The 72089-nt window shown below is 37.1% G+C and overlaps 3 protein-coding genes, 2 long non-coding RNA genes and 1 pseudogene across 10 annotated transcripts in view; all 6 read left to right on the top strand.

The window, feature by feature from the left end:
* Positions 1 to 6458: 6458 nt before the first annotated feature.
* On the top strand, positions 6459 to 7773 carry LOC138913619 (uncharacterized). The gene is made up of 5 exons (XR_011419427.1): positions 6459 to 6517; positions 6572 to 6784; positions 6848 to 7171; positions 7232 to 7391; positions 7454 to 7773. It is a non-coding gene; the product is annotated as an uncharacterized lncRNA (long non-coding RNA).
* A 15920-nt stretch (positions 7774 to 23693) lies between these two features.
* On the top strand, positions 23694 to 24424 carry LOC138913498 (uncharacterized). Of its 4 annotated transcripts, none has more exons than XR_011419268.1 (3): positions 23694 to 23779; positions 24117 to 24232; positions 24297 to 24424. It is a non-coding gene; the product is annotated as an uncharacterized lncRNA (long non-coding RNA). The 4 variants fall into 4 exon arrangements; XR_011419269.1 differs by having other exon boundaries at positions 23702 to 23779; positions 24129 to 24232; XR_011419267.1 differs by having other exon boundaries at positions 23702 to 23779; positions 24042 to 24232.
* Positions 24425 to 34504: 10080 nt separating this feature from the next.
* On the top strand, positions 34505 to 36842 carry LOC138913675 (uncharacterized). The gene is made up of 4 exons (XM_070217880.1): positions 34505 to 34785; positions 34848 to 35007; positions 35179 to 35440; positions 36824 to 36842. The coding sequence occupies exons 1-4, from the start codon at positions 34558 to 34560 to the stop codon at positions 36840 to 36842; spliced, it is 669 nt and encodes a 222-aa protein (XP_070073981.1). The 5' UTR covers positions 34505 to 34557.
* Positions 36843 to 43523: 6681 nt separating this feature from the next.
* LOC123003156 (uncharacterized) lies at positions 43524 to 44522 on the top strand (annotated as a pseudogene).
* A 20994-nt stretch (positions 44523 to 65516) lies between these two features.
* Positions 65517 to 72089, top strand: part of 5-HT2A (5-hydroxytryptamine receptor 2A) — a 171376-nt gene continuing 164803 nt past the window's right edge. For 2 of the 3 annotated variants that reach the window (XM_070217193.1, XM_044394779.2), the window contains exon 1: positions 65517 to 65975. The gene's annotated coding sequence lies outside the window, so the exon portion shown is untranslated. The remainder of the gene's footprint in view (positions 65976 to 72089) is intronic. The other variant, XM_044394780.2, reaches the window with a different exon arrangement.
* LOC108069806 (uncharacterized) overlaps positions 71892 to 72089 on the top strand; it is a 905-nt gene continuing 707 nt past the window's right edge. Inside the window, exon 1 of the mRNA XM_017160051.3 lies at positions 71892 to 72089. This exon is cut by the window's right edge and continues 707 nt beyond it. Coding sequence (XP_017015540.2) covers positions 72049 to 72089 — 41 coding nt within the window. The 5' untranslated portion in view covers positions 71892 to 72048.

Genomic DNA, 72089 nt, shown 5'->3' with positions numbered 1-72089 from the left:
ATTGGATTCAATTAAAAGCTATGAGGAAATAAGAAAAATGAGCTAGATGGTGCAATTTCGAGCAGTCGCTTTTCAGCGTGCATACATATCTCAATTTATTTCGCACTTATTTAGCTGCGTAACGGATATTCGGTAGTCGAGGCACTAGACTATTGCGTTTCCTATGGCTTTGTGTATCTTTTATTGTCCTTAACAATATCCAATCAAACGTTTATTTCTTCGCTGATTTAAGGTAGAGTTTTGGCTTTTTCGACCTACTGTGCCTTTGTGAAAGTTTGAGATCGCTAGATTATAAACTGAACTTGTAATCGGTATTGATGTGATGCTAGTGATGCTGAGCAAGAAATAAATATTTTATGAGTCCATCACAGCATCTAAAAATTTTGACTAATGTCATAATACCCCGTAATACCGAAACAAAATATGGTTTACCAGCGTTTCTGTTCTAGCTCCATATTGCGATGTAATTATAAATATCTTCCCTAAAATTACTCCAATTCTGTCAGCAGCTCCGGTGGGAGGTGCTTTCTCCCAGCCTTCTTCAACAAAAAAGGACAGGAGCTTTTGATTTTTAGAGCAGAGGATATTTTATGGTCGGTGCACTCTCCTCCTGCTCCGCTGTTGTTCGTGTCCTGTGGCAGGCGGCTATCAAGAGCGACTCCCCTTTCCAGCTGTAGTATATTGTAGCGATACAATATTGCTGTCTCCAAACGGTGCAAGAGATGTCCCTTAAGCCCGTATAAGGTTGCTACGTTTGCGGATTTTTTGCCACATATTGGCTTTTAATTTTACGCGCAACTGCTGAGACGCAGTGTCAGCAGCTTTAGCGTTCTGCTATCAGCTAAATTATTGTTGGGATCATGCGACAAGGGCATTATCCTGCCAGGCTCTCCATTTTTGCACTTATGCAAATAAATGTATATTTTTATGTTTTGCTGAGTTTTAAGCGAACCAGTGCGTATTCATTCTTCCAGAGTTTGTATTCAAGGTAATGATTATGGAACAAAGGCGGCTCATATTTTTTTCCAGCCACGCTTTTGTCCCGGTAAATCTACTTACCGCCTCGGGGAAATCAGAACGGATGCCGTACAACAATGTGCGACACAAACTGTCGTCGGTTTATTTTATTACCTTGCAGATACTCACACAAGCAACTCACATGACTCAGCCACGAGGGTACATGGGTATAAAGCGCATTAAACTGAATACACCACACAGTGATTCAATTTGCGGCATTTTACTTTTCATTATCGTGCACGACTTGCAAAATTAACAATAATCATTTTTATGTCCCACTCATGAAGTTATTAAAAACTGTACGTGCAGGAGTATGTGTTTGTGTATACGGAGAAAAACTTCAGAAAATATTTTAAAATAAATTTATTAAAATAAATTGGGATATTATTGAATGATGGATTACACAGGACAACAAAATGGACTTTATTAAAAGGTGCAGGCCTATTGTCATTAAAATATGTTAATATAGACGTATGTATATAAGCATAACGGGTGGTATTGAAAAAATAGCAACATTTAGTGTTTGATTTAAGATATCTTCGAGGGTCTGTGCTCAATTATACTAAAACCTATACCAAAAAATTGCTTAGATGACCTTTTACATAATTGCATTTAAGGTTCCATCGTAATTTGATTCAATCAAAGAATATGAGCCATTGAAGTAATTTGTTCACCTCTATTCCCAAACAACTTGATGCGGTGAACAGGCTTAAAAAAATACAAGAAAAAATATGTGCCCTAAAATTTTTTACAGGCATCTAGATGCGTTTTTCACCGAATTGGCATAGGTTTTATTACAACTGAGCACAGACCCTCGAAGATATCCTAAGTCAAAACGTTAAATTTTGCTACTTTTTTTCCAAGCCGCGATTGCACAAATACCACCCGTTAAACTCGAAAACTAAGTATGCAGATATGCTTACACTGAGGGAAAAAACCCAGTCTAAATTTAAGAACAAAGTTCTTAAATTAAGAAATTTTGGTTCTTAAATTTTGTTCTTACAATAAGAACAAACGTACTTAAAAAAAGAGCAAACATTCCTAAAATAAGGCAATTTTATTCTAAGATTAAGAAACTGTTGTCCTAAAATTAAAAAATATATATTGTATTTATGAACTACAAAAATTATACATTTTTTGTCCAATAATCTACGAGAGAAAATTAATTTAAAAAACCAATTTAATATAATAAAGAAAAGCAAAGAAGTAACATTTATTTAGACAAAAAATCATGGTTTTTAAAATACGATTCTATTTTGAGTTCTTGAGATTTTAAAAGGTTGATACAGTCATAATACATTACAAATCTTAAAATGTTAATTTACTTAAATACGCTTAATTCTAATATACGATTTTCCATTGTTTATTGGGTGTACATGTAGAGGAGGGCTGAGAAATTTATCAATGCTTAGAATTTCAAATTTATCTGTTGCCGCGCCAACTTCATAAGATTGGAAATGACAATTAAATGCATTTAAACTAACAACTCTGCTCACAACATAAATACATTCATTTTCCAAGACAAACAAAAATATTTTAAATATTTGGTCAGGGTTTTCGTTTTTAACTAAGTAATTGTTGCTTTTATAATCCATACCTTTATATATTATTGAGTTGCTTAACTGAGCATTATGTAAATTAAACGGACAATCAATTTTACTTAAGCAACTTTCAATGTCGTGGTTAAGTGGTAATGTGTTTTTTATGACAAACAGTGTTTCAACAGAATTCTCGAGTCTTAGTAAAAATTGACAAAATTTAATACCTGACTTAATTGCCAAGGTATGAGGGGGATTAACCCGCGATGTAATATTTTGAAAATAAATTTTGGCTTCCTTGTGCTTAGCTTCGAATCGCATGCACCACAAATATTTTAGTGGACCGCACATACGAATAGCTCTGGGATAATGCACCATAAAATGGTGCTTCGGCTTTAAACTTCCGTACAACTTTATGTAGCCTCCGTGATGCTTTTTAATTAACATTTTTAGTTTTATTAGGTCCTCTGTTTCAAAAGTAGATTTTCCGAGTAAGGGCCGGTTTCTCGAGTGCCGGCTAACATTTCTCGAACAGATAATGTCCCTGCTAAGGCATTTTGGCTTTCTCGAGCATAAATGTGAGAGCTAACTTTGACAGGGACTCGGAGTCCCTGTTAAGCGTTTTCGACTCGATAGAATGACAGCTGATTTCCCAAAGCCAACTATGAAGAAGAAACGAAATCACAGTTGACTTTTCCTTTGAATTATACCCAAACAGCTGATGAAATAATCGAAGCATGCCATTTTTTGCACTTTACAGTGCGGTAACAGCACTCTGTAATTGTTTCTCGTTCAGAAAAATTAAAGCAGTCGAGAAAGCGGAATTGCTTTTACGAACAGTTTATCTGGTCTTTAAGTTTTTCGAACAGATAGCTATCAAGGACTTTGACAGGGACTCGAGAAAGCGGCCCTAAGTCAATTATATCCAGCAATGTTATTAAAATTCTCCAGTGTTTATTTCTGGGTGGAACCAAGTCACCGATCATTAATGGCAAAAAATGAACAAAACACATTAGCTCACTGGCAGTCATCCGTAAATTACAAGATTTTAGTCTTCTTATTTCAATATTCGTTGAAATGTTTCCAACATTAATTTCGCCATATTGGAATAAACGCTTTCTTGTATTTAGTTGATCGAGTGTAATGATATTTTCATTTATAAGAGATAGTAAAATGTGACAGAGATCGTAGTTGCAGACTCCTTCATAAACATCGTGCATTATATCGAAGCAAAAATTATCGGGAACGTTAAAGTAATCCAAGTTTTCAAAAACGCAGGAATTTTTAATGCCGGTTTCTTGAAAGTTTTGCTCTGACAACATCTGTCGATAGTTCTCGTTGTTTCTCAAAAATCGTCCTTTTTGAATAACGTCGTATCTCATTTGGGTTTTGGTTCGTGTACAAGATCTACAATACTTTGTTGCATTGAAGGACTGAACATACCCTAATACACTGTTTACTGCCAAATTATCTCCTACAATTAGGATAAGTAGAAAATGTATTTTTTTGTCTTGTCCGTCTATAGAAAATTCCATTCCATTTTCTAGCAATTTAAGTTCCTCTACCAAATTATAAAAGCAATTTTCATTCCCAATTTCCTTAAGATTTTCTGTGGATACAAAAGCTGCGTGAAAAATAAAATCCAATTTCGATAACAGGTGCTGGGGCATCGTTGGAAAATTCAAGTAACAACCGCAAATGGAATATGTGTGGGATCCCAGGGGGTTATTTATTTGAAAATCGTCCAAATAAAGGACATAAGGAACAACTAAACTTGTCCCAAATTTTGATAATTTGGATTTAAATAGTTCACCGCTCGCTAAGTTAGTCAGTGCACTATTGGACGCATAATTTTTAGCATTTTGCAAAGTTTGCGACAAAAGATTTGAATTCTTGAATATAGACCTAATCATAAATTGTAGTGGCATTACAAAGATCTCGTCGGTTTTTGTGTCTAAGGTAGGATTTCCTTGTACATTAATTGCTGCCAGTCTTTGGTTAATGATAAAGGACTTTGGTTCCTCATATAATTGCTGCTCCTTTAACATTTTAAAAAGTTTATATTCGGTTCCAATTTTGGCAAACGGTGACTCGCAAAATTTCAAGATATTATCCATGTTTTGTTGCTTGCCTTGATTAATACATTGCCGAATCGCTTTGGCCATTTTAAAGCAAAGGGCTGTTATCATTCCTTGAATCTCTGTCACATATTTTCTTGGCATCTGATTTCGAGATAATAAATCAATGGAAAACATTAACGCGTCTTTCTCCAAATCAGTTATGATATTAACCTCGTCATAAGCATCAGTACTTACATTTTCAATGCTTTCAAATGACATGGAGGTATCATTTTCAAAGATATCATTTGGTTGATCTGCGGTCCTTGCTCCCTTCATATATGGTGAATTGTTATCAACGTCGGGTTGATTCTTATGCTGGGTATCCAAATGCCTTTGAAGTGCTGAAAAGTTTGAGTGCAGCTGATTGCAATTTGGAACAATACATTGTATTGGAAAATCAGTCAATGTTATAAAGTGATCATACTTTAAATGATGAATTAAAAGTTTTCCGCTGGAAAATTTGTTTGAGCACCTGAAGCAAGCGTACATGATGTTCCAAGGTAAGTAATAATATTCTCTAAAATAAAATAAAAACAATAAAAACTTTACATGATTTCTTGCGTACCGAGGGCAGAAATTGGGCGTACCTTTAAATTTTGAATTTCTAATGCCTGCAAGTAACGTCTTCGTTTCTTAAATTTCGTTGATATCAAGCTTGTTTATTGTTTCCGTCTTTAATGTTTTCGTTGTATATGTGTGTACGATAATCAAAACAAAACAGAAAAGTTTCGATAAAATTATCGAATATCGGATCCTATTATCGTAATTTACTAGTAACGCGCTTCAATAAAAAGTGTACACCAATAAACAAATGCTAATTAAATATTAATTAAAAAATGTCCCCCTTTTTTTATTTGCCTTAAACTAGTTATATTTTTAACATCGATGTCTTAATAGATATCGATGATTTAACGGAATGGTCACACTGAACCATTCCCAATTGTTCGCGTGCACGACTGGTTGTGAAATCGAAAAAATTGTTGAAAAAACAGTGCGTGTTAAAATGCCGGCTAAAGCTAAAAGAAAGCGTATAATCCTTTCGGATTCGGAGCCTGAAGAAAACATTGAGGAGGTGAAGGATCAAAAGAATACAGCTGACCCGGTACCGTGCTCAACTTTTGAGGTTATGTGCCTAAGTCCGGCCTTACCCGAGGACTCAGACAAAGTTAAGCTATCTAATTTAATGAAAGAACTTGGTATGGAACATTTAATGCAATACTTGATTGGTAAGAAAAACATATAAACCAGTCGTGGCCAGCAGAAGCAGCACTCCCGACCCATGGGCTACGCAGTTTTTCTGCCGCTGCGCTGTTAGCGTTTCGACATCCACGTTTCTCTGCTTAACAGCGTCGAAAAGCTATCAGCGCAGCGGCCGAAAAAACTGCATAGCCCATAGGTGATATAAACAAAATAAATGAAAAGAATGTGAAGAAAGGAAAACACTCCAGTTGCGACAGTGTGTGTATTAGTATTTACATATGTACGCTCACATTTTTTTTCTTCTCCCTTTGTTGCTCCGCTGATTAAAGTTAAGCTAATTTTTATTCCTTAGATGCAAATATAACATTTGATTGTTTAAAATACATGGACAGGGACGATATTAAGGAAGCAATTCCACCACTGGGTCCGCGTTTAATTTTCAGGGAAAAACTGTTTGAGTGGAGAAAAACTTTTGTAAGTATCTTAATTTACAAAAAAAACAATTGGCATACATTTTTAACTCTTATTTCTTTTAAGTATGAAGCCAACGAAAACTCTGTTGAGCCTCCACTCAAACAAAATAAGCCTGTCAAAATCGAAGAAGACCAAAGTATCAACAGCAGAAAATCCATTAATTATAAGGTATTATAGAGATTTAAGCCAAGTTTTTTAATAATATATGTGCTTTAAATGTAGGACTTGAAAAACTTAATTATGGAAACATCTCGAGGAAGACAAATCTTAAACTTCTATGAAGCAAACAACTGCTTGACTAAGGAAAAAAGAGACATTTTAATAAATATAATTTTAGAAGATGCCATTGCAACTAATGTTATATTAAAACCGTTTGACATGGCAAACATAACTAATGATATTGTCTCAATATTCCCGAAGGAGAAAGAAATGATGGTATGTTTGATATAGATTTATGTATTAAATTCATATATTTTTAAATTCATTTATATTTTCTAGGATTACTACTTTATACCAAGAAGTGGCAAATCTAATTGTGGCGGAAAACTATTTTCCAAGTTCAAGAATCGAAATCATAAACGTAGTAAGATGGAAATCCAACATGTAACCCAAAAACCCTCATTAGATCAAATGAGTGAAGTAGATGTGTCTGTGGGAAATACGTTGAAAGGATATTTAAACCGATCATCCTCTAACTGGGAGGAAATAAAAGACAAATGGCAAAAGACGTTTACAATGCGGCAGAACGACTTACGCCAAATGGAATGGGAAGAATTTTTTAAGTCGTGGTCAAAACTATCTCATGCAAGGGCTCCAGAATTGGTACGCTAATGTTTTTTTTATATAAAATACTCAATTATTAAATATTGCCTTTTTTTTTAGATCTCAATTGATTTCAACATTATGTACCCGTCCAAAAGTCACTTGCTTTTAGCAAAGTGGGACTCTTTTAAAACCCACATTGCGGCTGTGTATAAAAAATCTCTTTCAAATAAATGCTTTAAAGAGTTATTTAAGAGAGGTGAAAGTTCGTTCGATCCAAGTAAGTATAAATTGCCAAGTATTATTTTACCACGTAAATATAACCGTTTTATATCTTTATAGACATTCAGGATTATATTTATACAACATTGCTGACTACTTTACTGCCTCCATCAGCTCGCTTTGTGAACGAGTCGGGCAAGCAATTCAAAAAGACAACAATTATGGATTCCCAGGAGTGTTTCATTATACGGGCTGACACTCACAGTGACATAGATATTAAAATAGCTAAAATAATATCAAAATTCTACTCTGTCGGTATGACCGTTCAACCTTTTTTAGTGGTCGTTGGATTAGCTGATGATTGCATTAAAAGTTTCTTTGTTTACTTTGAAAAAATGTTATACAAACTTGATTCATTTTTGGATAGTTTGGATATTTGCTTTCAAATATTTCAAGTGCTTAATTTAAAATATCCTTCCGCCTGTCAGCAACCATGGCTATTTATCCAAAAATACTTTTATGAAATATCAACTGAATATGATCTTAAGTCGCCACGTATCGCTCATCTACTTAACGAACTGAAAAACTTATCAACGTTTACGTTATTAAAAAGAAAGACTTACAACTGAAGTATGTACCTTAAAGTGTAATGATACACTTAATTAATCTCAGAAGCAACTTGTATGACTGAATATTGTTGTAGAAATTAATTTCTTATTGTTGAGAATGTTATGAAATAAATAAATGAATTTATATTCTTAAATAAAGTATTTTTAATCTTAAAAGAAGATCACTTCCTTGTTTACAATACTCTTAGGTTCAGAATATTTAGTCTTAATTCTATACCATTGACATCTTAAATTAATAAAATGTGTTCTTAGATGAAGATCAATTTTTCTTGATTTTAGATTTTTTGGTCTACAATAAGTGTTCTGCATTTAAGAACATTCTGTCTTAATATAAGAACAATCGAACTTGACTCATTCCCATGACCAAACGTTCTTAATTTAAGAATATTTCTCTTAATTTTAGACTGTTTTTTTTCTCAGTGTATATACGTCTATATTAACACTTTTTAATGCCCATAGGGCTGCACTAAAAACACTGTCGGCCTGCGGTATGATACAATATTGTATTATATTTGGTACCAGAAATAATATATAAATAAATCAAATAAAAACACCTCTTAACGAGGTAAAAAACTAGTGACGACCGCACCTTCAACATACAAAAGTTCTGATATCAACATTTGTGACGAAAAATTATTACACTCGTCATTAAATAGACTTTCTAATATTTTCTCATTCGGCCCGCCCTAGCAAACTATTCCAACCTTTTTCCCTTCACAGGCATTTTCTATTGCAGCGTGCCGAATGAGAAAATATTTGAAAGTCTATTTAATGACGAGTGTAATAATTTTTCGTCACAAATGTTGATATCAGAACTTTTGTATGTTGAAGGTGCGGTCGTCACTAGTTTTTTACCTCGTTAAGAGGTGTTTTTATTTGATATCAGAAGTTTTTGTTTGTTTACTTTTGCTCTCATAGGAGCTAATATATACATTTAAATTTAAATTGGTCAATCATAATTTTTAAACTATTGTATTTTAACAAATTGAGTTAAAAAGGCGTTGAAGTATTTCAAAATACCTTTTAAACGAGGTATAGCACATGTCTGTACCTTTAGTAGTGTAGAACTTACAAACTAACGAAATTTAGCTATTTTTAGCTCTTTCCCGCTAAAGTAGCGGCTTTTTCCAAAAGTCGTAGAACAAAAGATTCCTATATGGAACTCTTAAGTGCAAATTTACTGATTCCACGACCCTAAAATACAGTTCGGATACCCTCCCACAAAATTCAATACTCAGGGAGCGTTAATTGTTCGAGCTGGCAACAGTGGCTATTTTCGTATAAAAATAACTATTAAACGTGACTTTTTACAGTAATGTGTTATATACCAAAATTTAAGGAATCTCAAGGGCTATACAGTTTAAGGTTTTAAAGAAAATCGTTAGAGCCGTTTTTGAGAAAAATAAAAAAAAGCTAAAAAAAAAGTTTTAAAAAATTGTCTTTTGTTCATATTTTTTTAACTATTACATTTACACAAATTGCATATAGAAGGCGTTTATAGCATTTCAAAATACCTTTCAAACGAGATGCAGCACAAGTCTGTAGCTTTAGTAGTATAGAAGTTACGGCTTTCCGAATTTTAGCTATTTATAGCTGTTTTCCCGCTAAACTAGCGAGTTTTTCCAAAAGTGGTAGAACAAAAGTTTTTTATATCGATGTGATGAACGTCATATCAAATTTTCAGAACTTAAAAAACATGTTTTGGACAAGTGGACAAGTGGACAAGTGGACAAGTGGACAAACTGACAAACAGAATTAAATTTTCATTTTGGGAAGAAGAAGAAAATCTTATTTTGGCTATAACTTTTGAACGGAGCGTCGGATTTTGACAAATGACCCCTCATTCGACGGGTATTTTCAAAAGGAATACAAGTAAGTCATTGCGAGGGGGCATTTATCCCCACCGGCCCCAACAGCTCCAAATTTCTAAATTTTTACTTTTTCACTTTCACCGCTCTCTCTCCCAATCCAATTGATTTTCTTAAAGTCTTGGTATGCAATCCTTTAAGTTTTTGCAATACCTTTCGATTGGTGTATTACTCATTACGATCTGACTATCACAGCAGATTTTCATTTCTTCGTGTATATATAGTAGTCGCCTTCGCACACTCTCCTGGTGCGCTTCGTCACTACATGGACTGCCGTCCATAGTGATAAAAACTTAGCAATCGCACAGGGGGACGAAAAAAACAAATTCCAGTCTCAATTCAGCGCAGCCATATATTATTATAATCAATAAATTATCTAAAAAAGAGAAAATTATGTTTATTAATATCCTTCAACATGCGACAAATTGCTTAAATTCAATAACAGAAACCCAGACCCAAACGGGGTCAAAAAATGCGTAAGCTCGTTTGTTGTCAGTTCATGAACGCTTGTTCATAAAATTTGACCGAAATATTTGGCAAGCTTTGCGAACGAATGGGGTCACTTTTAGAACATATTGGTGTTGAATTAGGAACATAATGGGCTTAAATAGGTAACGAACTGGTATTTTTCTGCGAACGGAAAGGGGACGATCTTCGAACGCCTCAGCAAAACGGAACGTTCTTACTTATGAACATATCGTTCTTAAATTAAGAACGGTTTGTTAATAATTCAAATCGCCATAATAAAAAATGCGTACATATTTATATTTTTGTATATATGTCGAAATTTTATTGGTCAGTAGGTACATATTTTATTCTGAATTGATTTTACATTCATTTTTTATGAAGAACTCACCTATTAGGTGGGAATACACTTGCATAATCTGATGTTTTTCCAAAAACGTTAACAGCTGAGCGTCGTCGCCGGTTATTTCACTGCAAACTTCCTCGTTTCCTTGATAAATCACACTATATTTTATTTGGATTAATGTAAAATGGTCTTCCATTTAATTCTTACCATCATACTCGCACGTAAAAACTTTAAAATCCAGTTTGTTTTCCATTTTAGCACTTTCTTTGCAAATAACACTCACTAGAAACACAAACAATGTGCCGAACAAACAATCGATTTTCGATAGAATTAACCCGTCTATCGTAGCTTTTTCATGAACGGCGTTCAAAATTTGAGAACAATTTTCGTAATTTCAGACCGATTCGTTCAAAGCTGGAGATTTTTATGATCGGCATTCGATTTTTAATAACACTGTTTCACTTTAATGAACAGAAGGTTTTGTCTTTACGGATGGCGTTCAAGATTTGAAAACAAACGTTTAAAACGTGAGAACAAAAAAAGGAGAACGGATTGTTCGCAATTCATGAAACATGTTCTTGATTTTTTTCGTTCTTTTTTTTCTGGGTGTACAATTAAAAAATAAAATCGATTTCAATTTACACTAAAACAAAGTACCCAAAAATGTGGTCGTTAGACACATATTACATTTATGGTCAAAAAAAAAAACGAGCAATAAGTACACTTATACATTTTCTTATTTTTTACACAAACCCCTCAATTGATTTCTAACAGTGCATTTGAGTTGTATCCTTTAAGGCACATTTAATGCTTTTAATGAAAAGCGAATACAATACAAGAGCGGCCAGACTTCTCTTCTTTCCCATACAATTTCAATTATGAAATTTAATTTGCAATGACAACAAAAACCAACACAAATATTTTGTCCATCAATGAGGTTCTGGTTACACATTCAGCTAACGAGTAAATCGCGAATCTGCAGCAACAAATAATAAATTTAAATTAGCAAACCATTAAGTGTCCACAAATGAAGTCAGACAGTTAAATAGTTAAATAAGTATTACGATTTCATAAATAAATTTAATTAAAATTATTAAAAAGTAATGACTTTAGGTAGGAAACAATGTTTTGAATAAATACTGAATAAATAAAACTCTGAGGAGTTGAATAACTCCCCACAAATAACAGCAGTAAGAATAACGGATGGCCGGCTGCATACCAGTTACGCGTCGAATTAGCGTAGTAGCGGAGAGTGAGAGTGGGAGAACAAGGGTAGAGCGAGAGTGCCGGGTGTAAAAGGAAATAACAAAACTGCACCGGACCATGGCACTATGGGGTATAAATATATTCGGTAATAGTCTAGTAGAGGGGCCTGTGCCCCAAAAATCGCGAAAAAATTACCCTCGATGGGCTGCGATTTCTTAGGAATTTATGTGCAGAAGATTATTGGCGGAAATGCATGGTTCTCTTGTAATTGCATTTCAAAGTTGCGTGTTTTACTATAAAAACAAAGTAGCATTTTCTAAGGTTTGGGGTGTTTTGTGACATTTTGCTATAAAAAACATATGGACTCTCCGTTAGCTGTCAAAATAATAGGCGTTCGAAAAAACTCGACAAAAATGTGAAATTCTTTTTATAGCAAACCAGACCCCACAACCGTGAATTAAATATCCTCGATGGACCGTGATTCTTTAAGAGCTGGAGCGACCATGGATGACCAACATATACAATTTTAAAATGAATCTTAAGAATTAACTATCCTCAGTGGACAGTGATTCCTTAAGAACTCGAATGACTATGGATGACACACATATGCGTATCTTATAAAATTAAATTGAAAGTAAAGTTCACGAAGTCGCGGATCAAGGAATGCAATAAATTCCTAAGAAATCGCGGTCCATCGAGGGTAATTTTTTCGCGGCTTTTGGGGCACAGGCCCCTCTTCTAGACTATTACCATATATTCTTGTATAAATGGGATCTTAATCAAAAGTTTTTGGAACCTGACGATTTTTTTGGTTGACCCGTTTGAGAGTGAGACCGTTTTTGCTCCAAGTGTACCTTGTAGGGTATTGTGACGAACTTTTTGTAGGGTATGGTGACAAAATGTTATTATTCAAGAATTTTAAATTAAAATTTTTAATAGTGATCGTTGATTTTATGTAAAAACAAGAAAGGAAGCTACCTTCGGCCAGCCGAAGCTTATATACCCTTGTAGATAAAAGAATACTCACTCGGTGCAGTTCCAGGGATTCCAGATTCAGCGTTTCGATTTATTTCAATTTTGTTTTTAAGTAGTCAAGAATCAAAACGCCTACTTCCTACAAAGTTACAATGAATTTTCCTATATTTGTTTGGGAGCCTTAAGATATAGTGGTCCGATCCGGCTCGCTCCGACATATGTACTACCTGCAATAGAAAGAAGACCTTCGGGAAAGTTTCATCGCGAAAGCTTTAAAACTGAGAGACTAGTTCGCATAGAAACGGACAGACGGACAGACGGACAGACGGACATGGCTAGATAGACTCGGCTATTGGTGCTGATCAAGAATATATATACTTTATGTGGTCGGAAACGTCTCCTTCACTGCGTTGCAAACATCTGACTGAAATTATAATACCCTCTACAAGGGTATAAAAACTCAAATATTACCATATATGTAGAAAATCTTATTTTGGCTATAACTTTTGAACGGAGCGTCGGATTTTATCATATGACCCCTCATCCGACGGGAACGCACTGACAAAAAGCCGAACGATTAGGCAGCCGACGAGACTACCTTCAATAATTGTACCACGCTTACATCCAAGCTAAGACCATTCCACGTTCTCAAAAGTACCATCATATTGCTCCAACACCTAATAGCAAACTCTTTTAAAACAAGAAAGGAAGCTACCTTCGGCCAGCCGAAGCTTATATACCCTTGTAGATAAAGTAATGCTTACTCGGTGCAGTTCCAGGGATTCCAGATTCAGCGTTTATATTTTAATTTTGTTTATACATAAATAGTCAAGAATCAAAACGCCTACTTCTTACAAAGTTACAATGAATTTTCTTATATTTGTTTGAATATTCCTATGGGAGCCTTAAGATATAGTGATCCGATCCGGCTCGCTCCGACATATGTACTACCTGCAATAGAAAGAAGACTTTTGGGAAAGTTTCATCGCGATAGCTTTAAAACTGAGGGATTAGTTCGCATAGAAACGGACAGACGGACATGGCTAGATAGACTCGGCTACTCGACTGCGTTGCAAACATCTGACTGAAATTATAATACCCTCTACAAGGGTATAAAGATACTCATTCGCTAATGCGGTTATTCCACTACATTGTTTGGCTCATTCATTAGAGCATTCATTGGAGGCTTAGAAAGGGACAAATATATATGCTATTTTTGGGATTTGTTTGGATAAGATGGCATGGTCACTTAAAATTTAGACGTTAAATTTAAACTTTATAATTCAAATAACTTTGACTGGTTAAATCATTAAGGTTGAAGGCTGTAAAATTAATAGTGTGTGTTGCCAAAAAATCAGACACTTTTACCAAGTTTTTAAATTGTTTTGGGCTGTTTAAAGTACATCTGTAATTGTTTTTAATTTTATCATACCCGGCATTAATTTTTAGGAAGGCAATTTTATATAAATTTATAGACGCAGTTATGTCTTTATATAGAAATATGCGAGTTATTTTTAGTTGGCAACGGAGTAATTGGGCCACTAAAATAATTTTTGTATTGTTCATATTTGTTTATAGCACCTTATTAGACGCAAAAGGTTTGGCAATTCAACCAAAAAAAATCAAATCAATTTTTATTATTGATCCCATTTCACAGTAGCTCTAATAAATGAGCAAAATTGTACTTTTTAGATTCAATTTTGCTCATTGCTCATCGGTTCAGGTAGTACCGTATTGAGGCATTTTACAATACTAAAAAAAAAATACCAAAAGTGCCCATCGGTTTTTACAATTTGCTCATTGATTGCTTATTGCAGCCGACATATATCTGTCTTGCTCGCACCTACGTAAAATTGTATATGCTGAGAAAAAATTGCACTAATGAATGACCCGAACAATGTAGTGGAATAACCGCATAAAGACATTTACATTTTTCCAATACACAAATCATTGTAAGGAGGCTTAAAACAACAGAGGAGCGCCGCCACAGGGAGAATCAAGGAGCGACATGAACCGAACGAGGTGCGTTATTTACCAGGAGCCTGGAATGGTCTTAGCTTGGATGTAATGTGTTGCTATATATTCGAGTGTTCTTATTTAGAACTAAATAATTAGCAAGAAGTTATTGTCCCACGTTGAAATCGGTAGGGATTGTAACGAACTGTTTTTGTGGTTTGCTCGCTACGAAGTTCGTGCGGCTAGCTCGGTAGATTTGTGTGTTCGTCGCACCAAATTTATATAAACGTGACCGCCCGGTTAACAGTAAAACACTTCAGAACTCGGTTCAAAGAGGCGTTTATTTACGGCTCGGGGTTACAATAATTGTTGTGCCTCGCGCTGACGATGCTCCTGCGACTCCGCTCGGTGGTTCCTCGCTGCCGGTGCTCCGGTATGCTCCGGGATGATCCAGGTACTCTCGCTGCCACTCGTCGACGAGGGCGTGGAGTTGGGTCGTTGGGCTTAGGGAAGCGTCACCGTTCCCAGACTAGGGTGAACAGGCACCACGCTCGCAAGACCTTCGTCCTGCCAGCCGCAGTCTCCTGTCCCTTGCTCTGTCCCGGCCGGTCCCGCCAGACGCCTACTCAGTTTCCTTTGACGCTCCGGTACTACGGCCGGTTTACGCCAGCAGTCCCTGTAGCAAGCGCCCAGAGAAAGACGAACGTTCCACCCTAACCTTCCCTCCTGGCTGGTGCGATCGTACCTGATGCCTGGTTCTCGGCACCGTCCCTGGATGCTGGTCCTCGTCGATGTCCTGGGCGACTCGTTGCTGCGTTGTCCTGCGTTGCTCCCTTGAAGTCCGCTGCTCGTGCCCACACTCTGCTGGTCGGGATGCCCGTGCTAAGTCTGCCCACGTTCTGCTCAACTGATCGGTACTACGGCCGACGCAGCGGGACTAATCGGTATTACAGCCAATGTAGTCGGACTAATCGGTACCACAGCCAATATAGTCAGACCAATCGGTATCACAGCCAATATAGTCGAGCCAGTCGGTATTACAGCCAACTTAGCCGGACTAATCGGTATCACAGCCGATATGGTCGTGATGGTCGGTACTACGGCCAACCTTGATGTTCTACAGACTTAGCCGTGCGTTGCCTTGAAGGACCTCAGCTACCTGTGTCGCAATTCGGAGACTTGCTTGGTCCCGAACGTCTTGACGTAGCGATCTTGCTCCTTGCTGGTTTTTCACGGCTATTTCTCCTTGACTTTGATTTTACTAGACGTTGTTCACTCGCGATTTGATGCTCGATGACTGGTCCCGACTCCAGCGCAGGGCCCGCTTATATAGGCCTCCGGGTCCCGTTAATCCTCGGCCTCTCCTTTTCATCTCTCCAATTGAGGGTCCAAAGTGCACGGTTTTACCGTTCGACCTTTCGCCCTCTGCGCACGACACCACTCCAGGGTCCAAAGTGCGGCGCTGTACCGTTAACTCCTTGCTCACGGCACGCCTGCGCTCTCTCGTCTCTCCCTCAGGCTAGTGCCGTCTCGCTCTGACGCCTCTCTTCGCTCTCTCTCTCTGGGTTGATACTCTCCCAACTCTCCACTTCAGGGTCCAAAGTGCACGGTTTACCGTTCGACCTTTCGCCCTCTGCACACGGCACTACACTAAAGTCCAAAGTGCGGCCGGTCTCCATGTAGTTCTCCATGTATTTCTTGTGTTTATTTGTGCGGAGTTATTTAACTCCTCACATTCCCCCCTTTCTTCGGGTGACGAAAGTGAGCTTGTTCCTCCTCTCCGGCTGTCATCCTGTGTATCCTGTGTAGCCTTTGAGTCCATTCATTCTTCTTCTTGATTTAGTCCCCCCTCAGATGTTTTCCCCACAGACGTAAGAATTCTCGTTGTTCCTCTCCGGCTTTTATCCTGTGTATCCTCGTCGCCCTTGAGTCTCCCCGATCCTTTTATCGACGCTTACAGCTCCTTTTTGAGTTAGACTGCGCCGATCCGTTTGTCACGATTTTCTCCCACGATGCTCCCTCGTTGATGCAACATTTCTTGATTTCTACTGTTGCCGTTGAAATTTAAATATCCCGCTCTAGTATGATTCGCGGTCTTCGGTAGCTCGTCCTGGTCACACTAATTTCTTGCGATTGATAACATGACTCGCCTATCGATATCGCCTTGGGCGGCGTTGCCACCTAAACATCGCGATGTTTATTAGAGTGACCCTCCATATGCCGATATTTCCATTGTCTCGAAGAAACTTCTTAAATGCCCGACTGGCAAACTGAACCCCGTTGTCCGTAATCACCACTTTCGGAACTCCGAACCGGGCGATTATTCGTTCTCTAAACGCCTTTTGCAGGGTTTCTGCTGTGGCGGTTCGTAATGGCACCAATTCTGTCCATTTTGAGAACCGGTCGATTAGCACCAACAACATTTGGTTACCGTGTTTCGATCTTGGCAGAGGGCCGACAAAATCCGCGCACACCGTTGCCCATGGTTCTTCCGGGATTTGAGTCAGCATTTTCCCCGCCGCTTGTCTCTGATTAGGTTTATATTTTAGGCACTCTTCGCATTTCCGAACGTATGCTCTTGCGTCCCTTTGCATTCCTGGCCAGTAGTATCTGGCAGCTAGACGGGCAATCGTCCTCCGGCTTCCTACATGGCCGGCCGCTGGGGAGTCGTGATTTTCTTGTAGGACCGTTTCCCTTAGATCTGTAGGGACGCATAGCTTCCAGGCCACCACATCTTCGTTGCCGGCTCTGTGTGGGATCTGCCTGTACAGCGTTTCGCCGTCGAACACGTAGTCTGGGAATTTCTGCGGTTGAGCGTTTATTTTCTCACGCATGTCTCTGATCCAGTTGCATTCCTTAATTGGTACCAATTCTTTTGCTCTCCGGAGGGTTTCCGGCACCGGCTGTCTGGACAGTGCGTCGGCTACCACGTTCAATTGGCCCTTTCTGTACGCAATCTCAAAGTCGTATTGTTGCAACTCAAGGGCCCACCTGGCGATTCTTCCGGATGGGCTTTCAATGCTGTTCAGCCATTTCAGTGCCATGTGATCCGTTACCACCTTGAAGTGGTAGCCTTCCAGGTAGGGCCTTAGTTTTCGAATTGCCCAGACAATGGCCAAGCACTCTTTCTCCGTTGTCGAATAGTTTTTCTCGGCTCCGTTTAACGTTCGACTGGAGTATGAGATAACTTTCTCGCCGTCTTCCGTGTTCTGTGTCAGAATCGCCCCTATGCCGTAGTCGCTGGCGTCCGTTTGCAGGATGAATGTTCTTCCAAAATCTGGACATGCTAGCACTGGGTCAGTTACCAGCCTCGCCTTCACCTCCTCGAATGCCTGTTGATGGTCTTGCGTCCACACCCATTTCACGCCCTTGCGAAGTAGGTCGTTGAGCGGCTTAACGATGCGTGCGAAGTCCGGTACAAATCGTCGGTACCACGATGCCACTCCCAGGTATTGCCTTAGCTCGCGGACGGTTGCAGGTGGTTCTAACTGGGCTATGGCAGCAACCTTCTCTGGGTCTGTGCCAATTCCTTGGCTTGTAACTCGATGTCCCAGGTACAGCAGCTCCTTTTTGAAAAATTGACACTTCTCGGGGTTTATTCTCAGGTTCGCCTCCTTCAGACGCCGAAACACTTCTCTAAGATTGTCCTTGTGTTCTTGCTGAGTGCGTCCGATGACGATTATGTCGTCCTGATAGGCAAACGCATGAGGAGACATCTCTGGTCCAATCACTTGGTCCAAGGCCCGTTGGAACGTTGCGGATGCCGAGTGTAATCCGAATGGCATCACTCTCCATTGGAAGAGCCCCTTTCCTGGCACCGTGAACGCCGTGAACTTTCTGCTTGCTTCCTCCAGCGGAATCTGCCAGTATCCATCCTTTAAGTCCAGGCTGCTGATATAGCGTGCTTCTCGTAGTTGGTCCAGGATGTAGTTGATACGTGGCAGATTCCGCTGGAGGAAGCAAGCAGAAAGTTCACGGCGTTCACGGTGCCAGGAAAGGGGCTCTTCCAATGGAGAGTGATGCCATTCGGATTACACTCGGCATCCGCAACGTTCCAACGGGCCTTGGACCAAGTGATTGGACCAGAGATGTCTCCTCATGCGTTTGCCTATCAGGACGACATAATCGTCATCGGACGCACTCAGCAAGAACACAAGGACAATCTTAGAGAAGTGTTTCGGCGTCTGAAGGAGGCGAACCTGAGAATTTGTGCGGAACCTTGTGTTTATTTGTGCGGAGTTATTTAACTCTTCACAGGATTTATTTGTTATACCAAACTGAATTTTTTCTTATTAGTTTTACCTAAATGGGAACGGTCGTTCTCCCGGAATTCTTGAAGAAAGAAAACTGTTCGTCTAATATAATTTAATGTATAACAACGAAAGACTGCTTTGTTTTTTATTGTTTTATTAAATTATGCAGAAAGTAATGGAGGTCCCATGACGAAACTTTCAGGAGCCAACAAGAATTATGTATAGAACATTATGCTATTTTTTTATAAAGATTAAAAGTGCCGATTTGCAGAAAACCGCGAATGAAATATTTTTTTTTTAAGTTTGGACTGTATTTTGCATTGGAACCATTATGGCTGTTATTTTCATCTGAAAGCTTGGCAAAAATAATAATTTTTGAGTATTTTTATTTATTTTTTACCCCACGTAATTTAAAATTATAAATGAATTAAACAAAAAAATAGCATCGCCATATCTTCGCTTCTGTCAAATGAATTTTTTTTTTAACTTTTTTAAAAATCCTTTTTAAATGGTGTGATAGTATCATAAAAATTAGATATCGTTTTGAGACCATGAAGAAAATCTCGATACGTTTCACAAAGAAACACTCATATGTAGAAAATCTTATTATTTTTCAATAGGAACACAACTAAAACATTGCGGGGGGGCAATTATCCCCACCGGCCCCAACAGCTCCAAATTTCGAAATTTGCACTTTTTCACTTTTACCGCTCTCTCTCCCAAGCCAATTGATTTTCTTAAAGTCTTGGTATGCAATCCTTTAAGTTTTTGCAATACCTTTTGATTGGTGTATTACTCATTACGATCGGACTATCACAGCAGATTTTAATTTTGCGGCTATATAAAAGTAGTCGTAGTAGTATATAATAGTAGGTGCGCTTCGTCACTACATATACTGCCGTCCATAGTGATAATATAATATAATATTCTTGTAGAGTGACATTTTAAGATTATACAAAAAATGTTTTGAGTCAATCGGACAAAAACTTTAGAAGTTATGCTAAATCTAGTACCCTAACCTCTAAAACTTTAGGTACGTAAGTGCATCTTTAAGTGCGTTTTTGACGAAACCACGTTTGGAATGTCTGTGTTCATCGGAATTTCTAAACGGCTCAACCGATCGCATTTTTATACCCTTGCAGAGGGTATTATGATTTCAGTCAGAAGTTTGCAACGCAGTGAAGGAGACATTTCCGACCCCATAAAGTATATATATTCTTGATCAGCATCACTAGACGAGTCGATCTAGCCATGTCCGTCTGTCCGTCCGTTTCTACGCAAACTAGTCTCTCAGTTTTCAAGCTATCGGGATAAAACTTTCCCAAAAGTCTTCTTTCTATTGCAGGTAGTATATAAGTCGGAACGAGCCGGATCGGACAACTATATCATATAGCTCTCATAGGAACAATCGGGAAAAAAAATGTAAAAAATGATATCTTGGGTGTTTTTGAACCTATAACATCCTACTTTTGGAAATGTCATTTTTTATCTAATTCTGAATTTCGAATAAAATTTTTTCAAAATCGGACGACTATATCATATAGCTGCCATAGGAACGATCGGAAAATTAATGGGAATATAATAGGAAATAAATTATTGCTTCGTTGGTTTTTATTGTATTCTCTTCTACTCTAGGATATAACTCTTTTCAAATATTTTCGAATTTCGATTTTAATTTTATCAAAATCGAACTTCTATATCATATAGCTGCCATTGAAACGAACGCAAAATTAATGAGAAATAATAGGAAAATTAACATTTTTGCGATTTGTAAATTAATAGGAATTATCTGCAAGGGTATATAAGCTTCGGCTGGCCGAAGCTAGCTTCCTTTCTTATTTTATTGAAGATATTTAATTTATTGATATTTTTAACATTTTCTATTTCTTCTGCTCCCTCAACAGCTCCAATAAGTCGTTTTGAAATTGAGTTTGGCTGTCGGCTATCTTAGACAAGATTTCTGTCTGAGCTCTCTGCTGCTCCAGCCTTTCTCTTGCTATTTCCACAAGTTGGGCCATGTGGCCCAACTTGGTGCGCTCAGCAGCGGGCGCAACGCTGCCGGAGCGTTGGCTTTCGCTGCATACAGATGCGTCGTTCTACACAGGATCCTCATCTAAGGCCTCAACGAAGTACTCAATCAAGTCTGCAATAAATATGTTATGTATGGACACTTACTGTCGTTCTCCAAATTGGGTTTTTCCGTATTGTGGGTCGGGTATAAACCCAGGAATGAGTGTATCAACTCATAATGTTGCCACATTGATGGTGCGCCACCACTTGGGCACATTTTATTTTTCTCCTGCCTGCAAGATTGACACCATAAATTTGTTTCGAATATACTAACGCTTGTACGTATATAATATTTCCTTGTACTTTTTTGTAAGGTTCTCCACCTTGGTGCGTACGTCTTTGTACGACAGATCGTAACCAGCCTCCATCATGGACTGGGCCATCTTTATGAACACATAAACATTTTTCCGAGCTCCTCGCCACTGCTCGATGTTGTCCTGCCATATGTCGATCAGCAGGATCTCCATGTGCCGCAGTCCACCGCAGCTTGCCGGTATTGGTTCGCGTATTATCAACTGCAAAATGAAAAACAATTGTGGAAATATCCAGTGTTGGGAAAGGTACTGTGTTTTTTTACCTAGGTAAGGTAAAAGGTATTGGGCAAAAATAAATACCTAGGTAAGGTAAAGGTACTTAAATTTCCCAGTACCTAGGTAAAGGTAAAAGGTAAATATATTGTTTTTTTTTTTATTTTTTATAATTTTTTTTGTTTTGTTCAATGTAATCATTTAAACTTAAAATAAGACTAGTTTTCAGTTTTTAGTCGTCTTAATCAAACAATATCTTTTCACTTCATTTAAATTTAAATGTTATAATTTTGTGCATATATTTTTAAAACACGCGGGATGAATAATTGTATGCACGTATCACTTCATTAATGTATTTATGATACCCTCATGTACATATTTGGCGCGCAAAAATTCCGTATGTAGAAACATTGACTATATATTGTGCCGTTAGTTTACGTACATATGGCATTTTTGCGCACCAAATACACTTTGGTTTCATCAATAAATTGATGTAGTGATGGGAACATACATACGTGCACAAAATTAAATAAAATATAACTGCGATTAGTTTTAACTTCACAAAACAAACAATAGAACGGCTGAATTCCAATGACTTTTAATGCTCCGTTCCGACTATTACAATTTCGAAACGAAACGATAAAATGAAACGATACTACAGTGTCGCAGTCAGACTTGGCTATTTTAAATCATAGCAATGTTTAATACCTATGTAAGTACCTTAATAATTCCAAAGGTATATAAAAATCTGTAGCTAGGTAAGGTAAAAGGTACTCAATTATTTTTATACCTAGGTAAGGTAAAAGGTACCACTATTTTGTACCTAGGTACGTACCTAGGTAAAAGTATCTAGGTATGTCCCAACACTGGAAATATCACATTATTAAAGGCAAAAACAGTATATATACATAAATCGAATATCGATAGGTTTTGGGCATTTCTGGATTATGCGGCCTAACTATTCCTTTTATACTATTCTTCCTCTTTCTACTTGGTTCCTTGTTCAATAAACACGTGTGTCTGCTATCAGCTAAAATATCTGCAACAAAGTGTTTCTTTATTTGTTCTTACTGGATATATACAAAAACGAGAAGTCAAGACAAACCAAGGAGATACTAAGGAGTAATATCTGTGTTCCACTACTAAAAGGCTCTGCGGATCGAGCTGTTTTCTACAGATTTTCTACAGGTTATGGGCCCAGATCCCCATCGAAGATAAGTACACCTTGTGATTTACATTTACTACAGCGGTCGGCACACACATACGTTGACATTTTGTTTTATATTTGTGTGAGTACCCAGCGGGAATGTGAGAAGTTGGTTTTTGTGTTCTTGAAATCCTGTTCCTTTTTGCAGGCGGCGGTGTGGGGTTAGATTATTTCTGAGCGTTAAATGGGGGTGGGTTTCTGAGTAGCATCAATATCAGGCCACTTATGCGCTGTGTGATTTCTGTGGCACCACGATTATAATATTTTTGAACAAAAAAATCACCAACTTATAAAATTCAAAAATTCTATGATTTGCACCAAAACCAAGAGACTTGTTCTCACATTTATTTTTAATTTTTCAGTAATTTTAAAATTCGTAGAAAAAATATGAATAATTGTTAATCAAAAAATTAAACTATATAACTATTATCGTAATGTCTACTCAACATTTTTCAAATAATAATAAGGATGAATGTGGGATTCAACCAAATTATAGAGAAAAGCCACGGTAAGACGATTAAAATATTTGATCACATTAATCAAGGAATTACATTAAATTACAAAGAAAACTATTGTTGTTTTTTACATTTTTAAACATTTTCTGTGAAATAAAATAATTTGATCGTCAGATCGTGGCCTAAGCCATTTTTAAGTGTTGTTAAAATATAAAAATCCGTGTTGGTGGTATTGAAAACACGAAAAATGCCTAATATACCTATAATATACGTAACCTTTAATGATTACGGTCCCTGAAAAGTATTGTTTAAATATTTATTCGGCGCCAAAGTGTGACCCAACTTTACAACGAAATTTACCCCACAATTATCTGCATTTTGTATGGTATTATCAAGAATATAATGCAGGGTCACATCATTTTTAAATTTGTTGGAAAAAGTGAAAAAAAAGTGAAAATAGTTAATTTTAATCTAAAAAACAATAAAAAGGTGAGTGATAAAATGAATTTTGTCTTTTTATAACCTTTATTTCAGCGTTACAAAGGTTAGTATCACAGATATTTTCGCCATTAATAAATATACGCCTCCGGATGCTATCTTCAACACAAATTCTGCATTTCAGTGACACTTGAAATGTTTTTAATCTTTACCAGTGGTAAATGGTATGAGGTGTTCATTAAATGGTTGTATAAATAGTACTTCAGTACTAACTTAGTTGTTTAACTTAATCAAAATATTACATTTATTTCAGCCAGGCCGACTGAGACTTCTTGGGACCAGAAGTGTTGCGCCTGCGTTTGTCATATTTTATTTTTTCTATTCATAGTTTTTGATATAGATACCCGACATAAAACAACTGAACAGAAGGTAAATGATCGGCCATGGCAAACCAGGCATAATTTCTGGAGAGATCCTTTAATTTTGTGCGGAGACCTAATAATGGTAATTACTCTTATTATTATTCCTGGTCTTACATTCATATCTAAATTATGTTTGATATTTTCAGAAGACAGACAAGAAATGGATATCTAAGTACTGCATTCGGCCAAGCAAAACCCGGGAATGCTTCATGCATTAAAAATTTGTAGTTCCAATGCTTCGATAATAAATACACAAACAAATATTACAAAAAAACATGATTTTTATTGTGGAAAATCAGATACTGCAAAGCACTGCAAAACCAAAACTGCGAGGGTCTGGAAAAACCAAAACTGGGAGGGTGTAGAAAAACAGATATTGCAAGTGGAGGAAAACCATAACTGGCTACGTGTGGAAAATCTATAACGCGGGAAGTTGAAAAACCCGTGGATTTTGTACTGCATTCTTCTGCCAGAGATCCAGATAGAAACCTCATTTCCCCCTTACTTTTTGTGTCACCCCCGTGTATTTTGAAACCAGAGATGGAAGAAATGTAAGGGGTGAATGAGGTTTAGTCCCTTCCGCTTCTATGGAGAAACCTCTTGAAAATATGTTATTTTCCAGAGGAATTTTCCCGGTGGGTAATTTGCACTGGGCAGGTCATCGATGTGTGTGTGCAGACCGCTGTTCTACGTTATAGGTGTGCGAGCTGCGCGCCGGCAGAACAAAACCCTATGCTCACTTAATAGGGCGCTGCCGACCGCTGATTTACTATCATGGAAAAATCAAAAAGAAATATTAAACCATTCGACGGCGAAAAATATGCGATGTGGAAATTTCGAGTTAAAGCGCTTTTAAGCGAAAATGATTCGATTAAAGTAATTGATGAAACTGGTGGTGAAATTAGTGATGAAAATGCGGTTGAAAAAACTGATGAGTGAGAAAAGTTAGAGAAATTGGCAAAAAATACAATTATTGAATATTTAAGTGATTCCTTCTTAAGTTTCGTCACAAATGACTGCAGTGCTAAAGAAATTTTTCATAATTTAGACTTAATATATGAACGCAAAAGTTTGGCTACACAGTTGTCCGTCCGAAAACAATTACTTTCACTTAAACTAAAAGGCGATATGGATTTGATAAACCATTTCAATATATTTGATGATCTAATAGCGGAACTTTCTGCATCTGGCGCGAAATTAGATGACATGGACAAGGTCAGCCATCTTTTGCTTTCTCTACCTGTTTCGTATGACGGCGTCATTACCGCCATCGAAACACTCGCAGAAAATAATTTGACTTTGGCTTTCGTCGAAAATAGATTACTTGATCATGAAATTAAGTTAAAGCAAAAATCTAAAGATACAAGTTTAAAAGTATTGCAAGCTGTGAATAAAATAAATGAAGTAAACAACTTTCAAAATAGAAATAATCAGTTTTAATATAAAAATTATAAGTTTCAAGATAAAGTCCCATTTAAATCCAAATTCAAATTTAATAAACAAAAATGTTTTTACTGTGGCAAGATAGGGCACTTAAAGAAGGATTGCTATAAATATAAGAAAGAGAAAGAAAATGAAAATAATAAAGAAAAACAGGCACAATTGGCTCAAGGGCAAAAAGAGACAGAGAGATCTGGTTTTGCATTTATGCTCAAACGTCACAACAATATTAGTGATGGGCATATTTCATTCCTATTGGACTCGGGTGCATCTGATCACTTGACCAACAACGAAAATCTACTCTCAAACGTTTGTCATCTTGAATCACCAATCAAAATCGCTGTTGCAAAGTCGGACGAATTTATATTTGCAACTAAAAAGGGATCAATGGAATTGCTAACCGATCATTTACCAACGTTACCCTAAATGATGTACTATTTTGTCCTGATGTATCACAAAACCTTATTTCTGTAAAAAAGATGCTAGATGCTGGTTTTACGATTGCAATTCATCCAGGAGGTGTGCTTGTGAGTAAAGATAAATTAAATATAATGGATGCACATTTTATTGATAATGTCCCTTCTGTGAAATTTACAATACCTAAGAATGCATTTGTATCAAGTACAATAAATTATAACATATGGCATGAGAGGTTAGGGCATATAAGTCAGGGAAAATTTCTTGAAATTAAAAACCACAATTTATTTGAAGATACTAATTTGCTAACTAATGTTAATCCAGTTAATGATTTATGCGAAGCCTGTATAAAACGAAAACAAACTAGGCTTCTTTTTGAAAAGGTTAAAAATAAAGATCACATAGATAGGCCATTATTTGTAATACATTCAGATGTCTTTGGTCCGATAAGACCTCCAACAGTAAATAAAAAGAATTACTATGTTGTTTTTATAGATCAATATACACATTACTGTGTAACATATTTGTTAACTTACAAGTCAGATGTTTTTGCTGCATTTAGGGATTTTATTTTAAAAAGTGAAGCCCATTTTAATCTGAAAGTTGTTAATCTGTACATAGATAATGGGAGGGAATATTTATCAAATGAAATGCGAGAATTTTGTGTTGAAAAAGGCATCAGCTACCATTTAACAATTCCACACACACCTCAGCAAAATGGTGTATCCGAAAGGATGATAAGGTCTATAACTGAAAAAGCTCGTGCTTTAGTTAGAGGAGCCAACCTACAGAAAAGTTTCTGGGGTGAAGCTGTATTAACAGCAGCGTATTTAATAAATAGAAGTCCAAGTAATGCACTTAAAGAGTTATTGAAAACACCATATAAAAGGTGGCATAACAAAAGGCCAAGTTTATAATATTTAAAAGTTTTTGGTTCCACAGTATATGTTCATATTAAACTACGAAAAAGAAAGTTTGATGAAAAGTCATGGAAAAGTATACTTGTGGGGTATGAACCAAATGGGTATAGAGTGTGGTGTATTGGAAAAGAAATATTTGTAACAGCAAGAGATGTTGTTGTTGATGAAACAAATATGGCAAAATCTAGAGCTGTGGTTGAGGATGACATGCATCTTAATATTGAAGATGATGAAAGTATTCAATCAAATATTGATAATGAAAATGTCCTCAACATTAATGGGAAATCTGATCAAGCAGATGAACAGCCTAGTAAAATGGTAGAATTTGAAAATGCCGATCCAGAAATGTCTGGTGAAAAGTCTTATGAAAAAGAAGACTTGGAATCGCAGATAAATATTAGAAAAAGTGATCGAATAAAGAATAAACCAAAAGTATCTTATCAAGATTTAATAAATAATTGTGTAATGCATACTCAATCTTTAATCAATTCCATACCAATTAAATTTGTCGAGGTTAAATATAGTAAAGATAAAACAAATTGGAAGAAAGCTATTAAAGAAGAACTGGACTCACACTCATTAAATAAGGCTTGGTCAATTGTACAAAAGCCTGAAAATAAAAATATAGTTGATTGTAGATGGGTTTTTACAATCAAACAAAATGAATTCGGCGAACCAATAAAATATAAAGCTAGACTTGTTGCTCACCGTTTTACGTAAGAATACTTAGTTGATTATAACGAAACATTTGCACCTTTAGCAAGAATCTCGAGTTTTAGATTGATTATGTCTATAGCAAATCAATATGTCCTTCTAGTACATCATATGGATGTTAAAACAGCATTTTTAAATGGAATATTAAAAGAAGAAATTTATATGCAAATACCCGAGGGTCTAATAAGTAGAGAAAATGAAGTTTGTAGACTACATAAAGCTATTTATGGTCTCAAGCAAGCTGCAAGGTGTTGGTTTGAAATATTTCAGAAAGCATTGACAGAAATAGGCTTTGTTAATTCACCAGTAGATCGTTGTATATATCTTCTTGACAACGGGGATATATTCTCTAATATATATATTCTATTATATGTAGATGATTTAGTAATCTCTACCAAAAATAAACAAGTTATGAACGATTTATTAATAAATTAAATTATACCTAATGAACAAATTTAGAATGACTGATTTAAATGAGATTAAATTTTTCTTAGGTATAAAAGTTGATAAAAGTGATGATCATATAAGTCTTAGTCAATCTGCTTACATAAAAGCAACACTTTTAAAATATAATATGGAACATTGCAATCCTGTTAACTGTCCTCTGCCAACTAAACTTAATCATATTGCTCTTAGCTCAGATGATAAGTGTGATGCCCCATGTCGAAATGTAATAGGATGTTTAATGTATATTATGTTATGTACAAGACCTGATTTAACTACAGCCGTTAATTTTTTAAGTCGTTATTGTGAAAAGAATAACAAAGAACTTTGGCAATGCCTGAAGAAAGTTTTAAGGTACCTAAAGGGTACAGTTGATTTAAAGTTATCTTTTCAGAAAAACTTAAATTTTAATGAGTTTTTGGTCGGCTATGTGGACTTAGATTGGGGTGGCAGTGAATCAGATAGAACAAGAAAGGAAGCTACCTTCGGCCAGCCGAAGCTTATATACCCTTGCAGATAAAGTAATGCTCACTCGGTGCAGTTCCAGGGATTCCAGATTCAGCATTTTTATTTAAATTTTGTTTTTAAGTAGTCAAGAATAAAAACGCCTACTTCCTACAAAGTTACAATGAATTCTCTTATATTTGTTTGAATATTCCTATGGGAGCCTTAAGATATAGTGGTCCGATCCGGCTCGCTCCGACATATGTACTACCTGCAATAGAAAGAAGACTTTCGGGAGAGTTTCATCGCGATAGCTTTAAAACTGAGAGACTAGTTCGCATAGAAACGGACAGACGGACAGACGGACATGGCTAGGTAGACTCGGCTATTGGTGCTGATCATTTACAAATCGCAGATATGCTAACTAAACCATTACCAGCGCAAAGTTTTTGTGATCTGCGAGATCAAATGAATTTGATAAACTGAAGAAATGGAATGAAATGGATCTCATTGAAAATCAAGCGGTTGTTTCAACTTTAAGTTTTTTTTTTTTATGATTTGAAATGAAATTGTTTAACGTAAATTATAATTTTATACCTTATACAGTCTGGTTGGGTTTTTGTGGGTTTTCTTCAATCCTTGCAACAAATGTTGGACTGGAATTGTACAACTCCCACTATAGCATATACTGACACTTTTCTTATATTAAGTAAACTATAAATTAAGTAAACTATAGGGTGTTCAATTGCGTTGCAAACGTTGTAAAGTGTAAAAGTGTAAATCAATTCCAACAACAATTTCTATACAAAATAGTTTTCAAAAGTAGGCCTTTACAACTTTTTTGTATAGAAATTGTTTTTTACACTTTACAAAGTTTGCAACGCAATTGAACACCCTAATATATACTATTTTTGAGGAGGTGTGTGGAAATATCACATTATTAAAGGCAAAAACAGTATATATACATAAATCGAATATCGATAGGTTTTTGGCATTTCTGGATTATGCGGCCTTACTATTCCTTTTATACTATTCTTCCTCTTTCTACTTGGTTCCTTGTTCAATAAACACGTGTGTCTGCTATCAGCTAAAATATCTGCAACAAAGTGTTTCTTTATTTGTTCTTACTGGATATATACAAAAACGACAAGTCAAGACAAACCAAGGAGATACTAAGGAGTAATATCCGTGTTCCACTACTAAAAGGCTCTGCGGATCAAGCTGTTCTCTACAGATTTTCTACAACAATAAATAATTATAAATACAAAAATACAAAAGACCGTTAGCCGTCGGGTACACAGGGGGACCAACGGGGGACTCGTCCCCTGCCGTAACTGGGTGCACCGATGGTAGTGCGATTATACTCTCCCCGTGAGGGCGGCTGGAAGCAGGTCCTTAGTCTAGCTATGACTATGGATGCTGACGAATCGTAGTCGGGCGGACATGGGTAGGTCTTTAAAGTGCCTTCCCTCAAGTCAGGCGTGTCAAGCGACCCGTGCCCACTGACTTTCAGGTTCGCAGCTGAGGGGTAAATCCAGCTGTGTCTTAACGGAGCCTTCCCAGGGCCGGGCAACTCTGGGTCGGAAGTGGCCTTGCCGTGGCTTTGGGGCGGAGTCACGGTCGACCTTTTTATAGAGCCCCAACAACCCTCAGGTCCGCCGCGCTTGCCTGGTCGAGCAACGCCGGCGATCATGTATTGAATATGGAAACCAACACCGTAGCTTCGGACCTCACGGGGGAGGTAAAACCCCAAACCGTTTCCGCTACCATCGAGGAAGGGCCACGAACACCCAGCCAGGGTGCTTCGGCTCCGATGGGAACGGAAGGGGCTGCTAAGACCAGCGCCCCTTTAGGAAACAATAACACCCACCCACACAATAGCGGAACCCAGCCGGGTATCAGCAAGGCAGCCACTGTTACGCATCAGCAGCGCAAGGCCAAGGTCAGTCGGGCCCGTTTCATTCTCGGCAAGATTGCCAAGAATGAGGCAGAAGGCAAGACTGACCAGCGCGATGCGGAGGACAAGACTCGATGCCTTGCGGAGATCGCAGCCTTCGAGGAATATATGAGGACGCGCCCGGAGGCCACCCAAGCGAACACAAAAAGGGACCGCTCGCACGAGGCAAGCGAGAGCGCACCCAAACGGGCAAAAGACGGTCAGGGGAGGCCAAGACCGACCTCCTTTGTGAAGAAGGCCAAGAAACTTAGCGACGTAGCCAGAGACAGCCTCGCGATGGCACTGGTGGACGACCTACACGACGACGGACTCCTGCTGTCGGAGAAGTGGGAGGAGATCGAGGTCAAGGTGGCCGACATGATAGCTGAAAGGCTATCAGCCGTGCCAAATGGTCCGATCCGATCCCCTCCTTCGACTCGTCGGACATGGTCAGAGGGCACTGGGTGATCAAGTGCGATGACTCGTCTTGAGGTCCTTCCTGGCGGAATGCATATCCAAGAATGGAAATGCATGGGACGGCCTTAGCATTAGGCTCGTCCACGCCAGGGAGATTCCAAGGAGGCCGCGGGCTCGCATTTGGTTGCCAAAGGATCAGACTGACCAATGAAAGGTGCTGTCGCTGCTGAGGACTCAGAACCCAGAAGTGCACACAGAGGACTGGGCGATACTAAAAGTAGAGAAGGAGATGAAGACGAGCCAGCCGTTCCTCTTCCTCATCACCCAGCGCTGCCTGCCGCAGCTTGAGAAGGCCGACTACACCATCCGGTACGGTCTACGGAAGGCCAAGATCAAGGTCTTCCTGGCAGAGCCGGATGATGTTCTCGAGGAGGTCGATGACACCAACAAGCTGTTGGATGACCTGGTCATCGACGACAAGAGCCCAGACGTGACGCCCACTACCGATGCCTAATGTCGTGCAGATTAACCTGAAGCGCAGCACGCATGCTTCAGCCAATCTCGCAGTTCTTCTCAGTGAGAGGAACATTGACATAGGCATCGTTCAAGAACCATGGACTCGAGACAGACAAATCTCGGATCTAGCACAACAAGGATATATACACTATTTTATACTAACTCGACAGGTAGGCCGGGAGGCCGGGTATTATTATAAAGAATAGATTCGTGGCGGCGGGTGGGACATCGATGGTGATAGTCATCAAGCTGCTGCAATGAGCGGAAGATACTAAGACGACCCTGGTGCTCGGATGCGACGCTAACGCCAGGCACACTATGGGGAAGCTCGGAAACCAACGAAAGGGGTGAGTCTCTTTTTGATAATATTATATAAGGTTGACATAAGGTTGAAAAGTGGATAGTGTCGAAACAAAATTCCTTTTCAGATCATCGGTACATTTTCTTCGAAATTTCGATTCCGATTAGCAAACCGGAACCGAAACGTAACCCCCGCAGAACAAACTGGGACAAATTCGGTAAGATTGTCTACTCAAAAGTTAGCAACAGAAAAATACGGGTACAAACCTCTACGACGACCCTGGACAAGGAAGTAGAGGACCTAACAAACATTCTAAACAATGCATATAAGGAAACATGCAAGGCTTCATACTCTAAGAAACAACACCCTATATGGTGGACCAAAGAGCTTTGCACTCTTAGAAAGAGGGCAAGAAAAGCCTATAACTCCAGCTATGCTACCAAGGAATGGGAGCCATACAAAGAGGCACAAAAAGCATACAAAAAAGCGATATAAGCAGCCAAGAAAGATCCTTGGAGGACTTACTGCGAATCGCTCAAAGGAATGAAAGACTCAGCTAGACTAAGCAAGGTCCTTTAAAGGGTATAACAGCCCTACTCTATTACACAAACAAGACGGATCAGCGACTACCACAGTGAACATTTTAACCAATATACAATGGCCACCTTCTTAGATAAAGAAGGCGCGTTCAATAATGTAAACGCCGAATCCATACTGAGCTCCCTCAACTCGATCGGCATTGAAGGAGACATCAGAGCTTGGATCGGAGTTATGCTTTTTGACTCAATGAATGGGCAAAAACCTGCGGACTTGGTATAAACCCGAGTAAAACCGAACTGATGCTCTTCACGCGAAGAACAAAGATCCCAACATACAGCAAACCAAAAATAGATGGAATCGAACTCGAGCTATCGGGTAAATTTTTGTAATATTTTCTACGGATGGGCGGTTAAGGATTTGGGAAAGAGGCTGTGTGCGAATATGTTGGCCCTAATAGTGCCCAGTCCAGGGCAGTTGTCTAAGAGGTGGTCGATGTTTGGGAGTCCTCCGCAGAGACTGCAGTTCGGATTGGTGTTGCCTTTTAATAGGTGTTCGTGCGTGTGCTTAGTGTGTCCAATTCGGAGCCGGATGAAGGTGCTGCACTGCTGTCTCCCGATTGCCGCTGGGAGAGGTATTTTTGTACATGTCGCACTGTGGGGCGCCTAGAACAAAAAGCCTGCCAAAATGGTTTTTTTTTTTTAAGATTTTCCAAAATGTTGCAATTCAACTTTAAAAACAATTGAATTCTCTATACACATCAAAAGGAAAGAGTGATCTGTGTTGAATGGTTCTCCCACTACAGATTTATAAAGTGGATTTTTCGAAATATAATTTTAGCCAATAAGAAAAAAAGGTATTTTTACACATCTTTGAAATTTTTCTGAAAGCGCCCAAGGGCCTAAGTTGTATATGTAACGATTGAAATTTTAAGAGCAACCAATTCTTAGAATATTTAAAAATTTAAGATACGTAATTACTATTTTTTTTAAATTTTTTAAAAGTGGTCCAAAAAAAAAGGAATTTTTTGGATATCCTTGGACGTAAAGTAGTGTTACACCCTAAATGCCCTTTTAATTCTTTTTTTATTTCCTTGATTGATTCACCTATGACACCTATAAGATATCATTGACCAATTTAAAAAAAATGTAAGCATTGAGTTAAAAATATAAATAATGACTTAATCCCAATTTATATGAACCAATATTGAAATAGAACCGAGACATTCCCCTTTGTAATAAGCGTTTATATGGCAGCTATAAGATATAGTTGACCGATTTGAATAATTTTTTTTTTCAAAAATCAAGTTAAATTAAAAAAAAATATTGGGAAACTTAGAACCCTATGAGTAATTTATTTATATTTTTTTTCTTAAAAAAACAATCATTTTTTCTTAAAAATTTTCTACAACAAAAAAATTTCACTAAAAAAATTCACCTTTTGATGTTTTTTTTACATATCTAATTGCCTTCAACAATGCCCCATCAAAAGATATTCGATATAGGGCTCCGCTGATTTAAGGCAGACTTTTGGCTTTTTCGCCCCACTGTGTGTCGATGTCAACTAAACATGCGGATCTCACATATGTCCTAGAAAATCCGTTTTTAATATTAAATGCCAAAAATAGTTTTTAGCAAATATCTCATTAACTTACGAAAATTGTGTTTGCTTTCTTTACTTTAACTTTATTTATCTACATAAATTAAAATATTTTTGTGCATCATCTTAGCTGCACAAGTTAACATCCAGCAACTGCAATACATGAACGACGACGATATTAAGGAGGCAGTTGCGCCATTAGGTTTGCGCATTGAGTTTAGACAAAAACTCTACCAATGGAGGAATTCTCAGGTAAGTGACCAACTATAAATGTGTGAAAATAATTTAAGTAAATATTTTAAATTTTGTAGAGCGGAGATAAAAAACAATTTTCCGAAAAACCTACCGATGTTGCACCCGCAGTGTCGTCTTGCGGAAAGGCCGTCTGGATTAAAAGTTTGCATTCCCTACTTAATGAAACGCAAAAAGGCAAGGCTATTTTGGAGTACGAAGAAACCCATCGTAACCCTTCCCAAACCCTTCGTGACAACCTTATTGCGATTATAGTAGAAGAGGCAATATTCGGGAATATTACGATTAAAGTTCCCGATTTCCAAACCTTGCTGGACGAAATATGTTTGCTTTTTCCAAGCCAGATAAGCGTGAAGGTAAAATATTTGCTATAAATAGTAGGAATATTACTTTATTCCCCGAAAGGGTAGAGGAAATCCGTCTGGAAAACTTTACTCAAAATATAGAAATCGCCGCAGCCAAAAAAAAAAATGGAGAGAAAGTCTTTGGAAATGGTGGTATCTGGGGCTGACGACGAAGACAGTTCCATCTGCAAGGCGTACAAGCTGACACTCAGCCGTACTTGCGACGATTGGGATAGTGTACGCGATATGTGGAAGAAGACTTTTAATCTACGTCAACAAGACGTTACAACTCTGAATAATTTAGAGTTTTTTGAAGCGTGGAATAAGTTTTCCCACGCTAAAGCTTTCGAACTGGTAAGTCAAATATGTACATTTTCGTTTTTTTTACAATAACTTCATAACAAATTTTGTTCTAGATTGATATCGATTTCGAAATAATCTATCCCGGCAAAGGTTTTCACTTGCTTTCCAAATGGCAAGAGTTTCGAGACAAAATTTTTGGCTACTATGAAGACAACATATCCAATGCACAGTGCAAAACGCAACTCACACTGGCCAAAAAATGCACCAACTTAGGTAAAGCTTCTTACAGCAAATATACTAAGTTAAGAGTTAAGCATATAATTTTTTTTAAATACTCTTGAACTTTAAATATAGAAATTGGATATTACGATTTATAAATATTTTATTTATGTATTAAATATTTGTATTATAAATAGACTCTAATTTACTATTCCAATACTGCAGATGACCACGACTTCTTGATCGCCACGTTGTTCAACGCCGTACTTCCCTCATCAGGCCGGTTCAGAAATGAGGATGGAAAATTAACGCGAAAGGCCACAATTTTGGACGCCCAGGAGAGTTTCGTCCTAAGACTAGTAACCATTAACGATTTCGAAATCCAATTGGATCGGGTCATCAATAAGTATTATAGTTCCGGCTTAAAATTACAGCCAATAATTATCGTAGTTGGGCCATTTGATAACGATATAAAAGATTTTTTTTTGTATTTTGATGCAAATCTAATAAGTTGCACTTCGTTCGTAAATTGTCTGGAGCTTTGTTTTAAGACATTTCAGATATTATCTTTTGAATATCCGAAAGCTTCACAACAGACATGGCTGTTTATACAGCAATATTTTTATGATATTAAAACCAAATACGACACCAAGTCTGCTAACATAGCTTCTTTAATTGATTATCTGAAAAATTAAATACGTTTTCTTTAAAGTAATGTAAACTTGACAAATCAGTATTTCAAGATGTTTCAATGCTTTATTTGTAAAACCGGCTTTGCCGAAACTAATAAGCTCATTTCTCACTTTAAAGTAGATCATGTTTTATCAGGGAAAAATCTAAGGCTGCAATGTATGCAACAAAATTGTCACCAAACCTTTTCCCAGTTCTCCCGATTTAAAAAACATTTGTATAAATGCCACAAAATCGATAATGAAATCAATTTAAAAAGGGAAACTGTCGAAATCAAAAATGAATGTGAAATCTTAAATAATTATGTTTCGGAAGCCTATCTACCGGTTAATCTTGATGAACCCTTTGTAAAAGAGAAAGTTACTAAGAAGTCTGAAATTGAAAGTATGGAAAAACAAATTCTTGAGTTCTCTTTAATTTTGTATGAGCAAAACTTTATGCCAAGGAAGAATGTATGTCAAATTCAGAAAATGACAGCTTCTTTAATTTCAACATTAGGGTCCCTAATTGAAGAGCAGTTAGATACAAAATCGAAATCGGAAGAACTGCAAGAAATTTTTGTTTTCTGTAAAGACCCATTTAATATTGTCAAATCCGAATATAAATTTTTACAAGCTTTAAAGAAACAAAATTTATATCAAGACCCAATGTCATTCAAAATCGATCAAAAAATTGTCAAAAAAGTTCATCGAGGTGTGTCTACAATGGCTCCAAAATCATATACATTAAATGTAATGCCGTTAAGATTTATGTTTAAGCGTATTTTCGAAATACCTGGTCTGTTGAAATATACTTTAGATAGTATCAACAACTGTGCTAGGAAAGCCACAATTACTAACTTTTCAAATGGTGAAATATTTCGTAATAAACCTAAAACATTTCTCCCGGCTGATTTGCACATTCCTTTTCATTTATATTTTGACGATTTTGAGATAGATAACCCTTTGGGGAGTCACAAAATATCAATTTGTGGAGCTTACATTATATTTCCCAACATTCCTCAGTATCTTCTCTCAAAGCTTCAATATATTTTTCCTACTGCGTTTATTTCGACTGCAGATATAAAGCAATATGGAGTTGAACGATCATTACACCATTTAATTGAAGAACTTAAATTATTGGAACAAGGTGTAGATGTTGATACATCAAATGGATCACAACGAATTTTTTTTTTTTTTAGGAGCAGTCATTGGAGATAATTTAGCTGTAAACACCTTAGCCGGATTTGTACAGTCCTTTAACTCTAATCATTACTGTCGCGCCTGTAAAAGATCCAAATTCGAAATGCAGTTCGATACTGTGGAAAAGCCGGATTATTTGAGAAATCCAACTAATTATAAGTCCGACCTTCTTTTAAAAGACATTCAAAGTACTGGAATTAAAACAAATTGCGTTTTGCACGAACTCGATAAGTTTCATATAACAGAGAGAACTTGTTTTGATTTAATGCACGATGTGTTTGAGGGAGTCTGCAAGTATGACCTATGTAATATTTTGCTAGCGTTAATCAAAAACAATATTTAGGGTGTTTAATTGCGTTGCAAACTTTGTAAAGTGTAAAAGTGTAAATCAATTCCAACAACAATTTCTATACAAAAAAGTTTTAAAGGCCTACTTTTGAAAACTATTTTGTATAGAAATTGTTGTTGGAATTGATTTACACTTTTACACTTTACAACGTTTGCAACGCAATTGAACACCCTAATTGTAACATTAAATGATATTAATGGTAGAAAAAGTTTATTTCCGTTTGGTGAAACAGAGATAGGAAACAAATCAAATTCGCTTGATCTCGTACGTTTAAAAAATTATAATATCAATATGACTGCAAGTGAAACTATGAGTTTTACACATTTTCTTCCTCTAATGATAGGTGATCTAATACCTCTTGATAACCCAGATTGGCAGATTCTTTTATATTTGTTAGCTATAATCGATTTACTTTTTAAGTCTGAGTTTTCTAAAGAAGACTTAAATTATCTAAATAGTGTAGTCCAAAAACATCACAGTGCATACATCGAGTTATATGTGGCTTTAAAGCCGAAGCACCACTTCCTTGTGCACTATGCATCCGCTATCAAGAGAAGTGGACCAATTAAACATCTATGGTGTATGCGTTTTGAATCGAAGCTTAGAGAAGCTAAATTGTATACCCATAATATGAACTCAAGGGTGAATCCTGCTTATTCAATAGCCATAAAACCCGGTTTAAAATTTTCAAAATTTTTAATGGATCATCAAGATTCTTTGGAAGAGTTTTTCTTTCTTTCAAAAAGTACTGATACAATACTTAAAAACTCAGAACATTTCGATAAATTAATCTACCTTCATTACTTTGATTCTGCTTTTGAAAATTGTATTTTATTTCAGGAACTGGATTACAAAGGGACGAAATACAAACAAAATTACTTTGTTGCCACACAAAATCCCAATGTAAAATTATATAAAATTTTAAGTTTTGTTAATTTTAAGAATAACGTTTTCATTTTATGTAATGAAATTAATTTGAAAAAATTTGACATACACTTTCATTCTTACGAGATAGGTTATCCATCCGACAACGTATGTATTGTTAACATTTGTGAATTTATTACTCTTCCTTTGCACTCATATACAATAAACAACGCAAAATCTTATGTTAAATTTAAGTACCTATAAATAAAATCGAACCAACAGAATAAATACCAAAAATATAAACGATTTTTAAATTTTATTATACCTTGTTTCAAGAATATTTTAGATTTGTTATAAGAACTTGAAACTCTAAAGTCAAGCACCTGCTATCTTAATACAAGAAGTATTCTTATTTATTATAAGAATTATTGGGGCATAATATAACAATTTAATATTCTTGATTTAAGCATTTATAATCTACCTTCTAGAATATATCTTACTAAGATCAAGAATTATACGTTCTTAATTCAAGCCTGCACTTTTCTTATTTTGTTAATTAAAATTTCTTATTTCAAGTACAAATATGTCTACATTTAAGAATGATTCATTCTTAATTTTAGAAAGGAGCGTTCTTAAACTGTACCAAAATCAAGTATTTTCGGTCTTGAAAATTCGTTCTTGAAAGCAGTATTTCGTTCTCAAGATCAGATTTTCGTTGCTTGGCTCACTTTTGACACTCAAAACGCTAGATTCAAGCGCGAAATACTTGATATTTTCCCTGAGTGTATAGTTTAGAAATTACAGGAAATTACAGCGCAGAGGCGAAGTGCCCGGTAGAGGGCTTAAGGGATTTAATGGAGGACTTAAGTATTCCCAAAGGTATGCAGCATTTCTTGTACTTTCTTGTACTTCCTTCAGATAAGAACTAAAATATGACTATAGTCATGTGCTTATAAGCACATTTTTTTTAATTCATACGAGCTATTTTTAAATCCAGGCTGAACAAACTTAAGTGGAGCCCATCGATCTACGCTTTTAATATGAAGTAAATTTAAATTATATTTATCCCTTAAAAATGAAAAGGATGATTGCGACGTATAATAAATCAAATAAAAACACCTAGCTATTGCCTATACATAAATGAAAAGGCGTTTATTGTACTTCAAAATACCTTTAATATGAGGTATAGCACAAGTCTGTAGCTCGCAAGTTATGCACTCAGAAAAAAAACCAAGCACATTGTGCTTGTTTCAAGCCCAAACGGTCTTGAAAGGTCGACAGGTACGAAATGGGCTTGTTTTTTCATTTCAAGAACGTTTTATTCTTAATCCGACATTCTTAATTTGAGAACATTTTCGGGCGTAATTAAGTATGAAATGTTCTTGAACCCAGAATTAATTATACTTAAATTAAGTATAAATTCTACTCAAACAATGTAAAAAATAAAAAAACAAATTTTTAAAATTGAATTAAAATTGCTTTAGAGTGGAGGGGAGGGTACAAATTTAATCAGATTTACTTGTAAATGAGGTATAAGCTATGCTCAAATGAAGTATGAAATATTCTTAAACTATTAGTATAAATCATTGTGTTGATTTATTAGTTAACAATACTTATTTTGTATAATCTTAAACTTAATTACTGATAAATGTATAAAGATTTGTAGATAAAAATGTGTTTTATACTTACGAAACATTTTTGTTAAAATTACCTCTCCTAGGATTCGATCCCGCAACCTCACGCACAACAGTCGGACGTTCTAACAGCTCGGCCACGCTCGCTCTTACGCGGCGATGACCAAAAAACCTACATAAGTACTTTTATTTGCATACTTAATTTAAGTACAACGTATACTTGTTTTGAGAATTTAATTCTTAGTTTTAAGTAATATAAAACAAAAACACCTCTTAACAAGGTAAATGGAGTGACGATCGCACCATCAACATACAAAAGTTCTGATACCACATTTTGTGACGAAAAATTCTTGTACATTCGACTAAATAAGTATACTTTTTAAATATGCTTTTGAAGACAATATCATTCGACGCGTATTGTCAGTAAGAATACAAGTCGGACATTTATCCCTACCGGCCCCAACAGCTCCAATTTTCAAAATTTTCACACTTTCAACGACCTCTGTCCCAAACCAATTGATTGGTGTATAACTCGTTACCATTACAGATTTTGAATTCTGCGGCTATATAATAGTAGTCGCCTTTGCAAACTCTCCTGGTGCCCTTCGTCACTACCTGGACTTACGCGCACAGTGATTTATCTCCTTGTGATTTTATGTAAATGTTTTGAAACACAAAATCCGTAATTTGCTATTTTCTCCCCGATTTAAACATAAAATCGGCTTGTTTTGAGAATTTAATTCTTAGCTGTGAATTTAAATGTTTTTTAAATCGAATCGTATTTTGGCATATATGATGCACGTTTTTCACAGTATTTAATACCAATTATTAATTTCAAAATTTTCTCCGATTTAACAAAATTTGCTTGTGATGAGGATCTAATTCTTAATTTTTAATAATATTGAACTACTTGTGTTTTATAAACATATGTATGTACCTACATTATACAGTTTTTGTGAACTAATATTGTATTTTTTAGTCTAGCGCCAATTCTATTTTACTTTAATCAATATTGGTACTCGTTAACTAAATTAATTAGTACATTTTAACATTGGCTTAAGCACAAATTGTACTTGTCAAAATGCTTTTTATTTTTTAATTTTAATACTACTGATGAGAATAATTCATTCCTATTTACAGAGTACTTAAACCTAATTTTCTGAAATTAAGTACTTTTAGTAATCACATTAAAAATGTTTGTGCTTACCAAGAAAAAATTTTTTTTTAGAATAAATTATACTTGGGTTTAGGATAAATCGTTCTTGTTTCGTCCTGTTTATTGAATTATGTTCTGGAATCAAGAACATTTGCGGATAATTTGGGTTTTAAGAATGATTTATTCTTAATTCAAGAACGCCCAACATTCTCATTCTTAAAACAAGCCCAAAAAATACTATCCGAAATCAAGTATAATTCGCTCTCAAATTTTTTTCTGAGTGTGGGTTTACGAAATTTAGCCATTTATATCTGTTTCCCGCTAAACTAGCGTTGAACGGATGGTCCGTAAGGTTTTGCCGTTCCGAAAATTTCCCAGTTAGTCCGCCATCCAATTTTGACGAACGGGCCCTTTTATGCGATATTTAGGCAATGTTTTTTCGGTGCAACTCTGAATTCTTCTTCTTGACAGTGAGAATTGGAACATTCACTGCGAAAACGTAAACAATAATCATATGGAATATTTCAAAAATGGAAGGCACAGAAGAAACAGGTATGCACAATAAATGTTGTTTGTTTTTATGGTAGTAAGGTAGAAGTGGTGAGGTCCTCTCTGAGGACCTCCAAGTAGAGCTGAGCTCCGTTTTGATCCACACCCTCCTAAATTGTTGTCTCCGCGTTCTCTTTAGTACCAGCCTGCGTCATTTAGAAAACCCAAAGATTGCAGTTATCCTCTGCTTTCCTATTTCTGCCAATGATTCCAGCTGATACGCCCCGAAGTATCTCGCCCTGATATGGTTTAGTGCTGGGTAATGACACATCATGTGCTTAGGTGTCTCCTGTGTGTCTGTTTCTTTACAGCTTCTGCAATTAGCGTTGTACGGAAGCCCCATCTTCATGGCTTGCGTGCCAATGGCCAAATGGCCTGTGATGAGTGCCGTGATCCTTCTAATATCCCTTTTGCTTTTGGTTATTAGCTCTCGAGTTCTCTTGCTATTGATGGTTGGCCAGCAGAGCTTTGATCTCCTAAAACCCTGATTTTCTGACCAACTTTTACTAGTTTGTGTTTTGTAGTGTTCGTGAATTCTTGCTTGGACTGTATTAAGGGATTCAGGTAGACTAGTTGTATTGGAGTCGTCTGCCGACCTCATTCGTGCAAGTTCATCCGCCTTTTCGTTTCCTGGTATATCATTGTGCCCTGGCACCCATGTTATCTGTACATGATTGTTTGTTGCTAGTATGTTAAGAGCCGACTTACAATCGGCTACTAGTATCGAGTTGGTTCTTGCTGCTGCGAGAGATTTGATAGCCGCTTGGCTATCAGAGTATATCTTTACCTTGGTATTCCTGAGGCATTGCTAAATCAAAAGCTGGCTGCTTCTAAAATAGCAAGTACCTCAGCCTGAAACACTGTCGCTGATTCTGGGAGGTGGAATTTCGATCCTATTCCCCAGCTTTCAGCGAAAATTCCAGCCCCTACACCACAGGCCATCTTGGAGCCGTCAGTGTAGAGAGATACCTCATCTTGTCCGGTTACTCTATCATTCTCCCAGTCTTCTCTCGTTGGAAAGGTAGTCGTAAATCCGTTTCCAAATCTTATCTCCGCTGTCATATAGTCCGTTTTGTTCTTTGCCAGATAGTTACTGTCCTCTGAGATACGGCAGTGCCCTGTGTGGTAGCCTTTCCAGCATTTACTTGCCTTCAGTCTGGCCGCACTCTGCGCTGCCGTATCCTTTATGAAAAGTTGTATAGACATTATATCCAGAATAGTGTTCAACGCGGCAGCCGGGCATGACCTTGATGCCCCTGTAGCTCCTGCGCAAGCTGATCTCTGTATTCTTGTCAGCTTGGTAATATTGTATACTCTTGTCAGGGCTGGCCACCAGATTAGTGCCCCGTATGTGAGAATTGGCCTTACCACTGCTGTGTAAAGCCATAATATTATCTTAGGGTGTCAGTCACCGACTACCAGTCATCGAGAGCGGACGTCTTTTTTTTTCTCATCGTTGATCTTCGGAACCTGTGCTTAGTATACCTCCCCCCTCCGAGTGCCCGAACGTCTGCCGAAAACAGACAAAAACAAGAGAGAACGCTATAGTCGGGTTGGTGTCCCGACTATCTAATACCCGTCACTCCGCTAAAGGGAGTGCGAACGCTGTGTCGGGTTGGTGTCCCGACTAATAATCGTAACTCAGCTAAAGGGAGTGCGAGGGAGATAGATATATGTTGACAATTTATAAATCGTATAACTTTTTAATGAATGGTCCGATTTGAAAAATGTCTTCTACATTTCGATAGGTATAAATATACACAACAAAATTGCATTTATACTTCTCGGAAATCTTTAAAGATGTGGGCGCAGGACCCATTTTAAAATCGTTTGTGGGCTATTGTGGGCGTTAAAGGGGGCGTGGCGCTCGGCTAAAATAAACTTGCGCTGCGTATGAAGTCAAAGAATATGTGTGGGAAATCTCAACCTTCTAGCTTTTGTAGTTTCTGAGATCTCAGCGTTTATACAGACGGACAGACAGACAGACGGACAGACGGACATAGCTAGATCGACTCGGCTAGTGACCCTGATCAAGAATATATATACTTTATGGGGTCGGAAACGCTTCCTTCTAGCTGTTACATACTTTTGCACGAATCTAGTATACCCTTTTACTCTACGAGTAACGGGTATAAACACTCGCGACCATGGGCCCTGAGCCCCCCAATTTGCAGGGTAATCGCTTTGCTATGCTAGGCGAGAGCCCCAAATCAAAAAAGAAAAGACCTTATCAAAAACTTACGGAAGAGTTCCCTGAACTTCCAACCCCTGTTCAAAAAAACCCAAAGTGTATAAGAGTAAAAACCAAAGACTCCCAAAAACCAATCTCTCACTACTCTTGCTTCGCTATACACAAGGCACTACAAACCATCAGCAAGGAAATAATCTCCATTTCAACGCTAAGAGATGGAAATCTATAAATGCTAGTTGCCACCAAACCAGTGGCCGACAAATTCCTCCGTACCACCATCTTACCCGGCTTATGCGACGTTGAATTCAATTACCATGAATCCCTTAACTTTGTGAAAGGAACAATATACGCACCATGCCTAAACAACATCCCAGAAGAAGAAATTGTGAAAGAGCTACGATCCCAAAACGTGCATTCGGTATTTAAGTTTACTAAAACTATCGACAACGCCACCAAACCCTCGGGAGTGATTCTGGTCACTTTCGATCTCTACAATCTTCCCAGCAAACTGGACATCTCTTGGTACAATGTCAAAGTAAGGGAATACATACCCAACCCAATGCGATGCAAAAACTGCCAGAAGATCGGTCATACAGCTAAACACTGCGATGATCTAACCATGTGCTCCACCTGCAATCTAGCCCCTCACCCACCCGCGCCTTGCTCACGCACTGAATGCGCGAACTGCTCAGGCCAACACCCCGCCTCCTCACCCGCTTACCCAGCGTATCAACAGCAAAGAGACCTTCATAAAATTAAAACAACAAAAAAATGCAGCATGCGAGAAGCGAGAATTATTCAAAAACAACAACAAACATTATCGACAATCAATCATTCGGCAAGGTCGCTTCTTCTAAACCTACTTCGGAAACGGCTTCGAAACCGGAGCACGACTCTCTGCAAGCAGAAACCAACAACACACCATCAACCAGCAAGCAAAACGCAACCAACGTAACACAAAACACAAATGTAACCCCCTCCCCCACCAATCCCCCAACGCCCTCACCGGCCTCCCCCCATTTCCCCCCTTCCCCCCACTACCCCAAATCACCAACGACACCACAAACGCAAGATAAGAATTCCACGATCAAAGAACGACTAAAAAAACCTCGCGATCTCATTAGTGAAGCGCAACGGTTTCTTAAGAGTTTAGATCCAGACCACAGTAATCCCTCTATAAAAAATATGTCCACATACTCCGAACTTAGTAAAGAAAAAAACCATTCAGACTCAGAATCTTCAATGGAACAAGATCTCTAAAAGCGCCCCCTGTACGCCCTTTTTTTTCTTATTTAAATAAATGACTATAAAAATCATCTAATGGAATATAAATGGAATTATAAACAATTACAAACAACTATCTCTACTCATTAATGACAATTCGCCAGATATCATATGCCTACAGGAAACCCATCTGCCCAACGACTCAAATAGCTTTATTTGCCCAAAGGCCTATTTAGCTTATTTCTGTAACCTCCCCCAAAACACGTCAGCTAAACAAGGTATTGGAGTACTCATTAAACGACACATCCCCCATACCCACAATCGGATTACTTCAGACATATTATGCTCAGCTCTCCAGCTTGATCTGGACCGGCCCATCACCATAATTAATATGTACATCCCACCCTGCCAGAGTTTCCGGAGTACCAACATAACTAACTCTTTAAACCATATTTCCGGCCCCTTTATAGTGTTGGGAGACTTCAACTCTTGGAGCCCGCTATGGGGATCGCCAAAAGCCAACTCCCGGGGTAAGGCCCTGGAGCGCACTATCGCTGACCTTAACTTAATTACTCTAAATGACGGCTCCGCTACTCACCTCTCGACCCACAATACGCTAACACACGTAGATATCTCCCTGATATCCCCACAACTTGCGCACATATGTCACTGGTCTATCGCTTCTAATTTGTACGGCAGCGATCACTTCCCAATCACAACCATGGTATCAATCCGATTCAGTACTGACAGATCCCCCCCCACTACCAAAATACAAAACCGACTTAGCCAATTGGGACAGCTTTAAAACAAAATGCTCAAGTATCTCATCGACTTGGAAAGCTGGCTGCCTTAACAGCCAAATTGCCCAAATCACGAAATGCATAAGGGCGGCGGCAAACTGCAGCATCCCACAAACAAAAAGCATTCCACACAAAGCCAAAGTCCACTGGTGGAACAACTCGCTCCAGGAGCTAAGGGATGAAAAACAGGATCTATTTCACCAGTACAAAGCGGACATTACAATTCCAAATCTCTTACGCTACAAAAGAGCCAATGCTGGGTTCACAAAGGCTGTACTAGCTGCCAAACGCACCTGCTTTCAAAACTTCACGTCCCGAATTTCACCTCTCACTACACCCAAAAAGATATGGTCCGACGTCAAGCGCCTAGCTGGGGTACCCCCCACCCCCATTAAATATTTAAAAACAGAAACAGGTCTTCTTACCTGTCCGAAGAAAATTGCAGAGGAATTTGGGGTTAGTTGGTCAGAGTACTCGGCTAACCACAATTTCTCCCAGCAGTACTCTCAATCAAAACAAAGCTATTTAAACAACACATACCAACCCACTTCAATATCTTCCTCCGCGAGGCAGCTCGACTTAAATTTTACACAATTGGAATTAGATATAGCAATCCAAACGGCAAAGGGAAAAAGTCCCGGTTTTGACAGAATATCTTATCCCATGCTTAAAAACCTACCATCAGCTGTTAAAGATAAACTGTTAGAGGTCTTTAACACAATGCTTCAAACAGGATCCTACCCACATAACTGGAAGACAGCCACGGTAATCCCTATACCGAAACCCAATAAAAATAACCAAGAAATAAATAGCTTCCGTCCCATTTCACTTCTCTCTTGCCTAGGGAAAACAGTCGAGAAAATGATCGCACGCAGACTAATGCGGTTTACCACCCAAAAAAACCGTATCTCGCATTACCAGGTTGCATTCAAAAAGAGCCACAGTACCATGGACGCTCTGTTGAGATTTCAACACTTCGCGTCGAAAGCCCTTTCCACAAAAAATCATGTATCCGTTCTGGCTACGGATTTTGAAAAGGGTTTCTATCGCGTGGGGTTACATTCAGTGCAACTTGAACTCTGGGGCGTTGGTCCAAGGCTTTATAACATTACCAAAGCCTTTATGATCAATAGAACTTTCAGGGTCCGACTAATAACTCTACCTCTAATCTACACAAGCTCCACAATGGCATTCCTCCGGGTTCCCCTCTATCGGTGGTACTCTTCATGATTGCTTTTGAGCAAATATCTTTAATTTTTAGCAGACACAAAGACATTTCCATTTCTCTATATGCTGATGACGCATTTATTTTCACCAAGAAGAAAGATCTAAATTCCGTTAAAGATACCTTCTCAAACGTTCTAAACGAGCTGGATCAGTGGGGCGCTTCATCTGGGGCATCTCTTTCCATTGAAAAATGTCAGGTCTAACATATTTGCCGAAAAAAAAATTGCAACTTTCCTGAAATTGTATTTGTATTAATCCGATCATTTAAAAATCCTAGGAATTACCTTCGACTCTAGGCTTACATTTAAAGAACATTGCTTTAGACTACGAAAGCAGTTAGAATCTCGTCTAAATATCATTAAATTTCTAAGCTCAAAATACTCACATGTACATATTAGTACTTTAATTAACATAACAAGGGCATTAATACTCTCTAAAATAGATTACGGGCTGCCGATATTCGGAAGGACTGCAGCCTCAAATATCAAGAAAATTCAACCACCATACCATGCAGCTGCACGCAGATCCATCTACGCTTTTCCGACCTCTCCGACCAAGTGCATTCTAGCGGAGTCCGGACTACCCAGCATCATCAATAGAATTAAGGAATCTACAACCCGATTCATACCGAAATTATACACCACTCCAAATCGGCTATGCTAATATTCAAAGAAAGAAGGAGATACAAATGTCCTTCTACTCTCCGGATATGCGCCAACCCTAGCAAGGACTTGGACCTTCCCCCACCGAACCGATTTAGATCGACCGGGCCATCTCCACCCTGGTCTCGGAACCAACCTAGCATCAACACCAACCTACGAATCTCAACAAAAAACGATACTCCCAGTTCAGTACATAGCACCCGATTTCAATATGAAAAAGAACTCCTCGGTGAAAAACATTGGCTGTTTACTGACGGATCCAAAACTTCGGAATCAACCACATTCGCAGCTATCGACGCTAACAACACCATCATAGCGGGAGGGGCACTCCCCCTCTACAATTCTGTATTCACGGCAGAAGCAACGGCTATATTACTAGCTTGCCGCTTTGCCACCAGTAACAACGGCGAGTTTGTTGTCTGCACTGACAGCCTGTCGTCACTACTGGCAATAAATAATCCCGAGTATCGCGATCCCACCATAAAAGAGATACAAAGACTGACAAAAGAACATCCAAAAAAAAATAACACTCTTTTGGGTCCCTAGCCATCAAGGCATAAAGGGTAACGAAGAGGCGGATCAGGCAGCCCACAGCATTGGCCTCCAATAAACATTTCTTTTCACCCCAATAAACAGCAAGGACATACACAAGCTAATAGATCACTACTTAAAAAATCAAAAGATGGAGGAATGGATCACATTCACCCATAGATATACCAAATTTAACACGACACACAGTGGGGCGAAAAAGCCAAAAGTCTGCCTTAAATCTGCGGAGCCCTATATCGAATATCTTTTGATGGGGCATTGTTGAAGGCAATTAAATATGTAAAAAATCATCATAAGGTGAATTTTTTTAGTGAAATTTTTTTGTTGTAGAAAATTTTTAAGAAAAAATAAATTGTTTTTTTAAGAAAAAAAATATAAATAAATTACTTATAGGGTTCTAAGTTTTCCAATATTTTTTTTTAATTTAACTTGATTTTTGAAAAAAAAAATTATTCAAATCGGTCAACTATATCTTATAGCTGCCATATAAACGCTTATTACAAAGGGGAATGTCTCGGTTCTATTTCAATATTGGTTCATATAAATTGGGATTAAGTCATTATTTATCATTTTAGCTCTATGCTTACCTTTTTTTTAATTGGTCAATGATATCTTATAGATGTCATAGAATCAATCAAGGAAATATAGCATATTTTCACAAAAAAACTGGTAGAAACCGGTATTTACTTCATATATGTATTTTTAGTAAAATAACATAATTTCAAATTTTAAACCCAAATTTGTTTATTAATTTATCATTATCTTCATCAATACCTTCACATAAGTAAAATATCTTCATGATGTTAGGGCGCGCGAATGAACCAGGGCTGACGATATTTCAAATTATGAACATTTCTTGCTAACTTAAACTGCGGTTTTCTCAGAAGAGGCACAAAAGGGCAGGCTAATTTTTTCAGAATATGTAGTTAAATATCTAAACTTTTTTTTAAAAAAAGAATTAAACGAGGATCTAGGGTGTAACACTACTTTACGTCCAAGGATATCCAAAAAAACCCTTTTTTTTTGGACCACTTTTAAAAAATTAAAAAAAAATAGTAATTATGTATCTAAAATTTTTTAATATTTTAAGAATTGGTTGCTCTTAAAATTTCAATCGTTACATATACAACTTAGGCCCTTGGGCGCTTTCAGAAAAAGTTCAAAGATGTGAAAAATACCTTTTTTTCTTATTGGCTAAAATTATATTTCGAAAAATCCACTTTATAAATCTGTAGTGGGAGAACCATTTAACACAGATCACTCTTTTCTTTTGATGTGTATAGAGAATTCAATTGTTTTTAAAGTTGCATTGCAACATTTTGGAAAATCTTAAAAAAAAAAAAAAACCATTTTGGCAGGCTTTTTGTTCTAGGCGCCCCACAGTGCGACATGTACAAAAATACCTCTCCCAGCGGCAATCGGGAGACAGCAGTGCAGCACCTTCATCCGGCTCCGAATTGGACACACTAAGCACACGCACGAACACCTATTAAAAGGCAACACCAATCCGAACTGCAGTCTCTGCGGAGGACTCCCAAACATCGACCACCTCTTAGACAACTGCCCTGGACTGGGCACTATTAGGGCCAACATATTCGCACACAGCCTCTTTCCCAAATCCTTAACCGCCCATCCGTAGAAAATATTACAAAAATTTACCCGATAGCTCGAGTTCGATTCCATCTATTTTTGGTTTGCTGTATGTTGGGATCTTTGTTCTTCGCGTGAAGAGCATCAGTTCGGTTTTACTCGGGTTTATACCAAGTCCGCAGGTTTTTGCCCATTCATTGAGTCAAAAAGCATAACTCCGATCCAAGCTCTGATGTCTCCTTCAATGCCGATCGAGTTGAGGGAGCTCAGTATGGATTCGGCGTTTACATTATTGAACGCGCCTTCTTTATCTAAGAAGGTGGCCATTGTATATTGGTTAAAATGTTCACTGTGGTAGTCGCTGATCCGTCTTGTTTGTGTAATAGAGTAGGGCTGTTATACCCTTTAAAGGACCTTGCTTAGTCTAGCTGAGTCTTTTATTCCTTTGAGCGATTCGCAGTAAGTCCTCCAAGGATCTTTCTTGGCTGCTTATATCGCTTTTTTGTATGCTTTTTGTGCCTCTTTGTATGGCTCCCATTCCTTGGTAGCATAGCTGGAGTTATAGGCTTTTCTTGCCCTCTTTCTAAGAGTGCAAAGCTCTTTGGTCCACCATATAGGGTGTTGTTTCTTAGAGTATGAAGCCTTGCATGTTTCCTTATATGCATTGTTTAGAATGTTTGTTAGGTCCTCTACTTCCTTGTCCAGGGTCGTCGTAGAGGTTTGTACCCGTATTTTTCTGTTGCTAACTTTTGAGTAGACAATCTTACCGAATTTGTCCCAGTTTGTTCTGCGGGGGTTACGTTTCGGTTCCGGTTTGCTAATCGGAATCGAAATTTCGAAGAAAATGTACCGATGATCTGAAAGAGAATTTTGTTTCGACACTATCCACTTTTCAACCTTATGTCAACCTTATATAATATTATCAAAAAGAGACTCACCCCTTTCGTTGGTTTCCGAGCTTCCCCATAGTGTGCCTGGCGTTAGCGTCGCATCCGAGCACCAGGGTCGTCTTAGTATCTTCCGCCCATTGCAGCAGCTTGATGACTATCACCATCGATGTCCCACCCGCCGCCACGAATCTATTCTTTATAATAATACCCGGCCTCCCGGCCTACCTGTCGAGTTAGTATAAAATAGTGTATATATCCTTGTTGTGCTAGATCCGAGATTTGTCTGTCTCGAGTCCATGGTTCTTGAACGATGCCTATGTCAATGTTCCTCTTACTGAGAAGAACTGCGAGATTGGCTGAAGCATGCGTGCTGCGCTTCAGGTTAATCTGCACGACATTAGGCATCGGTATTGGGCGTCACGTCTGGGCTCTTGTCGTCGATGACCAGGTCATCCAACAGCTTGTTGGTGTCATCGACCTCCTCGAGAACATCATCCGGCTCTGCCAGGAAGACCTTGATCTTGGCCTTCCGTAGACCGTACCGGATGGTGTAGTCGGCCTTCTCAAGCTGCGGCAGGCAGCGCTGGGTGATGAGGAAGAGGAACGGCTGGCTCGTCTTCATCTCCTTCTCTACTTTTAGTATCGCCCAGTCCTCTGTGTGCACTTCTGGGTTCTGAGTCCTCAGCAGCGACAGCACCTTTCATTGGTCAGTCTGATCCTTTGGCAACCAAATGCGAGCCCGCGTGGACGAGCCTAATGCTAAGGCCGTCCCATGCATTTCCATTCTTGGATATGCATTCCGCCAGGAAGGACCTCAAGACGAGTCATCGCACTTGATCACCCAGTGCCCTCTGACCATGTCCGACGAGTCGAAGGAGGGGATCGGACCATTTGGCACGGCTGATAGCCTTTCAGCTATCATGTCGGCCACCTTGACCTCGATCTCCTCCCACTTCTCCGACAGCAGGAGTCCGTCGTCGTGTAGGTCGTCCACCAGTGCCATCGCGAGGCTGTCTCTGGCTACGTCGCTAAGTTTCTTGGCCTTCTTCACAAAGGAGGTCGGTCTTGGCCTCCCCTGACCGTCTTTTGCCCGTTTGGGTGCGCTCTCGCTTGCCTCGTGCGAGCGGTCCCTTTTTGTGTTCGCTTGGGTGGCCTCCGGGCGCGTCCTCATATATTCCTCGAAGGCTGCGATCTCCGCAAGGCATCGAGTCTTGTCCTCCGCATCGCGCTGGTCAGTCTTGCCTTCTGCCTCATTCTTGGCAATCTTGCCGAGAATGAAACGGGTCCGACTGACCTTGGCCTTGCGCTGCTGATGCGTAACAGTGGCTGCCTTGCTGATACCCGGCTGGGTTCCGCTATTGTGTGGGTGGGTGTTATTGTTTCCTAAAGGGGCGCTGGTCTTAGCAGCCCCTTCCGTTCCCATCGGAGCCGAAGCACCCTGGCTGGGTGTTCGTGGCCCTTCCTCGATGGTAGCGGAAACGGTTTGGGGTTTTACCTCCCCCGTGAGGTCCGAAGCTACGGTGTTGGTTTCCATATTCAATACATGATCGCCGGCGTTGCTCGACCAGGCAAGCGCGGCGGACCTGAGGGTTGTTGGGGCTCTATAAAAAGGTCGACCGTGACTCCGCCCCAAAGCCACGGCAAGGCCACTTCCGACCCAGAGTTGCCCGGCCCTGGGAAGGCTCCGTTAAGACACAGCTGGATTTACCCCTCAGCTGCGAACCTGAAAGTCAGTGGGCACGGGTCGCTTGACACGCCTGACTTGAGGGAAGGCACTTTAAAGACCTACCCATGTCCGCCCGACTACGATTCGTCAGCATCCATAGTCATAGCTAGACTAAGGACCTGCTTCCAGCCGCCCTCACGGGGAGAGTATAATCGCACTACCATCGGTGCACCCAGTTACGGCAGGGGACGAGTCCCCCGTTGGTCCCCCTGTGTACCCGACGGCTAACGGTCTTTTGTATTTTTGTATTTATAATTATTTATTGTTGTAGAAAATCTGTAGAGAACAGCTTGATCCGCAGAGCCTTTTAGTAGTGGAACACGGATATTACTCCTTAGTATCTCCTTGGTTTGTCTTGACTTGTCGTTTTTGTATATATCCAGTAAGAACAAATAAAGAAACACTTTGTTGCAGATATTTTAGCTGATAGCAGACACACGTGTTTATTGAACAAGGAACCAAGTAGAAAGAGGAAGAATAGTATAAAAGGAATAGTAAGGCCGCATAATCCAGAAATGCCAAAAACCTATCGATATTCGATTTATGTATATATACTGTTTTTGCCTTTAATAATGTGATATTTCCACACACCTCCTCAAAAATAGTATATATTAGGGTGTTCAATTGCGTTGCAAACTTTGTAAAGTGTAAAAAACAATTTCTATACAAAAAAGTTGTAAAGGCCTACTTTTGAAAACTATTTTGTATAGAAATTGTTGTTGGAATTGATTTACACTTTTACACTTTACAACGTTTGCAACGCAATTGAACACCCTATAGTTTACTTAATTTATAGTTTACTTAATATAAGAAAAGTGTCAGTATATGCTATAGTGGGAGTTGTACAATTCCAGTCCAACATTTGTTGCAAGGATTGAAGAAAACCCACAAAAACCCAACCAGACTGTATAAGGTATAAAATTATAATTTACGTTAAACAATTTCATTTCAAATCATAAAAAAAAAAAAACTTAAAGTTGAAACAACCGCTTGATTTTCAATGAGATCCATTTCATTCCATTTCTTCAGTTTATCAAATTCATTTGATCTCGCAGATCACAAAAACTTTGCGCTGGTAATGGTTTAGTTAGCATATCTGCGATTTGTAAATGATCAGCACCAATAGCCGAGTCTACCTAGCCATGTCCGTCTGTCCGTCTGTCCGTTTCTATGCGAACTAGTCTCTCAGTTTTAAAGCTATCGCGATGAAACTCTCCCGAAAGTCTTCTTTCTATTGCAGGTAGTACATATGTCGGAGCGAGCCGGATCGGACCACTATATCTTAAGGCTCCCATAGGAATATTCAAACAAATATAAGAGAATTCATTGTAAGTTTGTAGGAAGTAGGCGTTTTTATTCTTGACTACTTAAAAACAAAATTTAAATAGAAATGCTGAATCTGGAATCCCTGGAACTGCACCGAGTGAGCATTACTTTATCTGCAAGGGTATATAAGCTTCGGCTGGCCGAAGGTAGCTTCCTTTCTTGTTCTATCTGATTCACTGCCACCCCAATCTAAGTCCACATAGCCGACCAAAAACTCATTAAAATTTAAGTTTTTCTGAAAAGATAACTTTAAATCAACTGTACCCTTTAGGTACCTTAAAACTTTCTTCAGGCATTGCCAAAGTTCTTTGTTATTCTTTTCACAATAACGACTTAAAAAATTAACGGCTGTAGTTAAATCAGGTCTTGTACATAACATAATATACATTAAACATCCTATTACATTTCGACATGGGGCATCACACTTATCATCTGAGCTAAGAGCAATATGATTAAGTTTAGTTGGCAGAGGACAGTTAACAGGATTGCAATGTTCCATATTATATTTTAAAAGTGTTGCTTTTATGTAAGCAGATTGACTAAGACTTATATGATCATCACTTTTATCAACTTTTATACCTAAGAAAAATTTAATCTCATTTAAATCAGTCATTCTAAATTTGTTCATTAGGTATAATTTAATTTATTAATAAATCGTTCATAACTTGTTTATTTTTGGTAGAGATTACTAAATCATCTACATATAATAGAATATATATATTAGAGAATATATCCCCGTTGTCAAGAAGATATATACAACGATCTACTGGTGAATTAACAAAGCCTATTTCTGTCAATGCTTTCTGAAATATTTCAAACCAACACCTTGCAGCTTGCTTGAGACCATAAATAGCTTTATGTAGTCTACAAACTTCATTTTCTCTACTTATTAGACCCTCGGGTATTTGCATATAAATTTCTTCTTTTAATATTCCATTTAAAAATGCTGTTTTAACATCCATATGATGTACTAGAAGGACATATTGATTTGCTATAGACATAATCAATCTAAAACTCGAGATTCTTGCTAAAGGTGCAAATGTTTCGTTATAATCAACTAAGTATTCTTACGTAAAACGGTGAGCAACAAGTCTAGCTTTATATTTTATTGGTTCGCCGAATTCATTTTGTTTGATTGTAAAAACCCATCTACAATCAACTATATTTTTATTTTCAGGCTTTTGTACAATTGACCAAGCCTTATTTAATGAGTGTGAGTCCAGTTCTTCTTTAATAGCTTTCTTCCAATTTGTTTTATCTTTACTATATTTAACCTCGACAAATTTAATTGGTATGGAATTGATTAAAGATTGTGTATGCATTACACAATTATTTATTAAATCTTGATAAGATACTTTTGGTTTATTCTTTATTCGATCACTTTTTCTAATATTTATCTGCGATTCCAAGTCTTCTTTTTCATAAGACTTTTCACCAGACATTTCTGGATCGGCATTTTCAAATTCTACCATTTTACTAGGCTGTTCATCTGCTTGATCAGATTTCCCATTAATGTTGAGGACATTTTCATTATCAATATTTGATTGAATACTTTCATCATCTTCAATATTAAGATGCATGTCATCCTCAACCACAGCTCTAGATTTTGCCATATTTGTTTCATCAACAACAACATCTCTTGCTGTTACAAATATTTCTTTTCCAATACACCACACTCTATACCCATTTGGTTCATACCCCACAAGTATACTTTTCCATGACTTTTCATCAAACTTTCTTTTTCGTAGTTTAATATGAACATATACTGTGGAACCAAAAACTTTTAAATATTTTAAACTTGGCCTTTTGTTATGCCACCTTTTATATGGTGTTTTCAATAACTCTTTAAGTGCATTACTTGGACTTCTATTTATTAAATACGCTGCTGTTAATACAGCTTCACCCCAGAAACTTTTCTGTAGGTTGGCTCCTCTAACTAAAGCACGAGCTTTTTCAGTTATAGACCTTACCGAGAAATGGGTATAAAAACTTTCTTATTTAGATAGAAGGTTAGTTTTTTTTGAAATTCGTATGAAATTCGTGCATTACGCCAAAGCAGTTGTTTGTTTGGTTATATGGCTAGCCATTTCTCGTTAAGTTGTTGACCGATTTTAATAAACGATACCTCATTTTGTTGGTTGTTTTAAGCACTTTAAGACAAGAAATTAAAGCGTCCTGAAAGTGGGACTCGAAAAGGACTTTTGGTACCAAGAGGACAACGAACCTAAACATTGCGCCCACAAAACAAAGCTTTTATGTGTAAAACAGCTACATTCGCCATCAAAATAGTATATATCAATCCCGTAAAGCATTTTTGTGATGTCCTGGAGGGCAGGACTCGCCTTCACACCCATGCATCCAAGGATATCCTGAAAAAACTCAATGTCGAGGAATGGAATCAAATAACGGCGAAGGATGCAAGGACATTGGTCCAATCGATGCCGAATATGTAGACTGAAGTTATAAAACATAAAGGGTATCAAACTCCGTACTAAACTCGACGTACTTTGCCCAAAATATGGCTTTTTCTAATACCATATGAATTTGTACGCATACTTTTTCTGATGCGAAATCCGGCCAATTTGTACATTTTTATTTATATTAGGAAAAGTAAAGGTGTTAGAAATTAATAAGTTACGTCAAATTAAAGCTTAATATGTGTACTAAATGTTAAAATTAAAATGACATTTTTACGAATTTTTTTAAGGGCCGGTTTCTCGAGTCCCTGTCAAAGTCCCTGATAGCTATCTGTTCGAAAAACTTAAATACCAGATAAACTGTTCGTAAAAGCAAATCCGCTTTCTCGACTGCTTTAATTTATCTGAACGAGAAAGAATTACAGAGTGCTGTTAACGCACAGAATTGTGCTGTGAAGCGCAAAAAATTGCATGCTTCGATTATTTCATCAGCTGTTTGGGTATAATTTAAAGGAAAAGTCAGTTGTGATTTCGTTTCTTCTTCATAGTTGGCTTTGGGAAATCAGCTGTCATTCTATCGAGTCGAAAACGCTTAACAGGGACTCCGAGTCCCTGTCAAAGTTAGCTCTCACATTTATGCTCGAGAAAGCCAAAATGCCTTAGCAGGGACTTTATCTGTTCGAGAAATGTTAGCCGGCACTCGAGAAACCGGCCCTAAGACGTTTTTTTAAGCTCTAAAGTTGCGGAAAATATTTGTACGCATACTTTTTCTGGCAAGTGTATGTACACATATAAGGAACTGCACGTGTGCGCTTGATTCGGAAAACATACATACATACATATTAGAAAAAACGCGCACTTTGCTTACCTTTTAGATAAGTGTAAACTTCTTCAATTTTCAACTTTTTTAACAGTTCGTGAAGATCATCATTGCTGTCTTCTCCACTCATTTTACCGATCGCTTTATTTTTTGTGATTCCACTTCAAAACTTCACTTTACGAACACGCTTGTAAAACTTGAGTGACTTAGAGTGACCGTCCGAATTATTTATAGAAAAACGACAAACGAGAAATATTCCTTAGGCTACGGTCAGACGGTCACACTACGTAAACAAAAGTATCAAATGGAGCCAAGAAAATATTTATATTTCAATTTTAATAAATTGAATGGGATAATCTGGGCGTAGCAATAAATATATTATTAGAATTTCTGTATAATATTATACATTATATTATATTACATTATTAGAATTTCTGTACACATTTAAAGTTTTTAGTAATTTCCAACCTTGATATAAATAAAATAAAAATTATTATAAATAATAATGTTTTTAAATAGTATTTTCCATTATTACCTTTACACCATTTAATAAACGAGAACTTGTCACATAACACACATATATGGCAAACACTTTTTGAACTGGAATTAAGTTTGATTCAGTCTCAAAGTAAATACTTTTAAACTCAATTTAAGTATTTTTGTATTGAGTTTGAGAATATTTGTGCTTGATTGGCATTTAAGTTTGAATTGTGCTCAATTCAAGAACTTTCAGTACGAAACGTTCTTGAAATTTTAAGTATGAAATCGTTCTTAAATCAAGACTAATTTTGCTTGTTTCCAGCACGGTGTTTTTTTCTGAGTGTATAGATTTCGAAAATACCATGATCGATTAGTGTACGTAAAATGTAGATTTCAGATGTTAGTCACACTAAAATCAAATTTAGGCGCGAAAAATGTTCACTAAAACCTGAAGAAAGGAAGTACGACATACTTTTGGCAAAGCTCATCAAAATAGCTCGACTTCGAGTTAAGCCTTCAATTAAAACTTAAAGTACCGAAAACTAAGGCCAAACCGCATCGAGTCGGCGGTCTACGCTTTTAATAAATTGATCAACAATTTTCTTTTGAAGGTATGAACTAATTTGGGGTTGGCACTCAAACGCACTTGAAAAGCAAAGTAGGGGAGAGTGGGGTAATTTCGTCAGCATTTTTTCAAAGCTACTTTTTGTACATCTTAAGACACGTTATCATATTTCCATTTTTATTGTTGAATGCGGTTAGCACCAAGCTTTAAAATGTGACATTCCCCTATTTTTTTAATTACCTTGGTGATTTATAAAAAATTAAAAAGTAAAACCAATATACTGGGGCAATCTCGCCACATAGGGGGGTAAAATCGCCACACCACTGGGGCATTTTCGTCACCTGAAAAATGTAGGGAATTTTACGCCTGTAAATATGCTACACTGATCAAGCGTACCATTTTTGTTGACGTCCTATATTTGTTGCTGCTGCCGGTAGTCTGTTCGTTAGCCAGCTCGTCAAATAAAAAAATATGTATTTAAAATAGGTGCGAATTTACCCTAAGCATAGGGTGGCGAAATTTCCCCAGACAGTACTTTTTTAGAAATAATTATTTTTCTTCCGAAATTAGGCGCGAAGTTAAAAACCACTAACGCAGAAATGCACATTATAGCACTGTGTATTATATAAAAAATCGTGTATCTTATTCCTTTTAAATTGTGGCATACAGAAAAAATTTCGTCGAGAACTAAATGTAGCTTTTGAACTGTTAAAACACATTTAATATTATAGCTTAATTATCTTGGCCTTCTGTGCAAAAAAAATGCATTGGTTGTGTCATGCCGTCTTGAGGGACTAAAACAAAAAAAAATTATATATTTTTAAGACTTATGGATTCCGAGATATTGCAGGTGACGAAATTGCCCCTGTGACAAAAATTACCCCACTCTCCCCGACTCATTTGCTAAAAAAAGCCGTAAAAATCAACAAATAAATTTATTTCAGGAAACAAGTAAGACATACGACCTATATTATATTTTTTATTTGTTGAAAGTAATCACATCAAAAAGTTTCGTGAAGAGTCGAACAGCTACATTAGCGTTTTTGACTTCAAGATTTGTTTTCATTTCTATCAATATTTGACGAATTTTCCACTTTGAAAGTACGGTAAAAGAAAACTACTTGCCTGAATTCTTTAAAACTCTGGCAAAAATTAGTTTCATGTATTATGAAAAGGATTTCAAACTTATATTGGTAATTTTCTTAAAAAAAAACGTATTTTTGGACAAATTTCGGATCGGGGCTGGCCCAATGTGCACGGTACAACACTTACTATTCTCTTCTCTCGTCTTGCTCTAAAACTACGACGTACACGATCTCTAAAACGAAAGCTAGTTCTTTTTTATTTTAATTTAAAAGAAACGGCCGAAGTGGGGTGCAAAACAGCATCTCCTCTAAGGTTCATCCAGACGGACATGGCTATATCGACTCGGCTAGTGACCCTGATCAAGAATATATATCCTTTATAGGGTCGGAAACGCTTCCTTCTCCCTGTTACATACTCTTGCACGAATACAATATACCCTTTTACTATGCGAGTAACGGGTATAAATGTGGTAAATCGCCATCGACTGAAATCCATTGCTTGCCTTTTAGTCGGCGCTTTTAAAATTTATTTTTTTGCTTTTTGTTCCAAGCTTATTTGCTTTTAGTTTCGATCTCATTTAGATCCGTTCTTTGCCCGAGGATTGTTCTGGAACCATCCAGAACAATCCTAAAGGTACCCTAAAAGTTGTTTAACATTTTTAAAAAACATGTTCAGATTTTGGGTATGTATTTGCATGTTTGGTTGCGGTTTGCTATTCATGCAAATAAAGACCATATCGGCTTCTCATTGATTTTCTCTGTTCTCCCATTTTATCGCCTTTCCTTTCTCCCTCCTTTTATTGGTATGGGTACAGATTCCAATGCCATGCTATTAAAACGAAAATAATACAGAACCGACTGCATAAAGTTATTATTCCTGCATTTAGAGTGTTTAACAAATAGTCCCACACCCAGAAAAAAAAAGACCTAAAATGTCAAAAAATGGCCTAGAATTTAGGTAAAATTGGCCTAAAACTGGAGCTAAGTCCTTGAATGGCCTAAAATTTAGGATTGTATGACCTAAAATGTTAGGCCATTAATGGTCTAAAATGGGGTAATTTTTGGCCTAGATTTTAGGTAATTGGATGCCTTAAAATATGAGAAAACCCCTATCCAAAATTTTAGGGTTTCTTTGGCCTAAAAATTTGTACTGAAAAATGTTTCATATTATAAAGTAAATACAGAGATATTTATAGAGGTCAATGTCGGCTTAGTCTTCAAGAAGTCGTCATTATTCCAACACACAAAAACGAGCGAAGAGGCTTCACTGTTCAGCAGTGAAATCGCTGTTTTATTCAACGATCGAAGTGGGTTACCATGCAAGCCGCGCTATAACTGGTTGGGAATTATAGCGTCGCTAGAACGGTATCAGAGTTCCGTGCAAATTTATTTAGGTAAAATTCATTAATTTTAAGGCCCACGATGACCTAAAATATTAGGCTAAACGGGACCTAAATAGTAGGGCAAATATACCAAAAATTTAAATTTTTAGGCAGTACATGACCTAAAAAGGAACTTTTAGTCCATTTAAAATGTTTTAGGCTATGCATGACCTAAAATGTTGTCCATCATTTTTCTGGGTGCAGGGAAAACTTAATTAAACTTTTGAAATGGAAAAGTTTTTATTTACTTATGTAAATGCTTGGCGTGTACGCCGCCATTCGTTTTTCCGATTCGAAACTTTGTTAATTAGGCATGGACAATTTGAGCGCAATATAAGAAATAATAATAAATGAAGGGAACACAAAAGGGGCCAAGTGAAATGAAATGAAAGACTTATTGGGACCTAAATAAGTTTCAGTAATAATAAGCAGTATGATGAAAACCTCTAGAGTGTTACCTGAAAAACGTGAAATAGGGTATATTTTCATCAAATTAAACCTTTGTATATGCCGGTGTGTAAAGCTGCAAAGGCTTTGGGCTGTTTTTAGTCAGTGGCGAATAGCTACTTCATGAACAGTTCAAGAAAAATAGATTACTTTTAACAAGAAAGGAAGCTACCTTCGGCCAGCCGAAGCTTATATACCCTTGCAGATAAAGAATTGCTCACTCGGTGCAGTTCCAGGGATTCCAGATTCAGCGTTTCTATTTAAATTTTGTTTTTAAGTAGTCAAGAATCAAAACGCCTACTTCCTACAAAGTTACAATGAATTTTCTTATATTTGTTTGAATATTCCTATGGAAGCCTTAAGATATAGTGGTCCGATCCGGCTCGCTCCGACATATGTACTACCTGCAATAGAAAAAAGACTTTCGGGAAAGTTTCATCGCGATAGCTTTAAAACTGAAAGACTAGTTCGCATAGAAACGGACAGACGGACAGACGGACATGGCTAGATAGACTCGGCTATTGGTGCTGATTAAGAATATATATACTTTATGTGGTCGGAAACGTCTCCTTCACTGCGTTGCAAACATCTGACTGAAATTATAATACCCTCTGCAAGGTTATAAAAAGTTAAGCCAACTAAAATTAAATTTTGATAAATGGTGGGCAGAAAGATAGGACTAGACCTGAAAGCTGATCTCTGTAAGCAATTACTTCCAATGCCGATAATAAGGACGCTTTAAGTACTTCTGTTCTGTTCTCGCTGTTAGGCCTTTTAACCACCAAGGAGCAGCTAAAATTAAAAAGATTATAGATTATTTAATGGGGCGTAAGAGCAATTTACAGCGTTAAGAACTATCAAATTGTTGCCTTTTCCAGCATACCATACTTCTGTGTGTTTACTTTCGTCTGAGAAATAACTTTTTCCCGGTATTCTATTTAATAAAAGAATACTCACTTTTTTATTACATTCTCCCCCGCACGTTTGTTGAGTTTGCTTCTGTAGGAGCATCTTCCTCAATTCCAGTTGGCTTATTAAATAAATATTTGAGATATCCAAGGTATTATTGAACGCAAAACTTGTAAAGGTTGCAAAAGATCATAAAAAAAGGATTTTATTAAAGACATTTTAACGTCTTATTTTGATTAATAACATGCAAGGAATCTAGCTTGGGCCAACCGAAGCTTATATACCCTTACAGATCATTCTGTTAGTTTACAAATCGCAAAAATGTTAAATTTCCTATTATTTCAAATTAGTTTTTCGATCGTTTCTATGCAGTGTTGGGAAAGGTACTGTGTTTTTTTACCTAGGTAAGGTAAAAGGTATTGTCAAAAATAAATACCTAGGTAAGGTAAAGGTACTTAAATTTCCCAGTACCTAGGTAAAGGTAAAAGGTATTTATAGGGTATTTTTTATTTTTTATAATTTTTTTGTTTTGTTCAATGTAATCATATAAACTTAAAATAAGACTAGTTTTCAGTTTTTAGTCGTCTTAATCAAACAATATCTTTTCATTTCATTTAAATTTAAATGTTTTAATTTTGTGCATATATTTTTAAACCACGCAGCATGAATAATATTATGCACGTATCACTTCATTAATGTATTTATGAAACCCTCATGTACATATTTGGCGCGCAAAAATTCCGTATGTAGAAACATTGACTATATATTGTGCATATGCATGTATATGGGCACTTCCAGCAAAAAGTCCACCAAGCCAAAAAACTTGAAACTTGAAAAAAACATATTTCCACATGATTTTTCCGCCATATTAGTTTCTAATAAGTTGGATCCTGAGATAAACTAAAAATTTGGAGTATAGTTTGATTATTTTTATTACAAACCTCAAAAATATACACAAAAGTTAGTTTTTGGCCATTTTTTTGTTATTTTTTGGACCTGTCTTCTGTTGTTAATTTATCCTATAGGAATGCTAATATGTGACATTTTTCTGTACTGAATGCTTCATTTACATGTTAAACTATTAATTTAAAAGCAAAACATAAAGCAATTGAGGGATAGAGGTAAAGAAATCCACTTTACAAAACAGTCGAAAAAAATGTCCCGAGCGACATGTCCCGAGCGAATGTGCTTGAAACTGCATAAAAAAACAACGGAAAACAATTTTTGAGTAAAACCAAAACCATTTCACAGCGACATGTTTGAACTACATTCTAAAAAAATTGGCATTCAAATATTCCATCAGAATTCGCTAATTTCTGGTGTTGACTGAACTTCCCCGAAATCCACTTCTATTTTTGTCCCGAGCGAATACGGCAGTTTTTTAACGATATCTTAAAAACTAAAAGTGGTACAAAATCAAGATTTTTACAAAAAATAGAGCTTGGGGAGAGTGAAAGGAAATGCCCATAATTAAAATTAAAATCAATTTTGTTAAAATTTTTTTTCAACTTTAAAGGTGTGCAAATGTCCCGAGCGACATTTTGGAAGTGCCCATATGCCGTTTGTTTACGTACATACGGCATTTTTGCGCGCCAAATACACTTTGGTTTCATAAATAAATTGATGTAGTGATGGGAACATACATACGTGCACAAAATTATATAAAAAAAACTGCGATTAGTTTTAACTTTACAAAACAAACAATAGAACGGCTGAATTATTAATGCTGCGTTCCGACTATTACAATTCTGAAACGAAACGATACAATGAAACGATACTACAGTGTCGCAGTCAGATTTGGCTATATTAAATCAGAGCAATGTTTAATACCTATGTAAGTACCTTAATAATTCCAAAGGTATATAAAATTAAATACCTAGGTAAGGTAAAAGGTACTCAATTATTTGTATACCTAGGTAAGGTAAAAGGTACCACTAAATTGTACCTAGGTACGTACCTAGGTAAAAGTATCTAGGTATGTCCCAACACTGTTTCTATGTCAGTTATATGATATAGTAGTTCGATCTTTTTATACCCTTGCAGAGGGTATTATAATTTAAGTCAGAAGTTTGCAACGCAGTGAAGGAGACGTATATATATTCTTGATCAGCATTACTAGACGAGTCGATCTAGCCATGTCCGTCTGTCCGTCTGTGCTAAAACAAACTTGCGCTGCCCAAGAATACATATGGATGTGTGGTTAATTCCAACTTTCACACGGGGTCTGATCACGAATATGTATACTTTATAGGGTCGGAAACGCTTCCTTTTACCTGTTAAATACTTTCCTCGAATACAATATACCCTTTTACTCTGCTAGTAACGGGTATTTTTATGGCTCACTTGTGTTATTACTTCCAGGAAGATGTTTGTCTTTTTATTATAAAGTTCTCGCTTTTTTATTGGACACTAAGTTCTGTCTTTATCTAAGTTCCAATGTAAACATTTTTAACAAATTATTTTTAAATTAATAATTTATAAAAATAAAACGCGAAACTTTATTAATCGGGAAAATTAACCAACTCTACTCTACATAAATTGGCAGTATTGAAGGCGCGGTCTAAGGCGCGTTAAAAAAGCAAAAGTCTACACAATCCGTTGAAGTGGAAATTTGGATAAATAAATAAGGGATAAACACGTAAAGCGGATGTGCACGATGATGCGGATAAGTTATCCAGTTCGATTTGATCTGGGGTCTACAAATTCATTTGAGCATATGCACCGTGAGCCTACAAAAGTTAATAATAAGACATTTCTGCACTTTTCAAGGCAAATCAGGGTACACCGTTTAATACATTTGTAAGTCCGAAAGCAGGTTTCCATCTTTAGGCCAGTAATGGCGTTGGTTATCATGTAATATTCGAAACACGTCCGTGGCGTACATATATGTACCTCATTTACTTTTTTTTGACAGACTCAGCTCCTTCCATTGGACGCATTTCTGGAGAATCCAATTCACGTTTCAATAATTTACATTTAAAACACAAAATAAGAACACAACACAGCAGAGGAACAGAAACATATTATTGCAGAAAGCTTCACGTTCCGATAGTAAAAACTTCTTTTATAAAATGCTTTTAAAAGTTGTATTAAACCTGAATTAAGTTTACACTTCCATGCAGTAAAAACCATTATCAATGGGGCGACTTAATCATGTAGCTGCTGGTATAATTTTGTAAACTGGTGTAATTAACTCTGTAATATTTGACTATGTACAAATTTACAAGTTTTTTATAAAATAATAAAGTATCTAAAATTTCAGTCGATTTTGAAACCTGCTCTTTTATTCTCTATCGTCAATAAATGATTAAATACTGATTTAATTCCACATACTCCAACCTTTTTACTCTGCTGGGAACAGGTATTAATATTTGTACAACAGCTCATTGATGTATGATTATTTAGTAGCCACCATCAGCAAATTTTACCTATTTAGGCCCTTCAAAGAAGGTTGCCAAGCTAGCAACTAGTAAATATTTTTCCTGTTCAGTTCCAGCTTTCTGTGGGCATACCAATTCATTCATAAATTACGCACGATTCGGAAGTCAGAGAGGCTGGCCATCATGTGCCGAATGTTGACAGTCAAAGAACCGAAGCACGTGGCACACTTCTCACAACCCTTCGCAGTAGAGCAAGAACAGCAGCTATTTCCACGCTGAATTTTCCAAACAAAACGAGGAAAATTTCCCACTGTTTGGCCAAGAGAGCATTTTGCAACCCGGAGCGTTAAACTCAGAGAGCAAACTGCGATGCCGACTACGAAGTCGCTGCTGCTGCTTTCCACTTGCTTTTCTGACTCAATGGACCAGTTGGAAAAATTCACACAATCAGTTTGTTTTCAAATTTGGCCGCGATGCGTTCGTCTCCAGAGCGCTCTCTCCGCACGAAAAGTACTCGAACGGATAAAAAAGTTTTATAAAAATAAAAACATCATTGCCGCAAATAAGCTAACAAAATAAGTAAACTTTTTAAAAGAATAAAAGGTTTTAGTTTGCGATTCATAAGGAATTGCCGTTCCGAAAAAATAAAAATTCAACTATAAAAAGGAAGCAAGTAACAAGTAAAAAAGCGAATGTACAAATAATAAGAAAGTAACATTGCAAAACGATTGCAGTATGCGCATTTAGGGTGAAGTTTTATTACAAACGCAGTAAAATTATAAATGCAGTTGGAGCTTATTATAAGTTAAAAATGGAATAGAAAAGTATTGAGTAACAGAAAAGTGAAAAAAGTGTTTATAATAAAGAAACTAATATCGTTGTGTACCACATGGATCCGCAACTCACAATAATCTGTAGCTTACAAGGAAGTAAGTAAAACATGAACGAATAAGAAAAATTTCAATGCCAAAAAGGCAGTTTAAAGTAAGGGACTTGCACGTACTATAAATTTAAGAGACATGGTCAGCTAAGACATTAATCAAGCTAAGAAGTACGCGCAAAGTAAAAAGTAAAAAAAGAAAAAGAAAACTTTTAAAATAAAAATACACTTTCAAAAATTTATTAACTCTTCTCATTTTTACCATGGTATATGTTAGAGCGTATCAATGCAAAGACTTCGTAAACGAGGTCCTCCGGAAGAAAAGGGCAACCATGGCAAAGCTCACCTCGGATTAAACCTAAATATGGAACAAATATAGCACTGATTTAGTTATTAAAAGGACAATTTAATAATAACTTATTTATTTGTTAAACAACCTAATTATTTTTTTAGTAAGTTGTTAAAAGTTGTTATTATTTTTAAAGTTGCTACTTGTGTAAATCTCAACCGATTTACAATAACAATAAAACAGCACTCAAAATTAAGAAAGAGAGATCAAAGGAATCAAAGGAACAGTCAGAAAAAAGTAACTTAAAGTCTGATATCCCCATCATTTCCTTTTCTTACTCTTTTTTTTGCAATCTGGGATCTAACCCCAACTCGCACATGATTACTCACATGTCAGCAGAAAAAGAAGATTTATTACCGAGAAACCCAAAACCAAATGTTTGCCATTTCTCTGTGTTTTGGTTACCTTTTGTTTTTACCTTTTTGGCTGGGTCCATCCACCTTTTTTTCGTTTGTTCTTTTCTCAGGTCTTAGGTTTCTTGTTGGGAAATTAAACTATTAAGCTTTTTGCCACTGCTGCTGCTGATGTGCGTAAAGTTTTAATGAGACATAAAGGACATGCTGAAATTATGCCGGCCTTAGGCCCTGATCCTGCTATCAGACCAGGTGTCATTAAGATGGAGCGAAAGTCATTTTCCGTGCGGCTCGTAGACAAATTCACAAAGATAAGTGGACCGGCCGTAAAAGTTTAGTGGACCGAACGGACATAAACTGCCGCTGATTACCTGGAGGTAATTTTGTTGCTTGTCGCTTTTTTGCTTCATAGGTGTTTGAGCCATATTCGAGGGTCTGTCAGCAACAGGCACAGATTTTATGACACATTCGGCTCAACTCTTAACTATTAACATTGGTGGGGAAAATATATGCATATATTTATTTGGCTGACTCTAGCAATGCCTAAGACTAAATGCAAATAAGAAAGCGTTTTAATCCCTTTTACTTATGAAATTTGAGAAATCTAAACGAGGCAGAGTTTTTCATTGACAGAATCGTATTATTTTTCACATTCTATTTTCTTTTTTATCTTTGCCCATAGGTAAATATTACTTAGTCTACCCTTTTTCTCTTTTCTTATTGTTTTTAGCTGAACCTGTTGTTTTAATTCCGTGGATTGTATGTACATCGCTTATTTTTGTTGAGCTTGTTTTCGTACCATGTTTATCTAAAGTTCTAGTTTATTAAACACAACAAGCAATCTGAGAAAAGTATTATAAATTTATGGGAAATCCGAATATCTCATATGGCATTTGATCAGCGCACTTAATACATACATTTATAAAATGACTCAATCAACACTATCCATATTTCTCTTCGGGCATAAAATAGTTTAAATATTTTGACCACTCCATCATTGTCTTCATGCTTAGCTTGGCATGCGGCTACAAAAATAAATAAGTGCTGCAAAAGTTTAGCATTTATTTTTACCCGTGGGCCTGATACCATTTTATATTTATTTGCTTATATAGATTTATAGATTTTCTACATGCCAAGCAGAAAATGAAAACCACCAAATTGTTTTCTGCACTTGTTTTATATTAAAGCCGCTTTCCCTTAATCTTCCTAATAAATCTTTAGATTGCTGCCTCTGGTTAAAAAATATTAAATGCCTTAAAATTTAAAGTCTCATGCTCAAATTAAAAATAGATAAATCAATTTATTGAAAAGATACAACAGATGCCAAAGGGAAAGTATCTCAGATACATTAACAAGAAACCCTATAAACTGTTGTATAGAAAATACCAAAAAAGATAGCCCGCCAATTATACCATCCTCAAAAATGTTCTAACTTGAAAGTTTGTTTAAAATAAAAGTGTGTATATTTAGTCAGCAGTTCTCAATACCCATGTCGACTGGGCCTTGCCATTTATTCAATCGATGAGCTGACGTTGGTAATTAATCGTTTTGGCCGTTGACTTTGAGCAATTGTTGAAACATTCTTATGCCAAATGGGAATTTAAAAAATCCCTCATTCCCTTGTTCCCCATCATTTAATTGGCTGCTGTGTAAATTGCTCACGAGCAATCAAGTATCACCAATCAATAAATATTATTTAGTTGGCGCGACCTCCCAGCCATTTCGCATGATTTGTCATTTTGCCGAACGCAAATAATCAGCATCCTCATTGTGCTCACTTTGCATATATTTAAATACATTTCCCATTACGATTTCCTGTGCTTCCGCTTGACCGTCACAAATTTATTTAGTTTCATTTAACTTTTTACGCGTATCGTTTTTGCTGTTGGATCTGTGCAAATATGCAAAATGATTGACAGCACAATTAAGATGCCGCAAACAAGTGTAACTTGAGGTGAGGTGGGGCAAAATGGAGGGGGGCACGTGCCAGAAGCTGCAGCCTTATATGGCTGCCATAGTTACATTTTCATTCTTATTCAGCAGAAACAAAGCGCGTCGCAGAACATGTGTAACAGTAAACAAAAGGCGCTTGGCGTAACGTATTTTACGAAAGGTAACCAAGGCGATAGCTTTGTAAATTGTGTTGAGCGTCTCTTTGCAACTAATGTGTATGACCTATGTCGGATCCGAACTGAAGTATAAAATGCATTAAATTACATTGCTGTAATTTATCTTATGCGGCTAATTACACTATGCAGCATCAAAAATTTACCTCGATGGATGCTATATTTTTGGATTCGTTGCGAATTCCCAAGTTAAACTGCGTTTTCCAAAAAGTTCCCCGACGCAAGGATTCTTAGCAAAAGGACCTCAAAGTTCGAAAAATGCTGAAATTGGTCCACTTTCTGGTGCTCTCAGAGGCAAACGGATTCATGGTTTGATTCGATGTTACATTTTTTTAAAAGATACACTTTTTATCTTTCGAACCCCAAACTTAGAATAATTTTAGGATTTTTATTAAGGGAGAAACATAGTCAAAAATTTAAAAAGCTTACAGCTGCGGTCAAAATAGTAGTAGTATTGCCGCCCTGTGTTTTTAAAGGTAAGCATTGCAAAAGTAATTTAATATGCTAACCACTGCATTTGCTGGCTAAATAATAGTTAATAATAATAATATAGTTAATACTTTAAAATTTATAATAGTTTTTTAAACACTTTTTCGCTATGTTCTTAAAAACGGCTGTAACGATTTCTTTTTATACCCTTGCAGAGGGTATTATGATTTCAGTCAGAAGTTTGCAACGCAGTGAAGGAGACATTTCCGATTCCCCATAAAGTATATATATTCTTGATCAGCATCACAAGACGAGTCGATCTAGCCATGTCCGTCTGTCCGTCTGTCCGTCCGTCTGTCCGTCCTTCTGTCCGTCCGTTTCTACGCAAACTAGTCTCTCAGTTTTAAAGCTATCGGGATGAAACTTTCGTAAATGTCGTATTTTTATTGCAGGTAGTATATATGTCGGCACCAACCGGATCGGACAACTATATCTTATAGCTCCCATAGGAAGGATCAAAAAAAAAAACGTAAAAAAATTCTAGCTCCGGTGTTTTTTGAAATTTTACCTTCTACTCTTGGGAATATTTTTTTTTATATATTTCTGAATTTCGGTTTTTTTGTTTTTTAAATCGGATCACTATATCATATAGCTGCCATAGGAACGGTCGAAAAATTAAATGGAAATTAATGGAAAAAAATTATATCTTTGTTGGTTTTTATTACAGTTCCTTCTACTCTGGGATATGACTATTTTGAAATATTTCCGAATTTCGATTTTAATTTTTAAAAGATCGAACTACTATATCATATAGCTGTGATAGAAACGATCGAAAAATTAATGTGAAATAATAAGAAATTTAACATTTTTGCGATTTGTAAATTAATAGAATGATCTGCAAGGGTATATAAGCTTCGACTTGCCGAAGCTAGCTTCCTTTCTTGTTAAATTTGCAACTTAATAGCCCTTGAGATTCCTCAACTTGTAATATACGTATATCACTTTTTATAAGTGCAACCCGTTTCAATTTAGTATGGACCCGTTTTAATTTAGTAGGGGAGTGTAGGTTAAGGGACGAACGATTCGATTTTTATACCCTTGCAGAGGGTATTATGATTTCAGTCAGAAGTTTGCAACGCAGTGAAGGAGACGTTTCCGACCCCATAAAGTATATATATTCTTGATCAGCATCACAAGACGAGTCGATCTAGCCATGTCCGTCTGTCCGTCTGTCCTTCTGCCCTTCTGTCCGTCTGTCCGTCCGTCTGTCTGTTTCTACGCAAACTAGTCTCTCAGTTTTTGAGCTATCGGGATGAAACTTTCCTAAAAGTCTTCTTTCTATTGCAGGTAGTATATATGTCGGAACCGACCGGATCGGACAACTATATCTTATAGCTCCCATAGGAACGATCCGAAAAAAAAAAACGTTAAAAAATTCTAGCTTTGGTGTTTTTTCAAGTATTACCTTCTACTCTTGGGAATATTATTTTTATATATTTCTGAATTTCGAATTAAATATTTTAAAAATCGGATCACTATATCATATAGCTGCCATAGGAACGGTCGAAAAATTAAATGGAAATTAATAGGAAAACAAATTATATCTTTGTTGATTTTTATTACATTCTCTTCTACTCTGGGATATTTCCGAATTTCGATTTTAATTTTAAAAAGATCGAACTACCATATCATATAGCTGTCATAGAAACGATCAAAAAATTAATGTAAAATAATAGGAAATTTAACATTTTTGCGATTTGTAAATTAATAGGAAAAATCTGCAAGGGTATATAAGCTTCAGCTGGCCGAAGGTAGCTTCCTTTCTTGTTTAACGTAATTTTTCCAAAAATCAATATTTTTCAAAAGTGTAAAGGAAAAAGTTGCTTACATCCACTGAGCATATTTCTGTGAAAGTACGATTAAAAATTCCAACGCAGCTAAATCCTACAGCGTTTGGCGTGAACCATTCTTTTTTGGCACTCTCAAAAATTGTAGGGTAATGTGACGAACGATTTGTTTTTAATGTAACCTTACCAAAAATCAATATTTTTTAAAATTGTAAAAGCAGAAAGTTGCTTACATCTACTGAGCATATTTTTGTAATAGTACGATTCGAAAATCCATCGGAGTTAGATCTCACAGCTTTTGGCGTGAGCCATCCTATCCAACTGACGGCTCGACTAAGATCAACACAAAACTACAATAAAACTGCAGCATTTAATGTTATTAGGTAATATTTGAGTTATTTACACAAAATCAAAAACAACAATTAAAATTTGTGAAAATATTTGTCATAATACAATATAAAAGTTTCGTCACGATACCCTACAAGGTACACTTGGAGCAAAAATAAAAAAATTAAAAAAACGCCAAGTAACAAAAACTGTTGATTAAGATCTCATTTGTACGAGCATATATTTATCTGATTTTATTTTTCACTCATCTTCGCTCTGGCACTGCTGAAGCACAAATAAATTGAATAGGTTTGCTAGTTTGAGCACCACCTTTTTAGAAAAAATTACCACACGAACAAATGACGGGACTTTTTAATAATATTACTGTAAAAACATTGTCGACACAATGAGTGGAGACGACTACATTTTTTTGGAATTTTTAACGTGACGTCATATGTGAGATACGACGAGTTCGTCACATTACCCTACACTCCCCTATGAAAAACATTTCATGCGTATTTGCTGTCTATATTTCCAACACCCACCACCAAAAAAACATAGAAATACTCGTTCCTAAGCTGTGGAATGCCTTCGCATTTGTGGTCAAATGTTTAAAATTATCTGTCACTCCACAAGGGAGCATTAAATATCATCAGAAAAGTTAAAGCGAGCTCTCTGCAAATTTTCTCAAATGGGTGCCAGCAACAGCATGCCACAGACTGTGCAGATGGC

The sequence above is a fragment of the Drosophila takahashii genome, chromosome 3R (assembly GCF_030179915.1).
Source record: "Drosophila takahashii strain IR98-3 E-12201 chromosome 3R, DtakHiC1v2, whole genome shotgun sequence".
NCBI lineage: Eukaryota > Metazoa > Arthropoda > Insecta > Diptera > Drosophilidae > Drosophila > Drosophila takahashii.
The sequence above is the reverse complement of the archived record's forward strand: the minus strand, read 5'-3'. Positions and strand labels throughout refer to the sequence as shown.

Bases quoted from the DNA above. Each gene is read 5' to 3' on its own strand.
- LOC138913675 (XM_070217880.1), top strand. From the start codon at position 34,558: ATGGAGAGAAAGTCTTTGGAAATGGTGGTATCTGGGGCTGACGACGAA. The intron at 34,786-34,847 runs GTAAGTCAAATA...ATTTTGTTCTAG, and splicing joins ACGCTAAAGCTTTCGAACTG to ATTGATATCGATTTCGAAAT. The intron at 35,008-35,178 runs GTAAAGCTTCTT...CCAATACTGCAG, and splicing joins CAAAAAATGCACCAACTTAG to ATGACCACGACTTCTTGATC.